Source organism: Nuphar pumila, chromosome 2 (genome assembly GCF_984573655.1).
Source record: "Nuphar pumila chromosome 2, dmNupPumi1.hap1.1, whole genome shotgun sequence".
Classification (NCBI taxonomy): Eukaryota; Viridiplantae; Streptophyta; class Magnoliopsida; order Nymphaeales; family Nymphaeaceae; genus Nuphar; species Nuphar pumila.
Genome location: NC_143250.1, coordinates 16,471,087 through 16,543,175, shown reverse-complemented (window position 1 = coordinate 16,543,175; position 72,089 = coordinate 16,471,087). Strand labels below are relative to the sequence as shown.

The 72,089-nt window shown below is 38.3% G+C and overlaps 2 protein-coding genes and 1 non-coding gene across 3 annotated transcripts; 2 read left to right on the top strand and 1 right to left on the bottom strand.

Moving 5' to 3' along the window:
- Positions 1 to 30,914: 30,914 nt before the first annotated feature.
- LOC149844889 (uncharacterized) lies at positions 30,915 to 32,449 on the top strand. Its single transcript, XM_089997380.1, has one exon. The coding sequence runs from the start codon at positions 31,050 to 31,052 to the stop codon at positions 32,301 to 32,303; it is 1,254 nt and encodes a 417-aa protein (XP_089853506.1). The 5' UTR covers positions 30,915 to 31,049; the 3' UTR covers positions 32,304 to 32,449.
- Positions 32,450 to 32,616: 167 nt separating this feature from the next.
- LOC149844888 (small nucleolar RNA Z122) lies at positions 32,617 to 32,708 on the top strand. Its single transcript, XR_016430665.1, has one exon. It is a non-coding gene; the product is annotated as a small nucleolar RNA Z122 (small nucleolar RNA).
- Positions 32,709 to 54,815: 22,107 nt separating this feature from the next.
- Positions 54,816 to 58,945, bottom strand: LOC149844887 (uncharacterized). Its single transcript, XM_089986460.1, has 3 exons — positions 56,572 to 58,945; positions 55,789 to 56,448; positions 54,816 to 55,189 (listed from the first exon to the last, which is right to left on the bottom strand). The coding sequence occupies exons 1-3, from the start codon at positions 58,943 to 58,945 to the stop codon at positions 54,816 to 54,818; spliced, it is 3,408 nt and encodes a 1,135-aa protein (XP_089842586.1).
- Positions 58,946 to 72,089: the final 13,144 nt, after the last annotated feature.

The window sequence follows — 72,089 nt, the reverse complement described above, 5'->3', positions numbered from 1 at the left end:
AAAAGTGCACCATGATATGAATAATACATATACATAATTTGTTGGATTCGCCTTCACAGACGAGATGCTCAATCAGAGCACTTATAGATGTGTTATGAAACATGTTAAACCTTTTAATAAAGATACTTAATAATCCATTCAATTGGCCGATCTACCTTGGAGAGGGTAGGTGGGTAGGTGGTACAACCCTAAGTGACCATGATATATATAGATTGACCTATATATCTTTTATTAATTTTTGTGAGAGCAAAGCATCTCACCTGGTTCGTAATCCTCAAGAGGTAGCGGGCCTGAACTACCAATATATTCCACAATTGTTGCAGTAATATATAATGCATTCTAAGTTTGCTATTATCTCTGCGGGGTTTCTTAGCGATCACAGACCACCTACTTTAGATTTATTTGATCAATTAGTGATGTAAACCCTCGCGACAACAAGCTGATGATACGCTTTGATACCAAATGATGTAGACTCGGTGCAAGAGCTGATCCACGATCCAAGATCTAATTGGATCTTGATACGCATGGAAGCTATTAATATACAGGCGAGTCCAAACATGACTATAGAAAAAAAAAATCGAGACCTAAGCACTTTCTTTCGGCAGGGAGGGTCCAAAGAAGAAAGTTGTGCAATGCGTGCACCTTTCTAACATATCTGAAATCACAAAAATCAAAGTTGTACTGTCTGATCCACGGATGCGAGTCTGGACTAGTGGGACTGGTCTCTGACAAACTAACTGAACTCGCCAGATAGTCAGATCGAGAGGGGTTTTGAACCCTCTGACGAAGAAGTTTCATAAAAATCTGAACAGATGATTTGAAGGCGAAATCGAGACCTTTACAGAATGCCAAAGTTTATTTTTTTTGGATAATCCTACTGATCTCTATGAATTTTTGAAATCTAGATAATCTAAGTTCTGACAGATGTAAAGTGAGAAACAAGGTTCGAATCATGCAGTAGACCAACATTGAGTTTCAGGCATTCAAACGATCGAATCAAGCAAGACACAAAACAACAAGAAGAACTAACAGGATGTTGGCTAATCAAAGCAGTTTTTAGATTCATAAACAACGCAGGGAATATCAGGATATTTAGTAAACACGAATATCTATTCAGAGAAAAAAATAACAGGATTGGAATCTCAGTTTTTTTGTAAACTCAGAAAGAATGATATTTTAGAGCAATGTTAGCAATGATTCAGCAAAAATTTTAAACACAAAAGTTGTAGACCCATGTCTTAACTTTCTAAAGAATCAAACCACTTAAGATTTCATGTAGTAGACAGGCAAATATCTGATAAACATGAAACACTATTCAGAAGTGTTCTATACGGGACATGACACAGATAGGTTTTGTCCATCTGAGACTTGATAGTGACTTTTAAGGACTCATATGGAAGAATCATGCAAAGGCTTCAACAAGAATATTGTTGGACGGTGTCTTAGCTTTCCAGCAAGCTAAAAAACACTAAAATCAGACCAGTATCCAAGTTGATACAGTCGATTTACTGGGGTCATGTCAGACAATCCGAGTAATGAGAGACGTGATTCGTAACAAAAACCGAGCTTAAGCACATCACAAAGGGCAAAACTCTAAAACGAGATTTGATAATTATCACTAACATAAAATCTCAAAAAATTCACTCAAGGTTCATAAACAAAGTTTTTTGCAGGCCACACTAATCAGGAACGACAATATAGCAGAATAAAGACAAGAGAGACCAAAATGCCAATCAAGTTATCTGTTTTGTAGGCAACGAAGAAGGTGAAGCTGTGAAGCAGCAACCACCACCACAAGATCACGAACAATAGGAAGGTGTAGTCTTCCTGAACATCCAGCAACTTTGAACAAGAACAAACACACCACCAATCACAAGTTCAACCTTCACCAAAGAGATTCTCAAAAACTCACAAACTCGAGTTTTTCCACCGGCCAAAGGGCTTGATGTCGTGAGTAGAAAACTTGTTAGTGATTTTAGCGGCTTAACCGAGTTGAATCAAACAAAATGGTAAACAACAAACTTGTAGGGCAAGATCTTAGCTTTCTAACAAGCTAAAGATCGTGTAATTTGGACCAGTATCTAGGGAGTTTGTCCTCGTCAAATATATTCTTCACATCAAGCATCAAGGCAGAAAAGGCTTTGACATAATCATGCACTGAACCCATTTGCCTTAGTCACCTCAGTAACTTGGGCCATCCAACCCACACTCGAGGGAAAGAATTGATGCTTCATCTCTGCTCATGAACCAATCAAAGGATGTTGTGTAGTGACATCCTCTTCAAGCTTGATCCTCCACCAAAGCTTTATGTCATCGTGCAAGTGCATGCTTGCAACGATGACCTAATCTGGCTTGAGGGTATGAACAACTTTAAAATACTATTTCATATCCCAACAGTAGTTCTTTAACTCCTTCGATCTCCTTTCCTCGTGAAAGCCCTTGGGCTCGGTGACTTTCTGGCATCGGTCTATTTTGCCACCACCACTGGCCAACCGCTTGATAATGGCAAGATCATCCACCAAGGGTTGTATCTCTACTCAAAGAGACTTAATTGAATGCTTGGATGTCTTCTCGCAAGGCATCCAATTGAGCTTCAATGACGTTCCGGATTGCACCAATATGGTCTTTAAGATCCTCCTTGTTAGCCACCAATAGGGAGTCCACTGCAGCTACACGACTAAGGACATCAGTTGCACATTGGGATGTTCCAATAGTTGAGCTTGGAGAGTAGCCATCGAAGGACCAACCTGTGCTACACACACAAGGCATTTTGATGCAAGAAGCGTAAGGCACCCACTCAAACTAGTCTGCAACACAGACACAAAGGAGCAAGAACTCAGAACTCACTGGTATGTTTATTGCTTAGTTAGAGTTATACTAGCCAAAATTTCTCTCTTTCCTACAAAGGCCTGAAGGGATCCTTATATAAGGTCTCATATACACATTTTGTACAAGCAATATATATCAAGTGACACTAAGCCTTACAATAAATGGCAACCTAACCGACCCACTTAGCCCACCATGTGCAGTAGCTTATTGCATACACTAAGGTCACACTACCTACTTTAGCCACGAACCAGCTTTCAGCACAGATTGCCCACATCTGAACTACTCTATGCATATTGCCCCCCAACCTGCCGACCTTAAGCTTGGCCTATGCACGTTGCTTTCCTTTACTGTTCGACTAAGCGCCATTATTGTATTGCCTCCTCTTGGGTCCAATGCATGTGTATTGCTTAGACAACACAACCAAATCTCGTCCTAAGCTTATGTACTTAAGCCTTAAGAGGTCTACACTATCCTTGTTGTACTTCTCTGTCTTTTGAAGGGACCAAGGCTATCTCAACACCTCACAACAGTTTACTTCATCACCCGCGTGACTTCACTTTGTTGTAGCTTGATCCTCACTACAACGCTCTGTGAGCGCGCGATCCACTGCTTAGGTGGCAACATCCCTGTCACCACTTGCTGCAGGCAGGCAGCATGCTATAAGGCCGCAACAGCCACCCTGATGTTGCCTTGCCGTGGGCACGCAACTCGCTGAATCGCTCATGTAACACTAGACCATTAGATGTGAACTAGTGGGTGATTTTATACATTATAGGTGGAATTACATTTAGCAAGCTATCCATGCATGCTTTTTTTCCCTCTACGTCACATTATATGCAGCGCCATGTGCATCAGCAAGCTATCTCTTGACGTCTCTCGAGATAGGGATCGGTTGGGTGTCCATCTCTGAAAAATGTTGCAATGGATGGCTCTCAAATGCATTGGTTTTTGCCGAACTTACAGTAACTTAATAGTAAACAAAAAATTACCTCTTTCTCTTGTTTTGTGAACATGAAAGTCATAGGCTTCACATTATATAAAGCGATCTACCTGACAGCCGTTCATCTTGGCATTCTCGAGATGGATAGCCAGTGGTACATCGCCGCTGCATTAAAAATGACCTTTTACATTATGCGCAGCAGTAGAGCCGCTGCATGAAAAATGGCCTCAATTAATAATAATGTCATCTTCACAATTATGTGATAGTACAAACTTGATTTTATAAAGTACATTGGAAACAGTCAATAATTTGACAGTGACAACTCGTTATGCCATCCTTGTATTACTTGCTTTAAACAAGGGTTGTCCTTGGTCGTGCAACTTGCTCTTGAATGGAGGAGTGTCATAAATGAGTATCATTATTAGGGATACAGGCCTAATAGTACAGTACTATCACAGAATCACATGATTCTCAAAACTATAACCATTAATACATTAGGCATTTAATCCCTATGATATTGTCTTACGTGGTGGTGACTCGGTTCTCGATGGGGGTTTTTCCTTTTTCATAAAAAATAAAAAAATAAACAATCAAAGCAAAACATACAAAAAGAATCAACTCTCCGTTGATAGTATAGCATCATCAAGCTTGATCTCTCACGTTATGTTTATAAACTGCTGACCAAATGGTACTGTAATGGTTCCAGCAAGATCGATAAGCTACATCAAGCAATGATGCAAAGCCACATAATCATTATCTCTCTCTCTCTCTCTCTCTCTCTATATATATATATATATATATATATATATATAAATAAGAAAATGCTTAGTTTCTTGATGAAAAGGTGTTTAACCCATGCTTAATCATGCTCACCGTCCATCTTACGTGCGTGATGAATGATCAATATGAAAAAACAGTAAAAAACACTAAAAAGTCGACTTTAGGACATGCACGGCATTTTGAAAAAGGGTTTTAGTGGTGCTGTAAAAGCGTTGCCAATACCTTTTTCATGTATTTTTGAGCATTTTTGTGTAAATATAGGCTGAGCGCTCAGCAACATCAAGTAGTTCAATCATCTATGGATTAAGCACCTATGCATCTCTCTCTCTCTCTCTCTCTCTCTCTCTATATATATATATATATATATATATATATATATATATATATGGGTAAGGAACTTCCTAGTGAAAAATATAAATTTTTTATTTTTTCAATTTTTGGCACATTTAATCCTTTAGATGTGATCTACATATTAATTTTTAATAGAAACTGGCCTTTGTATCATGCTTTTTGGAAGTAAATGTTAGATTAATGTACTAAATTTTTTTAACTTCAAAAAATCTATTTTTGTAACAAAAATTCTATGATCCAACCGTTAATTCCTACTATTTTGACATGTTGAACACATTGATGAAGTCATATTTGGTCAAAACAATCACCTCCTATGAGTTCCTACCTGAGAGGTCCTTACCCATCGCTTGTGCGTGCGATTAGCAGTTTGCTTTTTTCTTCCTTTTATGACTTTTAGTGGCGGTCGAGTAAAAAAAAACAAGAAAAAACAGATAGATGCCTCTGGCGCATAGCTCCCTAACACTTTTTTTTGCTTACTGTCATCCTACTGGGCTTTGGAAGGATTTTTTCTGTTTTTTTAAAATCTGGGCATATAAATGTGATCCACATGCTTGATTTTATAGGAATCGACTCTTGTATCATCCAATTTTGACATGCAGTTATTTTATAATATTTAAAAATCAATGATATACAAATTTCAAAAATATTCACTTCTTTAAAAAAAATATTTTTTTAACAAAAAACATTATCTAAGTATCATTTTATAGCAAATCGACCATGCCTAACACATATGCAAGGTTAGATTTGCACAAAACAACCCAAAAATTCCCTATTTCACTGGTGGTAAGTTGGCGGTAAGCTCAAAAAGTAATAGGTAGCTACCACTCTTTCTATATATAGAGAGAAAATATAAAGGGGTTGTGTACCATGATACGATACGATAGTGCATACTCTTGTTTGGATGGATCTAACCACCAAATGATCGATCACTTGATTTTTCGAGTAGTCATTCTTTTTGGAACTGTCCACTTTGTTATTATTTCTCCATTTTATGACGAGCCTTTTTTATCACAATTTCTATCCAGTCTGCCCTCTTGATTAGCTCTTAGAAGCTGTCTGCTTGGACGGTACTAATAAGACTTTTTAATGGCTAAGCTAAATTATCCAAAATGATGGTTAAGGCATTTTTTTTTAATCGGTTTAGCCATTCTATTATAAACGGTTCTCCATCTGTTAATAAATTTGGTGGCACTCTCTTTCTTTTTTTGCTTAGTGTCATAAAGATGATTTTGGGAGTATTTCTATATTGTATTTGAACCTGTCTAAGAACAAATTAGTTAATTCATTGAAGGTCTTAACCCTCTGCAGGCCCACTGCAGAGAACCATATTAGTGCATTGACCTCCAAACTTCGGGAAAACCTCCTTATCATCACATAATCATTCTCATAATATGTGGAACAATAATTCACAAACAGAGTCATGTGAGTAAAAGGGTTTCCAACTTCTTTAAACTTGACAAACTTCTTTGGAGGGAATGGATTTATCTTTTCCTTGAACAAGAAAATCATTTGGTTAATATTCTTTTTTGGCATTCTATCCTTTGATTTGGTGAGTCAATTGCTTCACAGTGTTTTTGCAATTCAATTATTACTTGATTTTGTTTTGGGGTTTTAGATGTCTTTCATTTCTCAATAGCCTTCTCAGGCAATGCTTCCATCTCATTTTTCTGCTTTTGTGGGCAGCTTTCTTTTTTGGAAAATTCTTTTCTCTGTTTCTCATTTCTTTCGATAGATTCTTGAGAGTTTTTGTTTATTGGGAGCAAAGGATTTAGATTATGGGGATGAACTTTCTTTATATTGGACCACTTTCTTCTCTTTTTTATACCCTATCAGTCTTTTTTATATGATTTTTCTAGATATTTTGACCTTCTAAGGACATATCATCGGATGAAAGATCTATCCTCTTTCGAGATTTTCTCCACATTTTCCAATTAGTTTCATCACTATAGGGTTTCATGTGGGATCGAGATTTTTTGAAAAAATATTCTTCCTCGCTAGATAAATCATAGAATTTTTTATGTTTCCTTGACCTAGGACTCATCTGTAATGCCCCATAATTTTAACCCAATTTTTTTTTAGATTTTTGTTTCTAAAAACAATGAAAACAACCATTTCTTTTGTTAAATATTTTGGGCGGGTTACAGTAGATCAATCATCATAACTGAATTAAAATGCAAATAACATTCGCTACTAAAATTTAATTCAATCTCAATAATTTAAAATTCATACGAGTATTTCCAATTCAAAATAACAATAAATATTTTTTCAAAACTATCCTCGAGAAAGAAAAAGATTGGATCTCAATGCCGCCCCAGTATTTTGTATCTGCTCTATAACTATACATCATATTTCACCTAAAAACTCATAAAATGGGTCAAACTCATGAAAGCATGGTAGAGAATACCGATACAGGTAAACCAGAACCAATACATAAGAGACATATCAGACTGCTTTCAACTATCAAAACATATAAGCATCTAATTATTATTTGCACGATGCCTTTGCATCATATCCACTTACCATGGGCATTTTGCCTAACTTCATATGCATTACATTTCAAGTAATACGTATTGATACTTAGCATTAGTATCACAATTTTGGTATTTCCTGCACTCAAATCAGTTAAACATATATGGCAACTATAGCATCCCTAGATATCTACAACTAAGTGTGGTGTGTGCTCATAACTTGTATTTACATTTCGGTTAAGGATTGAGCGTAATAACAATATAGTTTTACGATTAATGTCTATCTTCATTGCAAAACAAGGATATCATTAAAAAATAATTAACAATCTTATGCAGGAGCAGATAAAATGCATGCACTTACCATTACATAACAGGAGATCTTTTATGCATGAATGGCTTTAGTTGCCTTTATTTAAGTTTTTTTTCTTACGTGATGCATGCTATGCTTAAATAAATGCATATAAATAATTAGGGTTTTCACTTATTAATTGTGTGGGTACTATACAGACAATACCTGGATCAAGACCATGACTCAGAAATGTATATTTACATAATATATAGCTTTGCTCTGACCAGACACCTTTCACCAGTTCTGGGTGAGGGACGACTTAGTCGAGAAAGAGCTCCCAACACCTCTATCTTGATGCATCAAACTTTCACTCATGAGTTTAATGACCTACCACCCCATAGATAATGTAGATGCCTTCCCCTATCTTCATGACTAAGAAAGAGCAATCTTTTGTGCTCAAAAAATATTCTACGAAGCCAAAAATATATCTTACCCTCTCGTTGTAAGGCCAATAGAATTAATGTTTACATGATTATTCTTTTTAATCCATTAATTCTATTATTTATCCATGCACATACATAATGAATCTAATATAAGATTCAAGCCACCAATTTGGGCTTATGGGTGCAGTATTTAATGTGAGAGATGCTTTCATACTACATATGCAATTTATAACACATCACAATAATGTAAGCATTCATTCATAGGCATTGATCATGATTAACTATATACATCCATACACAATCACATAAACAACATAATGCACAACACATGCACTTCAATAGTAGTGAGCATTCAATCATAAGTATGTGAAAATAAGTGTTTTTATGTCATGCCTCTTTAAGCACTTAGTACTTGCATGAACACAACATTATAGGTTGCATCTGCATATTCATTTAGCATTTAAAAACATAGGCTAATATCATACATTCATTGCATGCATTGCTTATCTGGTCCATAGCCAGCTCAGGACTCACTTAGATCCATATCTACTTTGTTGTTCCGACTATCACAGTTTTGTATGCATTCTGAGAACAAAGCCTAAACTTTCACAGAATATGTAAAATTTTGTTAGTTTTTTAATACCATAACTTGTTCGTAAAAACCTACGATTGATTTAGGACTATACATGCTTTGTTGTTTCAACAATCATTGTTCTGTAAACAATCTGAGAACGAAGCTCAAACCTTCATAGAACATGCAAAATTTTATCAGCTTTCCAACTTTGCAAATCGTTCATAAAAACTCCTTCAAAGGAAAGAGATACAATTGATTTACCGAGCATATGTTGGATCGTTCACACAGGCAAGAATACACACTCGGATCGAACAATTAACACAAGCAAGTTATTTTCTTGTTTACTGAACTTCAATTCAAAATCTATACATTTCTGATTTTCTTTTTTTTTATGGATTGAGTTTAAGCAAAGCTCAAACCCTTGATTTATGCAAGTTCACCAATGATTTTGAAATAATAGGCACACATGTTCTTTCGAAAATCACTTTAGTTTTCAGAAACAAACAACATGATGTGTTCTTTCTCATTTTTTTTATCAGTCATGACAGACTGAATGCATATGTGCTTATAGGCATATCAGTTTCATAATGTCAATATGTATAACAAGGATGAATCCAATATGCTTAAGGATGAAAATTTGCAAAATACATACATGATTTCAAATGTGTTTTTCAAAGAAATCATTTTTGAAATATTGTTTTAACTTTGCATCATTGTCTGACTCCATGGTCGACTGTACATATTCATTCACATATTAAAGATGCATGTTATCAACATGTGATCACGATTATGACAGTCACACATATACACACATACAACCACTTAGATAAGCAAATAAGTCTTCACCCTAAAAGCATTTTTCTCAGAAACATTTTTGTTAAATCTACTCTACATGTAAATTTTAACAAGTGTTATTTATTTTTTTTAGAAACTGAACCGATTCAGCCCTATGAGGTCTGGTCAGGTTGATCAGAACTGATCCACGAGGGAATCAGTCCATGATCCCTTGCACGATCAATTTGACTAATCTATTATGCCTGATTTACTCGATTAAATCCCATAGTACATTAAAAACCATTTTTTTTTAAAAACACATGCCCTTACACATGTATATATATATATATATATATATATATACAACACATATATGCAATCTTACAACATACTATATTTATGATTGATTCATACCTGAATCGGTTTATGAAATTGATAATCAGTTTTGAAAATTGATCTGATGCTCAATAAGATGGAATTGACACCAATTTCTCATATGTGATGATCGATGTATAGTTTTAAACCTATTCAGCCTCAAAATATGCTTGTGCATGCAAGATCCAATCTACAAGTATCGAATAGAACCCCCTATCTTATTTTATCAAAATTGATAGGTGTAAATATCGAAATGTTCAATTCAATGGTTCGATTCACACCACTCCTTTGATGTGTGATTACAACTCCTTGGGTCAGCCCACCTTCAATGGAGGTTCAAACCTCCTACACTCAATGGGAAATGAGAGAAGAAAGAGGGAAAAGAGAGAGAATGAGAGAGAGAAAAGAAGAGAGAGATTTAAAAAAAAAATTTAAAAGAGACCAATATGGGGTGTATGAGCCCCTCCTTGGCTTTTTATAATTTTTTTTCTCCTTTCTAAAACCTTCATAATTCCTCAAGTTCCAGTCCAAACTTTTTAAATTTCAAAACCACTTACCCTAACACTACTACACCACTTATTTGGTAAGATTTAAATTTATTTTTCTCTTTACTTGTTTTGCTTTTAGAAAACTTTTAGAAAAATATTTTAACTAAGGTTTTTAACTTACACCTTTAAATTAAATTTCAACATGAGGTACCACATAGGATGGGCCCACATAGGGGGATGCCCCACCCTATGGACCTCTATCATTTTATTTAGTTCAAGTTTTTCATTTCATAAAACCTATATTTAATATTTTATAATTATTTTTGGATTATAGATTTCAAGTTTACACAAATCCAATTCTAATTTAATGAAATTACATTACATACATATCAAATTATACCTAAATTCATCTAAAATCAAATTCGACTTTATTTTGACGAAATTTGTCAATTATTCTATTAGAAATCTATTTTTTCACAAATTTATTTTCTAATACAAAATTCACTAAAATCATCTTTAATTCTTCATAAAATATCTTTTAAAATTCAATTTAGACTAATTTACATTTTTTCATTTCTTTCTCATAAAAATTATTATTAATATTATTTTATTCATTAAAATGCTCTAAAAAATTACAGGTATTACATCCAAATTCAATTTAAAATTCTAAATTCAATTTCACAAGGATTCAAATTATTAAGACTCTCCAAATGGTATGCCTATCTGGCCGGAGCAGTTAGTGCACGTCACCTTGTGTTGGGACGTTGCAAGTTCGAACCCCAAATGGTATGGTTGTATAACCGGTAGGGGTCGACCTAACCCTAGCTTTTTCTGTAAAAAAAAAAATAGTTTTAGGTATTTTTTGATTGATGTGAATGGTTAGATGGTGGTTATCATTGTTTACTCCTTAAAGAACATGTATTTGATTAATTATATTTATTCTTGTGTGTATTTATTAACGAAGTAAAAAATTCAACCCGGTTGATATTGTACTAAAATTTCATGATGCGTCAAACCAATTAAAAAAATTTTATTTATTAAAAAATAAGTGATGATAAATGCACCTAGTGGTTTAGATCTACCATAAAACACCTAAAACTATAAATATTTTTTTTTTAAGTTGAGCTGAGCTTTTCACTAGCCAAGAAGAGCCGAACTGCTAGATGCTCGTTTCCCATCCCTGATATTGACATCACTGAGTTGTATGGTGGTGCTTCTCAGGGTCGGAAGATTTTATCTAACACCAAGAAAACAGCTTCACAGTTTGTTCGTTCGGCATTTTTTGGTCAATAAGAGGTGTCCACATCAGCAGTAAAGATGATGTGGCACTAGAAAAATAAAAATAAAAAAGGAAAAGAAAAATTCTGCATAGCGGGGAACAGGAGGGACTGGAGGAACGCCAGGCTGTCCCGCACCTTGATCGTACGGTCGTTCGTCTTTCATCGACTCACCAAATTAAAATAATTATGGATTAAACAAGTACAATAAATTAATGGAAACTATCCGTTCCAGATTCGTTCTAGTCCAAAGCACCCCTTAACTAAACAATCATCTGCAAACAGTCCCTCTCTAAAACGGTACTCTTTGGGGGGGCCTACACGTCTTTTCAAAAAGCTGAGTTAGTACCGATGGGGACCTAGTTTTAGAGTTACGAAGTAATGAGGCTCGCGCCCATATGTATTGTCTGTGACATGATGGAACTTGTCCGCCTTCCTATTCTAACGATTCTGATCTGCGTGAGATTCGCTGCACCGAGAATCCCACGGCGCAGATCTGCCGTTCCACTAATATGTACGTCCAGGGTACATGGGGAGATGCTTGTCTAACCGTTCCTCTATGACCAAACATCCCGAAAAACAAATACAAAAAATTTACAAAAATGGGAAAAGGCAGAAAGGGCCCCCGATCATATGGCAAAGGACCAAACCTCAGATTGCCGAAAATCCAAAGCAAGTTCGTTGGATATATGGCAGTCATTTGTCCAAATGAAAAGGGTTTTACCGTAATTACGTCCAGCAAAGTGAGACCAAAGGGTCCGTCGTACGGCGAGTTGTCATCTGTAACCGGCAGCCGCTTGTGACACGTGTCAAGATCCAGAGAAGTACTAGAGAGTGCTCTGAAGCATCCAGCTGGCAGCCATGTGACTGGCTGCGCCTTCACGCTACCGCGAGATGTGGGCAGCGTTTGGCCGTCCGGTGGGTCGAGAACGGACGGTCCGGATGCTCGGAGACTAGATAAACACGTCAGGTGCTGGGTGGCGGAATCGAGGAGGTGTCGGCGTCTGAGCTTTTCAAATAGAGTGTGAGGGTGAAGACGGAGATGCAACGAAATCCGGTAGCCGTAGCCGAGGCCGAGGCACACAGCTCACGGAAATTACCATAATACCCTCATTTTTGTGTTTCTTAGGACGAACATGGCTCTGAGTCTCATACGGAGGAGACCATGTTTGCCAAAATAGAACGACGTCACGACTTCGAGAAAGGGCTGAAGTTGGAGGAAAATGTTAGGGCCTGTTTGGGATCGGTGTAAATACGGAGAATGGTACAATTATGTCACTTTTCTGTTAGTGCCCATCACCTTGTGTTGGGACGTTGCAGGTTCAATACCCATTGGTATAGTTGTATAACTGGTGGGGGATCTGCTTAACCCCAGCTTGCCTTTCAAAAAGAAAATAATAATAGCAAATTTCATAAGGTATTTAAATACAATAGATAAAATATATTCATGAAATAAGGTAAAAATAATTCGGTTTCCCATTTTCACGTACCATATTATTTCTTTTTAACATTGAAAACATGTACAAAATATATATTTTTAGAAACAAGAAATAAAAAATGTAAATGGCACGTGTTTAAAAAAGTAATTTTTTTTAACAAAAAGTAATTAAAAATGTAAAAGTCCCACGTCTCAACTTTATCATAGAACAAAAAAAGATTTCTTATTTAAGTAATACATAGAAAATTTGTTTCTTCACTACAAGAATAGGTAGCTTGCATAAAGTAAACAGGCTTTTCATGTGATGGAAAGAGGTTTCAGGTTTTGTGAGAAAGATGTTTCTCATTAGTTTTCCACAAGTTTTCAAAACGTTGTGTTTCACATTTCAGGAACAGTTTCCGAAGAAACCAGTTTCCTACATGCAAGTAGAGTTTCGATGGTCCTGTCCATGTTTCTATCTTCAAAAGTCCAACTATCTGTAGGTGGTTTTATTTTATTTTTTTTTAAAAGCAAAAAAAAAAAAAAAAGTGTGGTGTTTCCAATATGCGGTAGTGCCATACCAAAAACACCCTCTTATGGATGGTGTTGCGCATGGTTGTTGGGGGTGTCATTTCTAATCCAAGCACCCAAGAAGAGACTAATTTACATTGGATTAAAATATGCACATGTTTTTTGTTATTTCTTGTCTCATTTTATAATAACAGTCCTTATGATTGATGAAAAAATAAAGTGTCATCAAATATGGGCCATGGGATTGGATCTGTAAACAAGTTTCAAAGATACTCTATTGCAATGCCATGAATATATATATATATATATATATATATATATATATATATATATAGTGAAATGGGTTCATGTTAAACCGGAGCTAAAGCGCATTGACCGTCCATCACACGCATTGATGGACGGTAAGCGCACAAAGAAAATCATGTTGAAAACCTTTTACTGGTGCACTAAAACTTCTAGTAAAGGTCGTGCTAAAGGTTTGAGACCTTTATTGGCACTTTAAGTGTGTCACTAAAGACCTTTTTCAAAAATGCACTCGGCTTTTAGTGGCGCACTAAAAGCTTCAATAAAGGTCCCAAACCTTTAGCCCAAAAAGGTTATTTTGTCCAAAAAGTTTTTTTTGCCCAAAAATTATGTTTTTGACCTGATTTTTGCATGCTGACACGACCATCAAACGCATGTGATAGACGGTCAGCATGCTTTAGCTCCGATTTAGCACCAATGTGGTTTAGCAGAGACCCATTACTCTCTCTCTCTCTCTCTCTCTCTCTCTCTCTATATATATATATATATATATATTAGGTCTCATTTTTCATTCTACCCCGTTCTCCCACATCGGTTTTAAGTGTTTTAGGATAGATCTGAACCGTTAAATGTGTTTAGCATACTTGATTTAGTGAAAATCGACTCTTGAATCATGTTTTTTGGATGAAAAAACATGTTTTTCTGAGATGTAAAAAATTGGTACCTTCATAGCCATTGATTTTGGACCACTGGAAAAACCTATATAATTGTCAGATTCCGGCGATCCAAAAGCTGGTTCCCACTAAACAAAACCTACAGATCACATCTAAGGTGTTAGATGTGAGAAAAAAAACTTAACACTATCATTTTTGAAGGGGACTAACGAGACCAAACGAAAAAAGGAGCCTAAGGAATGCAATATATATATATATATATATATATATATATATATATATATATATTGACACAGACACTATTCAACAATTACAAGTAAGGTTTGGGATGAGGAAACCATTGGACATAGAAATACGTGATTTTAAGGTCTTCTATTTTTATTTTTGCTAAAATTAAAAAAATAAATATATTACCTTATAAAAGATCAAATTTCGATCGGCTGGTCACCTTCAAAATTTATCACTATGTACAAAACCCTCTTATCCTTTGGAATTCACTTAGGTGAATTGAATTAAAAGAAAGAAAATATTGATAAAGTGCTTAGCGAAGGGGGGCACAAGTTGTAACTTGCAGGTCCATTCCTTGACTTGTTATGAACACAAAACCCGGTCCAATTGTTGGTCAATGCCAACTTAACCATTCTAATTTCATTTTGGTTGATGTATCATCTTGGCCAAGTCAAAGGTCAACATTGTCTTTGGAGAATTGCCCATAATTTAAATATTCTGCAAGTGTATCACTTTGAGTTTATCACCTGTTTTGGAGTAGCATGGTTTTAGGGCAATTCTAATATTTTCATACTTTTATCAGTTATAACATATCAAAATAAATTTCTTTTATTACAAATAGGAAAAAATAAAAAAAGGTTGAAGAAGAAGTTGATGATAATGATCATATCAAGTTTCTTATTTAAAATCTAGGAAAAAGATTATGATATTTACATAATTTGAATTTAATTAAATTATCAAGTTTTTTTTTGCTTGCTGATAAAATTGCAGGAATTATTAGATGCGTGATTGGGCCTGGAACTACATTTGACCGCAGTGATAAATATCACAATATAAGATTTTCTAAACTATCACAAAATTCTCCTGATATTTTGTCAACCGAGCGGTAAATATCACGATACATTGTAAAAGTCACGATATTCTTGTTTTTCAAAATTATCAGCATTTTGTCATGATAATGACATTTATCGATCATATATGAAAAGACCGCTCTTTCTTAATATCGCATTTATTTCAAATATATATTGCTAGCTTTATGTATTTGCCAATGAAACGGAAAAGATATAAAAACGTTTAATTTTTCACAAGATATTGGCTGCCGATATTTTTTCGTTTAATACTTTATTACAATGCCTGTGAAATTAAAAACGAGAAGCACAAAATCATCAGCTTTGGCCCATGGGATGGAACGACACGATGATCCTTACAAAGGATAAGTTCGTCATTTAGAAAAAGTATGGGAGTTCATGGTTATAGTCATAAAACTAAAGGGTACTTATGACCTTTCATGACGAAGTAGAGAAGGACAAAGAACATGTTTTTAGGAAATAATTAATACCAAACTATTGAGGATACGAAAACGACAAAGTACGAGTATAAAAACATTAAATAATCACTGTCTACCAAAACACCCTTAAATAATGACAAAAACCACAAAATCGCCACTATCGCGGTCCAGAACAGATTTGTATAATTTCCACAAATTTCCTGATTCATAGTGTGCACTTTATCCAGAAAAGTTAGAGACGCGGGTTGAATATGATCGCGATCATGCTTGGCCCGACATTTGGATCCGGATTTTGAACCATGATCCAGTTTGACTTGGATTTAATAGTGTATTCTCTAGCAAACGCGCAAGTTGAGTCTCCATGGCTCTGGATAAATGAGAAAAAGTTACTGATTTGCATGTGAAAAAGTTTAGAACTAGTTCGGTTGGATTTGATTCTAACCCGATACCCTATCTTGGTCATATTTGTTTATTAGGGTTGCAAATGGATCGGATCTGGATCAGCTAAATATATAGGAAAGTTGGATCCGGATTGTGTCAAAATAGCCAAAAAAAAAAAAAAAGTGGTTCACCACAGCCAAACTCAAAGATATGCCTATTGCAATTGAAACAGACTTAATGATCTACTTTAACGAGTGAGATATGGAAAAACTAGCTTCAATGGGCATTCAACTTCAAAATGATAGACCTTTCAATGCCTCAGAGACCATGTGAAGAGCAGAGCCAAAAATCATGAGAAAGAATTTCCATCGTATCTCATTAGGAAAAGAACAAACAATATATACAACCATCCCACTATTTTCGGGATCACAAACACGATAATCTCTTTCCTTTTATCGTTAGGATAGAGACGAGACCCTATCCAAATGGGTGTTATGTTATATATATATATATATATATATATATATATATTGAATTCATTGAACCTAACCTAAACCTAGCTTAGTCTAGGTTCATTCCAAACTTAACCTAAAAGGTGTCAATCTCTAATTCTCTTTCCAATTAGATGGATTGGATTTAGATCTAGTGTGTTTTGGTTTGGATCCAAATTAGACCTCTCAGACAGAGATCTAGTTTTTGTCTCATACACAGGTTAATCAAACATGATCCAGATTCAGTTTGGTATAAACTAAACCAGACCTAGTTTAGTCTGGGTTTGGTACCAAATGGACCCAAACCTTGATCTGGTATATTTGGATCAGTTCATGACAGGAAACTAAAATAGTCATTGTCTTAGTTATATATATATATATATATATATATATATATATATATATATATATATATATATATATATATATATATATATATATTTGATAACCTTTGACCACACTCGATTTGGGTCACACCCACACCGAGTTGGTCTGAGCGCCGACCCACCAGACCCAGTCTGGGTTACACCCAAATTGAGCAGTCTTGGTTGACTCGGTCTGATTCAGACTCAGACCGAGTCGGTATGTAACCTTTAAATGGCCGAGACAGAGTGATCTCTCTCTCTCTCTCTCTCTCTCTGTCTCATTTATCCTAATCGGACTAGGTCTAGTTCTAGCCAGACCGAGTAGATTTGTCACTAAAAAATCTAGGACAGAGAACATTCGTACTCTATCCCGTGCATCAGACTAGACTCGGTTTGGTTGCCGACTCTAAAGGGTTGAGATAGAGAGCGTCCACTCTTTGTCTCGCCCTAACCTGACCCGACTCAGTCAGGTTGCTGGCTTTAACAAGCCAAGACAGAGAGCGACCACTCTCTGTCTCACCCCTAATCTGACCAGACTCAGTCTGGTTTCACCAAGATCGAGTCAATCTCACTAGACCGAGTCGATCTTATTGCTCGATCAACGAAGACCGAAATAGAGGGCGACACCCTCTATTCCGCTCGACTGAGTAATGCCGACAACCACATGGTTGTCGATTGTTGAGACTGAGGTGCCCCCTCCCCTTGTCTCGCTCTTCTTTTCACAGTGGTGCCACCAACAATAGGTGGTTGTCTATGGTTGAGAGAAAGGCACAACCTCTATCTCTAGCCCATTATCCCTCTCTCTCGTGCGAACGATACCGACAACCATAGTTGTCGGCCTCTCTCTTTTTGATGGTATAAAACGAGGATGGAGGTGCTTAACTTCATCTAATGATCCTTCCTTAGTTAGATTAAGAGCTTCTCCCTTTCCCACAAGCTCTCTCTCTCTCTCTCTCTCTCTTTAAAAAGTAGAGGGAATGAGAGAGGCTTGTGAGCCTCTTATATAGAGGCCCATATGAATGTGAGGGTTTCCTCCCCACTCCTCTCAATTGATGAGGGATGGACTCTCCACTTCCCCACTATTTCATGCATGGGGGAGAGGAAGAGGCTCCTTTCTAAAATTTTATTAATGTGGGGGCCTACCCACTTCCTAGACGAAACTGGGTGAACTCAAGCCCACCTAGCTCGGTTAGGTGCAGATTTTATAATTCTACCTCTCTTAAAAGAAGATTGGTCATAAATCTTAGAAGTAGATGTAGGAATTGTCAATGGATATCTGACTCAAGCTCCCAAGTTGCTTCATTGTTGTTGTGATGTTTCCATCTGACTACAACTATTGGTATGACTTTGTTTCTTAATTTTTGTTTTTTTGAGCCTAAAATATCAATGGCTCTTCACTAATACTCATGTCATCTTGGACGTCTAATACCGAATCCACCATATCCAACATAGCTACATGAAACACATTATGCATCATTGACAGTGATGGGGTAACTCCAATATGTTAGCAGTAGGGCCTACCCTTTGCAAAATCTCAAAGTGTCCGATGTACCTTGGACTCAATTTTTCCTTCTTTTCAAATCTCATTACTCCGTTGAAAGGTGATATTTTCAAGAAAATATGTTCACCCTTCTCGAACTCTTAACTCTCATTGCCTCTGATCTACAAAACTTTTCTGGCAACTCTAAGCTATTAGCAATTTCTATTTAATAAATATAACTTATTTTGTCATCTGCTGAACTAATTCTGATCTTAATAGTTTTCTCTCTCCTACCTTATCCCAGCACAGAGGTGTCCTACAATGTCTTTTGTACAGAGCTTCATGCAGAGCCATACCAATACTAGCCTGAAAACTGTTATTATATGAAAACTCCATTAATGGCAAAATCTTATGCAATGAATCATGATATTCTAGTGCACATGCTCGTTTGGATGGTCCTTTCTGATTATCCATTTATTGGAGAATGAAAAGTTGTACTCATTTTCAACTGCGTCTCTATTGTCTCTTAAAAACTTTGCTAAAGCTTGAAAGTAAATTTTGAATCTCTACTAGAGACGATTGAATCTAGCACTCCATGAAATCTTACTATTTCTCTAATAAAGAGACGAGCCAACTGCTCAAAGAAATTTGTTGTCTTGCACACGAGAAAATATGCAAATTTAATCAATTTGTCAACGATCACCCAAATGCGGCCATCTTTAGTCTTTCAAAATCCTATGATAAAACCCATCGTGATATCTACCTATTTTCACACTAGATTGAGTAACAGTTGCAATAATTCTCCTGATCTTTGGTACTCAATCTTTACTTATTGACACACCAGACATCTGTTGACAAACTCAACAACCTCCTTTTTCATTCCACTGCACCAAAAATTGTCTCTCAAGTCCCTTTATATCTTCATACTGTCAGGATGGATGGAATATCTAGAATGATGTCTCTTCTAGTAGTAATTTCCTAAGTTCCTCATCCTTATGAATGCATGCACGATCTGAAAATCTCAAAATTCTTTGATCATTCACCTTAAAGTCTAATTTTTTTTCTTAGATACTGCTAATCTAGTCTCTTCTAATTCTGAATCAAAGGGTTGTTTCTCTTTGATCATTCTCAAATTTCTAATCTTAAGGATGTCTGTACAAATATAAGTCGACCAGACTAGCATTGAACTTTTGCTTTATGATCTACGATGATAATAATAAGGTTCAATACAACTAATCTTGCAACTGTTGTTGATTTTCGACTAAGGGCATCAACCACTACATTAGCCTTCTCTGGATTATATTTTAATTCAAAATTATTGTCCTTGATTAACTCCAGTCACTGCCTCTGCCTCATATTTAACTCCTTCTAGCAGAACAAATATTTCAAGCTCTGGTAGTTAGTGAATATTTTAAATTATTCTCCATACAAGTAGTGTCACCAAATCTTGAGTGCGAACACTATAGCTGCCAACTCTAGGTCATGAGTTGGGTAGTTCATCTCGTGCACCTTCAATTGTTGAGATGCATATACAATAACCATGCCATGTTGCATTAAGATACATCCTAAACCCTTGTGCAATGCATCACTATAAACGGTAAATTCGTCTGTGTTAAAAGATAGAATTAACAATAGTGTGGTGGTTAATCGCTTATTGATTTCTTGGTAACTTTGTTCATACTTCTCATTTCACTCAAACTTTGCTTTCTTCATTGTAAGTTTGGTCATTGAAGCTTCCAATATTGAGAATCCTACACCATCTTTACTAATAATATACCCTAGAAAAGAGACTTGATCCAACCATAACACACATTTAGAGAACTTAGCATATAACTTATGTTTCCTAAGTGTTTGCAATATTGTCCTTAAATGTTCTACATGTTGTTCCTTATTAGATGAATAGATGATAATATCATCTATAAATATCACTACAAACTTATCCAAATAAGGTCAAAACACCCGATTCATTAAATTCATGAATGTTGCTGGGGAGTTCATTAGACCGAAAGACATGACCAATAATTCATAATGTCTGTATCTTAAGTGAAAAGCTGCCTTGGCCACATCCTCCTTCCTAATCTTTAATTGATACCCAAGGCAAGCCTTTCGTAGGTATCTGTTGGCCTGAAGACACAAAATGATCACCGATTTTGTGAGATTTCTAATGCTTTGAAATGTAAACAATGAGGTTTTAAGTTGTTGGAAACTAATGCTCTTTCTCTAACAATCAATGGTTGCATGATAATTAGACAATCAATCCATGCCCAAGATAACGTCTACTCCCCTGAAGTCTAATAGCAAAAGATCTACTGCCAAGAAACATTCTCCTATGTGTACCACACGTATTCACATAAATGGTTTCCCCTACTGGTGTAACTTTCTGGTAATGTATGTTTAGCAGTATAGGTGGAACAAGAAATTGTGCAACAAAAGTGAAGATAGTGAAACTATGTGTTGCCCTCGAATAAAAAAATATATATGCACTAATGCCAAAAACGAGTAGAGTACCTTTCACAACGTCCGGGCTGGCGAGAGCCACCTGAAGAGTTGCCGCATATACTCGGTCTGGAGAACTAGATTTGTCTTTGGGTCTTACTCCACTCGAGTTGGCTGGAGGCATTTCTTGGTGATTTTCCCAATCTATCCGCAGTTGTAGCACCAAATATTCTTATCCTCTCAACGACCTTCATGCTTGAAATCGCATGTTCTGTAATTGCCACTGTTCGTGGCTCTCACTGGCCAAGAGCAAGAGTGACCACTTTCTATCTCACCCCTAATCTGACCAAACTTGGTTTGGTTTCACCCAGATGGAGTCAGTCTCATTGCTCGATTAATCGAGACTGAGACTGAGGGCAGCACCCTCTATCCCGCTTGGTTGAGCACCACTGGCAACCACATGGTTTCTTTTGTCTCTCACCCATTCTCTCTCTCTCTCTCTCGTGCACACATTGACAACCTCTCTTCTTTATGGTATAAAACAGGGATTGAGGTTCTTACCTTTGTCGGACGGTGCTTCCTCAACCAGACGACAAGCTTCTCCTATTCCCATGAGCTCCCTCTCTCTCTCTAAAAAGTGGAGGGAATGAGAGAGGCTTGTGAGCCTCTTATATAGAGGCCCACGTGAATGTGGGGGTTTCCCACCCACTCCACTCCACTCCACTTCCCCTCTACTTCATGCGTGGGCGAGAGGAAGAGGCTCCTTTCTTAAATTTCATTAATGTGGGGGCCTCCCCACTTCCCACTTCCTACAAATGTAGGGGAGAGGGAGGGACTCCCCACCTTGACCCAACCGAATTGGGTGGGCTCAAGTCTACCTAGCTCGGCTAGGTGCAGGTTATACATCAGGTCTAATGAAAAAAAATCTTGAAAAAAAGAATAGTGCTAAAACAGATGGATGGGTTCTTCCTCGTTGAGGTAACACAGTGGGCATCAACTCGGTGGATGGTGACCGAGTTTTTTCAATCGATCATGGGTGTTGATGCCATCTATGAGCAGCAACCTCGAGGTGAAGAACATGACACGAGGGACGTAACCCTTAGTCTAGAGCACCTTGGGTGAAAACCAGTCTGGTCCAACATCGACGCTATCCATGTATAAAGACGATACAGTTAAGTCTCTCTTCTTGTTAGGGGTCAAAGATATATTGATGTGACTGAAAAAACTAGAATACCTTTACAAGGTTTTTCTAGACAACAGACCCTTTCTTCCAAGAAGCATGTGATTGCCAAGATCGAACTGTGCCTGATAGGTGGTATTTATCCCTGATGAAACTAGTTATTGGAGATGATTCAATGGATAGCCTCCACCACCACTCACAAAGGACTGCACAGTTCAACCTTCTAATCCCCAAACCTCAAGTTGAGATCAAATGAGTGGTTAAGTAACATGGCTAAGTGCCATAGCCAATCACATGACAACATTGCATGGGTATCCCTGCTCCCAAACCTCTCCTATGAATTGGCACATAGTTTTTTTTCCAAGCCACTAGGGCTTTTGTCAGGTTGGGATAGACCCACAGGACAAATCTCCTAGGTTGATGAAAAACCCCGGTATTCAATAGGCAAGTCCATGCAACGACATCCAAACATATGCTTATCAATGAAAATTAGATTTGAAGGGGAGTTGAGAATGGTTAATTTACATCATTTTTCTTCAGATATCGAAAGACCTGACACCTTTTTGAATGCTTTGAGCAACATTAAAATACATATGATTCACGGTCGCGACGTTTCATAGAATAATAAGACATCATCAATCTAATGTAACATGGTGAAGTTATCTAGACCCATAAGGTTTAGATCAACTAGGAATCCGGTTGAGACCGTGTTTCAAAACAAAGCATTAAGGGCTTCACCCACAATATTGAAGAGCAGAGGCGAATAGGGGTATCCTTGTTGGAGTCCCCATCCCATGTTGAAGTATTTACCTCATTCGTTGTTAATGGATACCACAATTTGTGCCTTGGTTACTAACTCGAGCATCCAAGCTATGAAACGCTTTTCTAAGCCCATCGACTCCAGAGTTTCTTTTAGATCTCGAATGCCTTGAAAAAATCTATTTTGAGAACGAAAAATTATTTTCTCTTTTCATTATGGAGTCCACTACTTCATTCGCCAGAAGCCCACGGTCTTGAATTTTTTACTGAGGAACGAAGGCACTTTGATAAAGCCAGATGATATTATTAAGTTCGTCCTTCATTCTGAGTGCTAATAACTTTACAAGCAACTTATAGGTCATCCTTAGATGAGATATCAGTCTGAACTTATGCTTTCTGCATTATCCTCTTTCAATATAAGGATGAAGTCTACTTTATTAAGATCACCGATCAACGAGCAATTTGATAGAATTGTTAGGAAAGCACCTTATCCTATCCAGATATTTTCCCAAATGGAGGTTATGTTATGTTAGGATAACATCAAATGGAGATTACGTTTTGTTAGGATAACATCAAATGGAGCTGGTCTCTTTCCTTATTTTGAGGATAAAGATGAGATCATATCCTAACTATTTTCACACAATTTCCAATTTCATATCATTTCTGTAAATATATAAAGTGTACAATATAACAAACAAGTGTGTAATAACAAATATCATTTTCATTTTTCTTTTTTCCTGGTCTTTGCATCTTCTTTTATGGTATCAAAGCTGGAGCCAGATCCAATATTTTTTTATCGTGTTTCAGAAGCTATGCACTATGCACATCAAACACAACCCATTAGTTTTCCCTGTAGCATCGAGATTCAGTCTGCAGGAAACTTGAAGCTCGTCATTCATGGCTTCTAGCAATCTCAGTGGCAATCAATTGTAGAAGGATGAAGATGCAACATATTCTAACCTCTTTTATATACATTATTCTGATAATCTAGGAGTGTTGCTTGTATCACAAGTTCTTACGGGAGAGAATTATTCGATGTGGAAGCAGGCAATGTTTATGGTGCTCAGTGCCAAAAAAAAGATGGGCTTCATCAATGATCATGTAACGATTTGGTCCTCTCCTGGATTCTCAATGCTATTCATAAAGATTTGTTGAAAAGTGTTATATATACTCAAAGTGCCACCCAGGTATGGAAGGACCTAGAGGATCTGTTCTCTCAATCAGACGCTCAAAGGACCTATTAGATCTAACATCAAATAACCAGCAAGAAGCAAATGCAATCTTCAATGACAGAATACTTCACAAAACTAAAGGACCTATAGGATGAACTTGATTCACACACTTCCCTACTTGAATGCGCCTATGATGCCATGAAGACCGTGCATGACCGTCAACAATTGGATTGCCTTATCCAGTTTCTAATGGGACTAAATGACAACTATGGCATGATTCGCAGCCAAGTCCTTCTCATGCAACCGCCTCCGACCGTATCAAAGGCTTATTCTCTAATCATGCAAGAAGAGTGACATCATGGCATGCGCATCATTCCTAATGCTGCTATTGAAGGACCTCTTGCCACGACAGTCAAGACACAAGGAAGATCACGTCAAGGTTGGTCTTGATGCACTATGGTCACTGCGAAAAAGTCAGTCACATAAAGGCTAAATATTTTCACTTACACGATTTTCCTAATAGACAAAATGAGAGGGGCATGAATCAAGTGAAATAAGGTGATGGGATGCCCAATGCAAAACAAAAATCCTTGGCCCATGCAAGCATAGTCAATGAAACCACACCAAACCCATCGTTCACCAAAGATCAAGTTGAATAGTTTTTTATATTTATCAATCAAGGTAATCGAGTAGGTCCATAATTGAATTTGACGGGTAATGTTTTGAACTTCACTGCCATCACTTCTCTTTCACAACAATGAATTCTTGACACCGATGCAACCAATCATATGATCGGATGCATCCATAATCTCACCTCACTGATACCAGCATCTTGCCCTCCCGTTAACCTTTTGAATGAAATCCTAACCCATATCTCTCATATCGAAAATACCACAATCTCTTCCAAAATTAATCTTTCAAATGTTATTTATATTTTTGAATTTAAGTTCAACCTAATCTTCATTAGCAAAATCACTCAAGACCTGGATTGTATAGCTATATTTGACAATGATCATTGTTTGTTACAAGATTGTGTTTCGAAATAAATGATTGGAGCAGGTAGGAGGCAGAATGAACTCTATATTTTTTAGACTACCAGTGAGATAGCCTTGGTTGCCCTTATACCTACGCACATTTGACATTCCAGACTTGGTCACATTTCTAATAAATGTTTGCAAACTCTTAATTTTCATAAGATAGATGCTTGTTCATTTGATGATTATTATGATATTTGTTATTTTGCCAAACAATCTTTTCTATCATTTTTCATAAGCTCTACCTCAACTAGTGCCCCTTTCCAATTGGTACATTGTGATTTGTGAGGATGATACCAAACCCCTTCTATTTTGGGTGCTCATTGTTTTTTAATCATTATTGCTGATTTTTCTAGAAGCACTTGGGTTTATTTAATGAGATATAAATATGAAACCTTATAACTTATGAAAGTTTTTTTTTCTATGATCAAAACCCAATTTGATATTCAAATACAACATCTTCAAAGTGATAATGGAATTGAATTTTCTTCTAACAACATGCAGTCTTTTCTTCGCAATCAAGGGGTAGTGCATCAACATAGTTGCATCTATACACCACAACAAAATGGAGTGGTAGAACGTAAGCATTGTGATGTCTTGAATATGGCACGTGCCGTACAGTTCCAAGGTAATCTTTCTATAAAATTTTGGGGAGAATGCATTCTCATGACTGCATATTTACTTAACCAAGTTCCTACCAAAGTTCTACTTGGTAAAACTCCTTATGAGGTTCTTTTGGTAAAAATCCTAGTTATGAGCCTTTACGTGTATTTAGATGTTTATGTTATGCTGTTAACATTCATCATTCACATAAGTTTGACACTCATGCAAAATGATGTGTGTTCATTGGATATATTTATTGCCAAAATGCTTATCGGGTATATGATCTTGACAATCATACAATTTTCACCAGTAGGGATGTAATTTTTTTTGAAAGTATTTCTCCTTTTCGCGAAGTACATGATGCACCGGAAGATGATGGGGGTGTGGTTTTACCTTTACTAATTTCTGATGTATCTCAAGAACCCAATATATACCAAATTTCCTTAACTAACACTATGGCCCCTCACCACGATCCAACTCTAGATCCAAACAATGATGTACTACCTGACCAAGCCCCTGAGCAAGACTCATCTCATGACCCAATCCAAGAGCCACACACTGATTCAAATCTGAACCCAAGGCATTCGACCAGGCCAAGATCTCAACCTGGATATCTCAAGGATTATAGATGCTACATCGCCGTATAAGCTCTTTCATCTAGGATAGACATGTCCAAAGGAACTCAATAACCTCTCACTCATTTCTTATCTTATGATAATTTTTTGAATTTCCATAAAGCCTTCTTAGTAGCCATCGCCCAAACCATTGAACCTAGGTCTTTCTTTCAAACAGTTCAAGATGTCAAGTGGAAAGATGCGATGGCAGTTGAAATTCAAGCATTAGAAGCTAATAACACTTGGACGCTTGTTCCCTTGCCTATTGATAAAAAGCCCATTGATTGCAAATGAGTTTATAAAGTCAAATATCATTCAGATGGATCCATCGAGCGATATAAAGCTTGCTTAGTTGCCCAAGGTTACACTCAGATTGAAGGGCTCGATTACAGTGACACTTTTACACCAGTTGCTAAACTTGTCACTGTACGATGCTTCCTAGCCCTTGCCGCCATTTTCAAATGGGCTATCTATCAATTTAATGTCAATACTGCATTCTTGTATGATAATTTAGTGGAGGAAGTCTCTATGAGTCTGCCTCTAGGATTTTTGAGTCAGGAGAAGCCGAAAGTTTGTCACTTGAACAAGTCTACTTATGGACTCAAGTAATCTTCAGGCAATTGGTTTGCGAAGTTTTCATCATCTCTTAAACATCTTGGTCTCACACAATCAAATGCATCATTGGTTTTTAGAAACACCTAAGTTGGCCGTGTGTTTATCCTTGTTTATGTTGACGATATTATTGTCATCGGGGATGATATTGAGTACATTGTGAGCCTCAAAGCAACCTTGAACAATCTATTCCGCATTAAAGATCTTGGGAACGTAAAATACTTTCTGAGACTTGAGGTGACACAGTCCAAACAGGGTATTTTACTCTCTCAACAAAAATACCATTTAGATATCCTCATTAATAGTGGTTATCTTGGAGCAAAACCACTAGACACAACAATAAATCCATATATTAAACTCGACAATGAGCATGATGATATTCTGCATGATGCCACCACATACCAATGGCTTGTTGAGCGACTTATTTATCTTACCATCACCAGGCCCGACATTGCCTATTCAATGCATATTCTCAGCAAATTCATGAATCAGTCAAGAGCCCTTCATGTATTAAAATACCTTAAAGGGATGTCTGACCAAGGTATACTCCTTTTTTCTTCTTTGCAGATTCATTTGACCGGTTACTATGATTCAAATTGGGCCTCCTGCCCTATGACCCGGTGCTCCACATCAGATTATTTCATCCTTTTTAGAGAAAGTCCCATCTTATAAAAAATGAAGAAGCAGACCACAGTAGCTCGATCTTCGGCTGAAGAGAGTATTAGGCCATAGCCTTGGCGTGCTTTGAATTAACTTGGCTAAAATCATTGCTTATTGATCTTGGCATCCATCATTCACAACCTATGATGTTATATTGTGATAATCAAGTTGCCCTACATATTGCAGTTAATTCAGTGTTTCATGAGTGAACGAAACACATTGAAATTGATTGCCACATCATTCGTGACAAGATCCAGTATAACGACTTATGTACTCAGTTTGTTTCTTCTGCTTTACAATATGCGGATATCTTCACCAAGCCACTGCCGTGTGATCCCTTTCATTAGCTCAAGAAAAAGTTGGGGCTGTTGAACCCACATGCTCCCACCTTAGGGGAAGTGTTAGAAAAGCACCTTATCCTATCCAGACGTTTCCCAAATGGAGATTACATTTTGTTAGGATAACATCAAAAGGAGCTGATCTCTTTCTTTATTTCGAGGATAAAGATGAGATCATATCCTAACTGTTTTCACACAGTTTCTAATTTCATATCATTTCTGTAAATATATAAAGTGTACAATGTAACAAGCAAGTGTATAATATCAAATATTATTTTTATTTTCCTTCTTTTCTGGTCTCTGAGTCTTCTTTTAAGAAATCATATGAAAGCTCGCAAGGCTTCATTTTATAGCAGTTCCAAAATGATTTGAAAAATGAGTTGGGAAGCCATCGGTTTCTAAGGCTTTCCCGAAAGGCATGGACCACAATTCATATTTGATTTCTTCTGTATAGACATTTCTATGCTTCCAGAGCCTTGATTTATTCTCTTTTGATGGCTCCAAGCATTATGGTGATAAAAATATGGTACTGGTAGCAAGTAGAGATGGCAGTGGACCAGGGGAAAATGGGCCCTGCCTTGCCTCGTCCAGTTTGGACTAGGGATGGACATGAAACGAGAATAGAGGCAGGGATGAAGGTTAAAATCAAAACCAGTGCGGGGATGGAGGCGGTGATGAACTAACACTTTCTTTCGCCCCACCTCGTCCGGCCCCCTGAACCGGGTATGGAAGACATGAAACAGGGATGCAGGCGGAGACTGAGGTTAAAATCAAAACCCATATGGGAATGAAGGCGGGGATGGAGAGCAGAATTTTGAGATAGGGCAGGGGTGGAGACCTTGTCCCCCGCCTCCACCCTGGTCCACTTCCATTCCTAGTAGCAAGTTAATGCTATCTACAACCTTTTTTTTTTTTTTTTTAGTTTCACTTTTTGGAAGCTTGAGTAAGTACCCATATTTAAAGATGAACTATCAAAGGTCTAACGTTGCAGGCTAAGAACCACATATCCCTAGCCCTTGTTCATCTAATACAAAATCATGCACAAAGGTTACAATTAAGAAGAGAAATAAACAGTCCTAGTGCAGTTTCGGATATGGATATTATCCAATTGTGTGAAACTGATTCATATTAAAAAGCAGATAGTGGAGGTCCTTATTAGATTCATGTTTGTTGATCTTCTACGGCAACTGTATGTGATTTTCCATCTAATCAGGTTGCAATGTCAATCCAAAAGGCCAAAGCTCCGAAAAGGATCCAATCATTCACCTACCAGTAAGGCTGTTACTGTGTTAGGACTGTACAAGATGACTGACCCCACTTGATCCGAATTCCCTGGTATGGACATAAAAACACCAACCCGAATATTATTCTTGCTAAAACGAATGTGACCCAGTATTCAGGTCCGCTTTGAGTTTTTTTTTTTTGTTCAAACCAGCCAAAATAGGCCAGACCTAGGCATTCTATTTGTTAAATTTAGGCAAAATTTATCGCATTTTTATAGACTTTTTAAATGATTAGGGTTAGTGTGGGTTCCCATTTTCTCGACCCAATGTGACCTGAACTTGACCCAATCCAACCGAAACTGAAGCCTAAGCCAACTATATGCTATCTAAGCGAATCTAGGTGCACCCCAATGGGTCAGATATCAGAACCGTTAACAGATCCAACTGTTAGGTATGGAACTTGTAATTGGATCAGGAAAGGAAGGGCACTTAATGAATCCATGAATAAGGATGGCAGTGGAGCGGGGGACCACGAGTCCCGCCCCACCTTGCCCTATTTGGACCGGGGATGAAGGGCATGAAATGGGGATGGAGGCCCGTTTGGGGATGGAGGTGGGGATGGACTTACGCTTTCCCCCGTCCTGCCCCGTCCCAATCCCCGCCTTGCCCCGCCCCATCCCCAATCCTTCAAGGGATGATTATAGACCAAGGGGAAACAGGGCCCTGCCCTGCCTCGCCTTGTTTGGACCGAGGATGGAAGACATGAAACGGGGATGGAGGTTAAAATCCATCCCCGTGCGGGGATGGAGGTTCGGATTTTGAAATGGGGCGGGGGTGGAGACCTTGTCCCCCACCCCCGCCCTGGTCCACTGCCATATCCATGAACACGCCAATTTTTCCGTCAGTTGGATATATGGAACAAACAAAGATGTAAACAGTTTGGGATTGAGATGGATATCCAACCAAATCCAAGTCCATCTAGAGGAATTCAGTCAGCAAAACCAGATACATCGCTATTCATTCTCGGATTCATTGTAGAATTTTCAAATCTGAGTTCACATCCAACTTAAAATCTAACAAGATTCGATCTGGTTACATGTATATGTTAGGTGTTTCAAGATACGTACTCTAATTGGATCCGGGTTTGGTATACACTCTATGCATTCGAGTATGAAGCCTAGCCCCACCCATTTCCATCCCTAGGAACCAAACTCCATCCCCATGCATAACATGAAACATTGTCATTGTCGCATGCCTGGATCCGAATCTGACATTTCCGGATCCCCACGCATTGTCCAATGACGGTCCCATTTAATGGAGATCCGAATCGAGACCTAAATCCGTAGAAGGGTAAATCCGTCTTTTTCTCAGTCAAAACCCGGTTTTCCTTTGACGACAGAGGTGTGTGGCAGGACGGTTAATACTCTCAAAGATGAGCCCAATCTCATAGTCAGTCTAAAGGACGCCTCTGACAACGACATGGTGCAGCACTTCCACGTATACATCCACATGGCGGCTTACTATTGGTTACAATCACAAAGGGGGCGTCCGGAGTTTGCTTAAATATCAACGCCAGGAAGCCTCAGCTCTCACATAAGAAAACCCTAGCAGATAACGGCGATCCCCGTCCGGCCGGCGCGGATTATTCCGGTGCATCGCTCCCCCGTTTCCGGTGACCATTCTATGATAGCCATCCCTGACCTACTGATCTCGTACCTACCGTCGGATCGCGATGATTATGGCTTCGGCGTGCGTGGACGCCATCGGGGTGCCGCCGGAGAGCTTCTTGGACCTCCCGTCCTACCCCTCTTACGGCTGGCTCAGCCCACGGATCTCCTTCAGCCGTGACTTCGACGCCGACGGAATGAAGACCTCGTCCGGTGACTCACCTTCCAGGATGATTCCAGAAAATCCGGATCCAGAGTTTTCCTCGGACAAGGATTTCGAGTTCCGGCTCGAAGATCCTGTTGCGATGCTCCCTGCCGATGAGCTCTTCTCCGACGGAAAGCTGATGCCGTTACAAGCTCCCCTTCCGGCATTGTGTTTGCCGGCGTCAGCGACGATCCGCGAGTCTACCACGCTGGAGAAGCCTCGCCGCGGATCCGAGATCGGCATGTCGGAGTTCTGCACGCTTTCACCGAAGGCGCCGAGGTGCTCCAGCCGGTGGCGGGAGCTCCTCGGCCTGAAGCGGATGCAGAGCCCAAAGCCACTGGAGACGGCATCCGCGTCGAAGATCCCGGCAACGGCGACATCGACGACAAGGGCTCCGAGGTCGCTGAAACAGTTCCTGCGCGGCGGATCTGACCAGAAATCCTACTCCAGCGACGCTTCTTCTCTGAGCCTACCCCTCCTTTCCGCCGCCGGAGCAGCAGGCGACTCGGACGTCGAATCGGTCTCCGTTTCTGTCGCTTCCTCCCGATTCTCCCTCTCCTCGAGCTCGTCCTCGTGCCCGGAACACGAGGAGCCGCCAAGGTTCTCTCTCGACTCGGAGAAGGCGAGCCATAAACCTAACCCTAACGGAAACGCTATCCCGAGCTCCAATGTCCTCAACCGAACCCCTCCCAGGGTGAGGGTGAGCGCTAACGGTAACCCCAATGTAACCGCCAACGCCAGGTCACGGATCGGGCGGAGTCCGATCCGCCGTGCGCCGGAGCCCGGCAGCATTCCGGCGCGTGGGGCTTCTGTCGATAGCCCGAGGATGAATTCGTCCGGGAAGATCGTGTTCCAAGGTCTGGAGCGGAGCTCGAGTAGCCCGAGTAGCTTCAATGGCGGGCCCAGGATCGTGAAGGACCCGTATTACAGGCACAGGGATAGCTGGAGGGGGATGGAAAGGTCATACTCCACGAACGTCCGGGTCACGCCGGTCCTGAACGTTCCCGTTTGCTCGTTGATGGCGTCCGGGTCCAAAGGCACGATCTTTGGATTGTTTTCGCAGCAGAAGAAGGAACCGGTCAGGTTGAGTCGAGGCAGGAACGATAGGGTTTGAGGCTGGATATTGTTTGTACGTGGGTAATATGTTTCTTTCTGACCCACTAATCTTTTTGAGTTTCTGCTTTTCCTTTGTTAGTTTGACAGTTTTCATGTAAATATAACTTTGGTTTTAAATAGATGGGAGTTGTTCGATTGATGCCTATTTTTTCTCATTGTTGAACAAAAAATGCGTATCAACCTTAAAGATTGGCTCACCAGAGCTTCTGCTGATTGGGTGCTCTACGTTTGATTTGGTCTAAGTGTTAGGGCCATATAGTAATTTCCTGCGTCCTGGTGTTAACATTCTGATATCTATTTCTGAGGAAGTAAACAGGAAATGATGAGATCTGAAAACTCTTATCAGAGGCACTGTAGTTATGGTGCTATGCTGAATAGTTTTGCACGTCAGTCTGATCCTTTTCTTCCTCTGTTAATGACCGTTTTTTTTCTCTTCTCCTTTTTACACATTTTTGTAATTTTGACATTCTTTATCTAAGCTTTGTTATTGTTAATAAATGGTTCATATTTGGTTTTTTCTTTCTTTCATCGAGGAATCCCACCTCACTGAAAAAAAGTCATCCTGTTTTGTTGTTTCGTAGGAGGTCATGTGCTTATCGACGGTCGAGGTCTGATGGGATTCCATCATCAGTCCTCAACTTTATCGTAAGCTAAACCGATTCGGGCTTGTCCTGTCTACCTTTCGCTTTCCCATTCTCATCCCAAATGGCTTGCGAGTGACAGGGCAGCCCCACATCGAAACTTTCGTTATTTTTTTCCTTATCTTACTATTTGTTTATACTGTGAGGCTATTCAGTTTTTTAATCTTACTGTTTCTTTAGTGTTGTGCATAATCCGCCTCTATTTCCATTTGCTTTATCCCCTGGCATTGAAGCCGGCTGGGTTCTGACAAAAGGGCTCGGTAAGGGTGGTGGTTCCTATCCTTCCCTTACGAGAAGCGTTTGGGTGAATCGACCAATGGGGTAAGTTGAAATCATAGTGTAATTTTCCGGTTTATAACATTTATCCGGAAATAATGAGGTCAGTTGGGATATCATACTGTGAGTTGAGAATGTAATTGTTTCAGCTATCCCGTTGACCTTTATATGTAGGAGCATCAAAAAACTCCCTGAACATCCTTTAGGTGGGGGCATGGATGCAACTACTTATCAGAAACTGGGATAAGTTGGCAAATTTGAATGCCAGAACATACCACAGTATTCCAAATTATGCCAGTTTTCTGGATAACTGATTTCATCCAAGCCATCTTTTACTGGGAATTTCAGTATGTCTTATATTTTATATATATTTCAGTACTTTTTTTTTGTTTTGAATGTGAAGTGTAATTAATTCTCCCCTCGCTTTTATTTTCTTGGGAAGTCCGGATGCAGGGTTGCTGCCTGACATTCTACTTATTAGGGCTTCAATGGGGTTAACAACGGTTGGTCAAAGCTGCCTTCCCTATGAGCTGTCCTGGTTCTCATTAGTTTATTGGTCTCCCTTTTCCCTATATATATATATATATATAATTTCTATTTTCTCCGCAGCATTCAATTTTTAGTTTCTTGGAGTTAGTCATGCCATTTATGAATATTGGTTTTTATCATTATTGATAAAGTTTCTGTTATCTTTATAAGCACCTGTAGATTCGATTCGGTGGTCACTCTCTATACATCCAACTTTTGACAGGCTTGCCAAGTTTTCTGTATCCGTGAAGGAATTTTTAAGCCTTACTATTTTATTGCCTGGGGTTTTGGATTGGATGTGTTGTGCAGTTCTGTAGAATGCAATAGTATCATTATTTGGTAGTAGTCCTTTTGTATCTTCCCTTGGATGACCATTTAAAAATCGAGTATTTTCTCTCCAGATCACGTTCGTATGTTGGCTGCTGGATTCTCTTCCACTTTGCTCTGCTCATTTTCTGTAATTTTCAAATGGAAAAAAATAAACTTCTTGGATCTTGTGAACATGGACAAATATCATAGTTTTAAAATGGTGCTCTGACCCGCTTATCAAACACAGAGAGTGGTCCCCTAGACCTGGTCAAACTTGCATCGTTTCTCTAGTCGGTGTTGGACTGCCCCCTGTTAGGTGAAAGTTGCTTGAGCCTACTTGTATAGTCTCCTCAGGGCCCTTGGCTCATGACTCATGAGTTACCGGGTCTATAATCAACTGAATGGGTGACTAATCGGATCTTTTTTATTGCTTAAACTTGACTAGGGTCACCTTTTGTGATTACTCTGGCTACTGGTGAGTCACCTTGCCAACACTTGAACTCAGCCATCTAAGTAGGTTTCTTTGCCCTTCCGTACTAAACCTAACATGGTAATGTCAGTAGGGATAGGATGAAGCAAGCAGTCTGTGCTCAAGTATATATATAAGCATTTCCTAACCTAGCTATCTCTTCTAGCTGCCATGATTCAATGAAGTTGGCCTCTTCTGTTGGTGAAATACGTAATGTTAATGTGGACAGGGAGAGTGGAAAATGGTGAGTTTGATTTCTCAGCGCAGCGAGAGTGAAAACAGGCCTGAGTAGAGGGGGGGGGGGGTTGTCGCCTACGGACTCCAAATCCTCTCTCCATCCCAAAGTCCTCTAGTGGTGGGCACAACAGAACAGAGAGAACAGGTCCAAGATGACCCATCTTTTCAAGTGGCAGGTGCATGATCTGTGCTTAGCATTTGAAAGATTTTGGTGGTCTCCTGTCCGTTGTGTTTTGGGGCTAATACCCTCCTTGTATCTTTTGCTTGCTTTTCAAATGTGGGTGATGAGGGGAACGCATTATTTCTCTGGATGTGACACTGGGGATTCCAAAAAACGCACAGAAGGAAAAGTCTGCATCTGTTACCATTTTCAGCAGGTATTGATTCCTGGCGACTACACTCTGACCAGCCACACCAACATTTTTGTTGGTTTTGGTACTCTTGCCTCTGTAATGCCCAGGCCTGGCCCCTCATATTATGGGCTTTTTGCTTTCCAGAACTGACCCCTTCTACGCCATGTGTCAATGCTGTAGGGCTCCTTGGACCAATATTTACCAATGACAAACTTGGTTGATGTGATATTTTACCATGTCATTCAAACAAAAATAATAATTTTGCGTCATTAAATTCAATAAAAGATATTTTAACAGGTAATTTTTTCGAGTTCCTTTGCTGGGGGGCAAACTTGTGCGTGACAATACCCCCTCCTGTTGTGTGGTCCCACAGAGGTTCTTTGTGTGAACCAAGGTGTTTCATCTTTGGACTGCCCCATTCTGTTCTCCTGGCCGCTTACCAGGTTTGTGCAGGAAAACAGGTTGGTGGGGTCATGATTCAGGTTAGTAGCTATTATATAGATCATCTCCGTTTTGTCCTTCATGCTGTGGTGCGGGTATGGTCTCGTCTAGCCCTTGGCTAGTATCTGACTAGCTGGATTGGAAGTCGGATGTGGCGATGAAGCTTTTGCACGGGTTGGTAGGTCGGTCCACACAAAAAAAAAAAAAGGGTAGCTCTCTGTCCCCATTATGCATGATGATCTTCTTTGGTGCATTTCGTTTTAGTGAACAAAGAAAAGAAACTATTCGTGGAGATGGATGACGACTGCGAATGGGTGATTTTAAGTGTGGGTCTCAAGTATCAGTACGATTTTAAAAACAAACATGCTCATCAGCGGACCAGACCTATCAGTCCCAGTCCCATGCCTAATATTTTAGCCCCTGACCGGCCTCAACCTGGTCCTCTGTTGTTCAGATTAAGTGGGCCCATCTGATGTGGCTTGAACATGGCCTATGTCTAGCGTCTATGCCTAGCCCATAGACACAGGACTAGGGAGTTGTGGAAGCACGTTTTCGCAACGAAAAACTTGCACCCTTCTCCAAAAGAAGGAAAGTTGCAGGAAACTTGATTTTATTTTGCTTCTTATTTACTTTTCAATTACTTCTACTTTATTTTATTATATACTAGTTTTAGCTATGAAGAGGCTTATACTTTGCTTCGACGTTACTTCCTGTTGGTTTTGACATCGCTTCGTATTTATTTCTGTCACTTTTTTATTCCATTATACTTTTCTTTCTCTGTCGCTTTCAGCATGTTAACGCTTCGTGCTTCACAGTTTTATGTCACATATGTTCTCTACTTTCGCTATATGTGTCTCACTTCTTGCACCCACTTTAAGTTACAGTAATTATGGTTCAACCAGCAACGCGACAGCCTGGTTTATATATGCCTACGAACTAGTCTGACTGGTTTGAGTGAGTTTGAGGCTTTGGAGGGGCCGTGTTTTTGGCTCCCAGAGTACTAGGGTTGCAAACGGTTCGGACATGTAATGGTGATTTTGTAAATTTCGGCTGTTCTAGATCTGAACCGAACTGACTGTCCAGTGTGTATTTTCTAATCCGAAATCCAAACTGTTAGCAACCCTACCCAACACTCGAGACTCTTTCAATAAGAATGTCCAACTCTGTAATGGCAGTCTCATGAATACTTTTCAATGGGAGTTTTCAAATTCTTATTCAGGTAATCTAAATATGGGTTAAAGTGTGCTACAATCGAACGAGTTAGCAAACTTTATTATTTATTTATCTATCTTTTTAAGGTCTAAATGACCCCATGAATATCTACATGCTTTTAGTAAGAAACGGCTTTTAAATTGCTGAAATCCAACTTGATTACAGGTTTTTCTGGCGATGCAACATTGAACGGTTGCAAATGCACTGAAATTTCCACTAAATTAAGACAGGAAAATGAACATACAGTACACCGAAAAACCCTATAATTTTAAAAAATCCACCCATCCAAAATAGTAACTTTTGGGCTATAAAAAGTACCTTTTCACCCTTTGCACAAGCAAATTTCCTCCAGATATATGAACTTTCCTCTCAATTATTCAAATATGCGAATTTCCTCTTTTATTTATGAATTTTCTCTCAAATATGCGAATCTTCTCTCATACATTTGCGAATTTCTTTCTAAATATGAGAATATGCAAATGTCCTCTTAGATATGTGAATGTTGTAGTGTATTTTATGATTTTCTCTCCTAAATACGTGCTTTTGAAGTGGCACTAAAGGTTTTAGCAAAAGTTTTGAAGGGTCCCTCAAGGCCCATCAGGCTTTTAAAGTGTCATTAAAAGCTTTATTGGTGCTTTTGAAGTATCACTAAATGCCCATCGCGCTTATGAAGTGTTGCTAAAGGCTTTAGTGACACTTTTGAAGTGTTAGTTTTTTTTTTTTCAACAGACTCTTTTTTACTTAGATATTTGCATAAGATAGGTAGGAGCACATTCACAAATGTGTGGGAGGAAATTCTTAAATATCGTAGAAAATTTGCATATTTAGATATTTGAGAGGAAAGTTTGCATATCAAAGGAAATTCACATATGTGAAGGGTGAAAATGTCTTTTTATAGTAAAAAAGTAACAATTTTAAAAATCAGAGCAGATTTTAAAAAATTATAAGGTTTTTCGAAAAAACACATCATTTTTGTTGTATAATATGATCATTTTCTAAAATTAAAATCACTTTAAATTGAAAAAATATAATCCAGAGGTTGTTTCACACTAAATTGAATCGTATAAGGGGCACAAGCATGAGGACATTCACAAATGTGTGGGAAGAAATTCACATATTTAGGAAAAAATTCACATTTTTTAGATATTTGAGAGAAAGTTCACATATCTGGAGGAAATTTGCTTGTGCAAAAGGTAAAAATGACCTTTTACAGTAAGAAATTTATGAATTTGAACATCGGATGAATTTTGAAAATTATAAGGCATTCCAGAAAATACATCATTTTTGTCGTACAGTACAATCATTTTCTATTTTTAAAAACAAATCGATTAAAAATCAATGCTCGTGGTGTCAATATTTATCATCATTTATATTATTGGCCACTATAAATCATATATTACCAATGATAAATATCATCAACAATGACCTATTTTCTTGTGATGCCATCATTGCCCTCTAGCTTGTGGTATGCACCACAAGCATGTGAAGCACAATTGGGAGACCTATTGCTTCTTTTCTATAATTTCAAGAACTCCAAAAAAATTTGTTTGGAAGAATTTCTAAGGGATGATCCACAAAAAACGTGTTGACATTTTAGGCAAAAGGATTCCACTATGATGGCCTTGATATAACCATCTTGCTTAATGCTGTCAACATCCTTGCCATTGGATTGAACTGACCAATTTGTGTCGTATTGGCAAAAAATTGATATGAAACAAATAACTGTTTTCAACGATATTTATATATCATCATTTTTATAAAAATAAATTTGATGATTTAATATAGTCGGTATGAAATGGTTGGCTCTAAAATATCATTGATAATAGTAATTAAAGTTGACAACAATTATCGTCGACTATACTAGTTAAAATCGACGATAAATATCATTACCTAATATATTCAAATAATTAACATATTGATGATGATAATTATCGTTATCAATAGATTACAAATAATCAACATAATGTTGTATTTGAAAGGCAACAGTAATATCATCGGCAATAACTAGTCTCAACCATCTTTCATATGTTCCTATTCATATTACCAACAGGACAAGAGCGATGACATTATGTTGTTGGCTATAGCTATTTTTACTATGACATTGTTTATCGTCGAGATTAATTTATTATTGACACCATTCCCCACCCCCTCTCTGTTCCACCATCCAAAATAGGTCAGCCACCGCATAGGACCAGACCAAATCGTTTGGATCTGTGAAATCTAAATGGATCAGATCCAATCGGATCTATTCATAGCTTCGGGTTTCGATGCCACGGTCGGTGAGCAACTATCTCTGTATGGTCGGTAATGAGTTGTTTTCTTGTAGTGTGAAGTCATTCTCACAAGGTCATTATGAAAAGGTCTCAACATTCTATCTCATGATTTTTATGATAGGCAAGATGGGGTTAGGCAGCATATTATTATTGATAACTCACTTTGTCTCATCCTCAATCTTTGTTAAGAAAATTACTATTATACCCTTATACATATTATAAAATTCTATGTCTATATATTTTTAAGCCTAACATAAAACCCTTTATCGAATCTCTCCTCTCTCCTTCATCTAATGAGCCGTGCGAGTTCTCATTTTTCTTCTCTTGTCCCTCTTCTTCCTCTAATGATGGAAGGCGGTGGTGGTAGAAGGGCCGAGAAATGGGGTTCTGTCCCTGTCTTGCCCTATTTGGACTGGAGATTGAGGACATGAAATGGAGAATGGACCGGGGATGGAGGTTAAAATCAAAACTCATGCAGGATGAAGCAGGGATTGAGGGCAAAATTTGGAGACAGGGTGGGGGTGAAGAATTTGTTCCCTGCCCCTGCCCCAGTCCACTATCATCCCTAATGCCAGTCTGGTCCGGGGAGTGATCTTTCAACATTTAGTCACCCCCCGACCTAGCTAGTTTTGCTAGGGCTCTGGCCAAAAAATTAGTGTGTCTAGATACACCTGCTTTCTTGAATTTACAAAATAATTCAATAAGCTCTTGAGGGACTCCGGATCTCGACCCTCTACCCTCCACTTGATTGGCTACCAAGTCTGTTCTTCATTCCACATAAATCCGATTCCTTGAAATATTGAAGCCCGCCCACACAATTCTTTCTCTTCAATAGTTCCTGGATATGTGAAGCATCCCGACTCCAAGCTCACAATATTGATTTTGATCTAGCTTAGTTTCAGGGGTTTCCACCAATAAAGTCACCTCCATTTAACAGCAACCTGGTTACAGGAGGGTCCTAGCATCTTGAGCACATGAACTCTATGGAGTGCATATACTATATATCCCAATCGATCAGATGGGTGTGTTTCTGTCTTTTCCAGTCAAACCATAAAAACTGTCTGAATCAAGCTCATCGATTATGTTTGGTGGCAGTTTCAAACATAACATCCAAAAAAAAAACAGTGAAGCGAGAACAACGCCAATAAACAGCAACCTGACTGCCATGGACAAAAGTTGACGGACCCCTCCATGATTCCAACCTTGATCTCACCTTGTCTATAAGGGCCGAACACATTGATTTCTTCAGTCTGCCTTTGAACAGAGGTATACCTTAGGGGAAGACACATCTACTCGTCTACTGATTTTGAGTCCTGACACCTCTTGGAAATCCTTCAATCGAGACTTAAAAAAACCCTTCACCACTCTGCAGACATCTCCACCAGCTATAGACTAGAAATGTTGGAAGAAGGCCCATGACAACCCATTAAGGCCAAGAGCAGTACTATCCATATCTAGCTAGTGCACCTCACCATCAGTGACCTCCGCTTCTCATGTGTTCCGGGGGGCTTGGGTTAAGTTGGCTAGGTCAAGTTTAGGTCCAAAAACACAAATCGGGTAACAAGGGAGGTGGTACTGATAGAGTTCAGTAAAAAATTTGTTTCTCCTGATTTATAGTAGAATGTTGAAAATTTAGGAGAAACAAGCTTCTGTAAAAAATTTTGGATTTTGGGATCTGTCCTTTGAGAGATAAAATTTTGAAAAGTTCTGGGATTTCTAGAGATAGGGTTATGTTTGGATTCTAAGAGACCCTGAGAGATTAATTTATTCATTTAAAAATACCAATTAAAAAATATTAAATATTAGGGGAAGACTTAGGATAGTTTAGAAAAGGTTTATTTAAAATTTGGGATTCAGTCTTTATGGTCAGAGAGATAAAAATAAGGGAACACAAAAACAGGTTTGAGTCTGGACTAAGATTTGGCAAAAAACACGGTGTCAGATTTATTACTTCTCATTGAGAATATAGACAGATAGGATAAACTAGGATTAAATTTTTAGGTTTGGCTTATGTATATTTTGATAGGAACGTTGGGTTAAAGTTGAGCTAAATTATAGAAATCTTGGCAACAGAATGTTGTTTTCAAGTTAGGGTTTAACAGGTTTAAGAGAGGCTAAGCTTGTGAGAGGCTTTAGGAAAAGGTTTCTGATGACTTATACAGTTTAAGGAGAGTGTCATTCAATGGGGAGAGGTTTGGTCCTTCCAATGTTAACCAAGGGTCCACGTACACACCTTGATTGATTCAAGCCCTCTACATTTATTGAAGTTGTTCATGAATACTAAGTAGAATTGAGTCGACTTAGTACTTAGGCAATTCCAGTCCTATGAAGGGCTGGTATCACCTTCTGTTGACCAAGAAGAAGAGCCCTCATAAAAATGGTGAATGAGTAGAAGGTAGAAACTCGTAGGGATAAGGAAAAGAGAGAGAGACATTCACAAGGAGAGAGGGAGACATTAACTAGAGAGAGGAGGAGAGAGAGCGAGACGAATTTGAGAGAGAAAACTTCAAATTTCTATTTTCCTTCATCTTCACAAATGGAGTCCATTTTATAGGTTAAGAAAACTTTCTCTTAATTACAAAATTAAAGCAAATAACCTATTAAGATAAGTACTACATAAATCACTAATGAGGTATAGGAACACGAGGCTTTTGGGCTCCAAGGCCATAAAAGAGGGAAGCCAAAAGGTCTACACATTTTTTGAGAGCCTTGAAGGCCTATTCAAGAGGGGAGGTCGACCTCCCTAGGTGAGGCCCACCTAGCTGATTGGTCCTTGAATGCTTCATAAATCTGGGTCCATCCAAATAGGTCCAGTTCCTTCTTTCTCTATCCTATCCAACATCGAACAAAATCTGAGTCTCAAACACAGAATGAAGTGACGACCCAAATCAAATGCATCTCTTGACTAAGGATGCTGCAAATGCTGATGTGAGACCTTAGGAATGAGTCACATTACAGGATGAAACTTGGATCTAGATCTGCACGAAATGGGTCCTTATCAATTGCTTGGACCACAGAGCTTAGATTCGGGTCTTCGACATTTGACTTTGTATTTATGATTAGGTCCACCTAAATCAATTGGTATAACAAATTTGGATCTGAGTATGCCATACTTGGATTAATTTGGGCAAATGAGGGTGGATTGAGGTCTTCAAAACTGAGATCTACTTTGCTTGATAGGGACAATGGATCTAGAGCAGAGTCCTCTAGAATTTGGATTGTATCATCCCCTCCCCCTTGAGCATTGCCTAGTTCACTAGGCAAGGTTTCACTACGAAGGTTGTTGTATATCTCTAATGTTGGCATGATCCTTTGGAGTGCTTGGCATACTGTCTTCTAGCATTGATCACCATTTGACAACCGTGCATCCTTCCAACACAAGAATCATCTGCACTTGTGGGCCTCGAGAAGAGAAAGCTCACTTCTCTAGTGGTGGATTCAATGTTGACTTCCACTTGGATAAAAAATAGTTATTGAATTTGATCCAAACACTATGAGTTGCACTTTGAGGGTGTTTTCATTGGGATTTGACCTCAAGTCACAATGTGCACTTGACCATGAGAAAAATTCTGGATAGGGCATAACAAAGAAAACCGTGCACTTCTTCTTCTTAAGATGACAACTCAGTGGTGCATAGGTGATTGCAACTACATTATCAATAGTGCATATTTTTTGAGATACAATCCATCAAGGAACAACACAAGGACTGCTATTTTTCTTTAGTTGCCACATATGAGTGAAACATACAATGAATGAGGTCTCGCCCAATTAGTGCCATCGAGTATGCACCACTTCCAATTGGTTGAGACCTCTGGTGTCCAGCAATTTGAGTCACAATGCCCCATGAGTCGATGAATTTTATGATCCAATCTATTTATAATGGGTTTGAGGTATGCCATTACATGAGACCTCGAAAGCTCACATAGTGCCTTCCATAAGAATCTGGTCTTTTTTTTCTCATGCCAACTCATAGATAATCAATTCTTTCACATTCTTTGGCTAAGCCTTGGCACGATTGGCGAGGTTTACAAAAGCAATTGGGTGGACCTCAAGCATTAATTGGACTTCATTCTTGATGTCACCCACATCAGAATTCTTAATGATCAATTTGTAGAAGTTGGGCAAAGCGATCAAAGGAGTCTTGCATATGGCTTGCTTGAGTTACCCAAAGGTGTGTCCAACTCCTTTGGTCCAAACATGGACATCCCCTTCTAGATTTTCTTCCAAGAAAGCATCTATAGTTTCTTCGTTCCCCATGCACCCTTGTCCATCCATGATGGGTCCAAGGAACACTCACATGGCCTTGGTGGGTGCAGGCTTAGGCCAAGAGGTTGTAGCCTCAGTCTTCTTGGATTCACTCTTGCTTTGTTGGTCCCTAACATGGTCATGGTAGGATAGCGTAGGTTGTCTTAAATTGCAGGGGTCCATAGGGCCATGAATACACGCTCCTCGAAGGTAATGCGAGGTTCTTGTAAACCATGGGAAGGGGAGGAAGTAAGTTTGGAGATCTTGTCTCCAAACTCGACGAGAACCTCCTTTCTTGGTTTGTAGACTTTCGTATAATCAGGGGGTTGTCTAAGCCTCTTTAAGAAGGTTGAATGTGTTAGTTGTTTATCTTCTATCCCAGCCTTGACAAAACATTCTTCTAGGGTTTGAGAATTTCAATCCCTAAGCTCATTCTGTATTGCAACCCTAGACTTTTTCCCAAATGCATTTACTACAGTGGGTCTAGCCCAAACCTCGCGCATGGAACACAAGTCTTTGTACATCAAGGGTCAAAACTCCCCTAGGAGTCCATTTTCGAAGGTGACCCTAGTGGGTGTCCCAAGACAATGATTGTGTCACTGGTCCCACTTTAATTCCTTGATATTGAGGCATTCTAAGGCGCACTCTAAACTATCTTCAAGGAATTTTATTAGGCTTATAGATTGCTTCTTTACAACATAGAACTCATTATGTGAGTTTGAGAGAGATGGGGAACAATCTTCTTCCACTTGTTGAAGTGGAACAACCTCTTGTTGTTCTTGTCGGTATGCTTGCGACTCCTCCAGCAGTTCTTTGGGAACCACGTTGACCTCAGGAATAATGGAAAATTCATTCTCGCAAGTTTCATTCATGGGCGACAACAATGCAGATGGTTTGCATGTCAAAAATTTGACTTGCTTCTTGAAATCATCATATCCATGGTTAGTGGATCAGAGCAATTGTCGTGTAGCCTAAGAGTCTGCTTGCATTTGTTGTAGGAGGTCCAACATGAGTTGAACGCTTGACACAACATCGGTCATACACTTTTCATCTAAGCGCCTTTCAACAACAATGTGCTTGGTGCTGAGCTTTCTCTTAGCGGTTTGGCTAGCGAAGGTGGAGCTCATGTTTTAAAATGTAGAGGAACGATGATCATTCACTTTAATACCAAATTTGATGCATTTTGGTGGGCCTGGGTTAGGTTTTGAGGTTTAGGTTGGCTAGGTCAAGTTTAGGGTCAAGTCCAAAAAGATAAATCAGGTAACGAGAGAGGAGGTATTGACAAGGTTTGGGAGAAAATTTAGTTTTTTTTACTTATAATAGATAAAATGATAAAAAATTATGAATGACTTTAGGACATGTGAGGAAAATCTTGGGTAAAATTTTTAGAATTTTGAGATTTATCGTTTGGGAGATAAAATGCTGGTAAGTTCTGGGATTTTTTGGTGATAGGGTTCTGTTTGGGTTATGATAGATCTTGCGAGATTAATTTATTCCTCTCAGAATATCAATAAAAAAATATATGAAAAATTAGGGGAAATCTTAGGATAGGCTATAAAAGATTCAGTTAAATTTTGGGGCTTAGAGTCTTTATGGTCAGAGAGATAAAAATAAGAGAACACAAAAAACAAGTTTGAGTTTGGACTGATTCTCGACTGAGATTTGGTAAAAACAGGTTTCAATGTTAGATTTGTTACTCTTCGCTAGGAATGAGTTTGGATCCAATTTTTGGTGGGTAGGTTATGGGTTGAATTTGCAAGCTTAGGCTTGGTACAGTTTGGGAGAAACATTATGTTAAAGTTGAGCTAAATTCTAGAAATCTCAGCAACAAGATGTTTTCAGGTTTGAGGCTAGGCTTGTGAGAGGCTTTAAGAAAAGGTTTTTGATGACTTACATGGTTTATGGAGAGTGTCCTATAGTTGGAAGAGGTTTTGTCCATCCGATGTTGGCCAAGGGTCCACGTACATTCCTTGGTTGATTCAAGTCCTCCATGTTTGTTGATGTTGTCCAAGAACACTAAGTAGAATTGAGTCTACTTAGTACCTAGGCAGTTTCAGTCCTACGAAGGGGTGGTATCACCTTATGCTGACCAAGAGAATAGCCCTTATAAAAAAGGTGAACGAGTTGAGGGTAGGGACTCACAAAGGTAAGAAAAAAAAATAGAGACATCCACAAGAAGAGAAGGGGATGTTAACTAGAGAGAAGAGAGAGAGAGTGATATGAATTTGAGAGAGAAAGGTTCCAATTTTTATTTTCCTTCAACTTCACAAATGAAGTCCCTTTTATAGGCCAAGAAACTCTCTCTTAATTACAAAATTCAAAGCAAATAACCCACTAAGATAAGCACTACACAAATCACTATTAAGACCCACTAATACATGAAACTCTTGGGCTCTAAGTCCATATAAAAGAGGAAAACCCAAGGATCTACACATTTTTTAAGGGCCTTAAAGGCCTCTTCAAGAGAAGAAGTTGACCTTCTTAGGTGGGCCCACCTAGTTGGCTGTTTTTTTATTACTTTCTGGATTTGGGTTCATCCAAATAGGTTTGGTTCATTCTTGCTCCATCCTGTCCAACACCAAACTGAATTCGGGTCCCAAATGCAGAATGAAGTGATGCTCCAAATCAAATGTCTCTTTTGGCTAAGGATGTTGCAAATGCTGATGTGGCATCTTAGTGGTAGGTCCCACTGTAGGATGAAATGTGGATCTAGATCTGCAAGAAATAGGTCATCATCAATTTCTTGGACCACAAAAATTGGATTTGGGTCTTCAACATTTGACTCAGTAGTAATGCTTGAATCCACCCAAATCACTTGGTACAATGGATTTGGATCTGAGTACGCCACACTTGGATCAATTTGGGCAAAAGAGTGCAGATCAGGGTCTTCGACATTGAGATCTTCTTTGCTTGATGGGGAAAATCGATATGGAGCAAATTCCTCTAGAATTTGGATTGTATCAGCTTCCAATCTATTATTTTCCTCATCACTAACTCTCGGTTCCCTTATGCCTTCAAATTATCCAGAGAAGTGCCTTCACTACTAAACAAGCCTTCAAAATAGAAAACGACCACCCTCTTAATGTGTCCTTTTCCATGGACCTCGATCCCATTAGATTTAATTATGATATAGATTTTTTGAATCATGATGTTCCTTTTAACCTATGCGTGGAAGAACAACAAGTTTCGATCACCCTCTTTCAGCCATTTCATTCCAGACTTCTCCCTCCACATGACCTCGTCCATTTCCCCAAGTGATTGAAGCTTATTGCATAGTTGCAACTCTCTAGTAATGTTGTGCAAACATCCAACATCTACTTGCTTTTATCCTACATCTCTTTCGGATTATCTTGGATACAGTTGGGGATATGACCGATCACAAAGCTCGCCCAAGAATTCAGATTTTGCTTGACCATGTCTAATTTTATGGAAAGTCTGAACATAGCATTTCAATGAACCATCATGTTTCAACTCCCTTCCACTATGTCTCAACACACCACTCTCAACCCTGAATTTAAGGTACTTGAAGGAGGAGTGAATATGGGCTTCTTATGTCATGTTCACTAAAAACCCATTGTGGTTTAAGACTACTCGCGACAACTCATAGAGACCCTCATGAGTCTTTGAAGGTTGTCTTATGCACATCCTCATGGGTCATGCAGATCTGATGATACCCGGAGCAGAGATCCAACTTAGTAAAGAACCCTATGCCATGTAACATGTCCAATAGTTCCTCGATGACCAGGATCAAAAACTTATCCTTCAGCGTGATCTTGTTGAGAGCCTAACAATCTATGCAAAACCTCTAGGTGACATCCTTGTTCTTCACAAAGAGTACACGTGAAGAAAAAGAGATCACACTATGACAGATGATCCCTTGGCTTAACATCTCTCCCATAAGTTTTTCAATCTCATTCTTTGAGCAGTATGCGTACCGATAAGGCTTCACAGTCACAGGATTCATGCTAACCTTTAAAGGGATACAGTGATCTTGAGACCTCATAAGCGGTAGTCTGTGTGACTCATTGAATACATCAGCAAATTCAACCAACATTGAGGCTAGATCAGTCGAGACGTCTGCAGAGAATGGGGCCAGTTTCGGCTCTACTGCTTGGGCGGTGAGCAGATATGCCTGTTGGGTATCTTTCTACAACTTCAAGGCCTCCTTTGGTTTCACCTCCTCTGCTATAGGTCGGATAATAGCAAGTATGACTTCCTCTCTACCTTTTTGAAAATAGCCAATGCATACCGAGAACCATATCCATACCATGGATATGTATGATGTACAGGTCCAACACAAACTTGGCATCTTGGAGCAGTAAACAAACATCCAAACATACCTCAACATATTTGAGATGTGACAGGTTTTCCACCATAACATAAAAATCAGGTGTTCCTTGAATTTAGGCCTAACTTCCCAAACAATGCTCTCATGAATAAAGTTATGTGTTACCTGTATTATTGAGAATGTTTACTTTCTGAGAACTGAGGCGTCTAAAGACCCGCATCAAGTTGGGTGCGCAGAATCCAGAGAGCTTGTGAGAGGAGATGTTGTGGATAGACTCTCCCTCACTGTCTTCTATATCTGGTGTAGGATCAGCTGGCTCATCTTCTTTGGAGTTGAACTCTACTATGCAGAAGATGTGGTAGCGCTTGCACATGTAGATTTTGAATCACTTCTCATTGTAGTTAAAGCACATGCCTTTCTTGATCTGCTCCTCACATTGAGCATGGATAAAGGACACTACCTTAGGGGCTGTCATCCCCTCCTTGGTCAGATTGACCTTTGGATGATCACCTGATGTTCTAACACGAGCATCAATAGGTTGGTTCGATCTCCTTACTGCTTGGAGTAGTATCTTCTTCTTATCATGAAACTTGGCCACCATATAGTCCTCCTCTGGGGTCCATACTGCTGCAACCAACACTTCTATGTGAAGATCCTCTAGTAGCCCACCAACATCATACCCGAATAAGGTCTCATCATCCACAAGTGTCAAGAGAGTACAAAGGTTCTCAAACTCGGCCTGGTACTCCTCCAAGCCACCCCTCAGTTTCAAGTTCTTGAGCTCCACGTGGTGATTCATCAAGACTGTGGGTCTGAACTACTTCATAATTCACTCTATAAAGTCCTCCCAAGATGGCCTTATAGGAAATTCTCAAGAAATTTGGTGATGTTGAGATCTCCATTAGGCAACCATATATAAATTGATATTTTAAGGAAACTCTCTCTCTCTCTCTCTCTCTCTCGTTAAATCATGAGAAAAGAGAGACTGATCATGAGTGTAAGTTTTATACCAAACCACGTATATTCTGAGTTCTATTTGTGTGCTCATTCTTTTACCAAATTCATCACCTCTTTGGTATCTAGAGACTACTACATTGTACTCTCCTAAGGGCCTATTTGGTTAGCAATTGAATAAATTGGATACTGAAAAAATTAAAAAACCATATTTATGTTTTTCTACTGTTTGGATAGCAAATTAAGATAGTTAAAAATCAAATTACTTAACCGAAAACATATTAATCCAGTTGATACTTGGATTAATAAAAGCAGAAAAATAATGAGGGAATCCATAGGGCCACCATCAACTTTGGCTGAAAAAGAAAAGAATGAACACTACTACACTGGATCTCGTCTAGAATCTGGAGGGATACTCATCGAAAGTCATACTTTGCCATATCTGGCTGGATTCCTCTCCCTCTCTTCCTCTCTTTGAGATTGTTCTACTTGCATCTTCTCGATGTAGGAAGGCTTATGGTGAACATGTCAAAGGAATCCCGACAAGATTTCTAAGAAATCTTTGATGGGAAAATTTGAGGGTTTGGTTTTTGGGCTTGGTGGGAGCAGAGTATTATCATGAAATCTGGTGTTTGGTGATTTTCTTTTCTTGCTCTATTTCTGTGTTCACAAGAAGCATGTGAAGGGATTATCTGGGAGCTCATGAATATATAGAAGAAATCTAGGGTTTGGCTCCAAGCCAGTGGGAGTTTTGGGGTTTGTTGAGATTGTCAGTGTAGTAGATCTTCTTGATAGTGGTCTTGACAAGTATGTGAGCTAAAGAGGCAATGATGAATTGTTTGAGTTAGGGAACACAGATAAAAATGACTATTCTTAAATTTCATGATTTTTTTACTGTAAAAGTTAAATTTTTAACAAAATTTAAAAATGATGATTTTCAATTTAGAGAAAGCACATCAAAGTGAGTGAGAAGCATGAGACGAAACACATAAAAAACATGAAAAGCATAGTGAAAACATATAAGAAGAATAAATAAAGCATGTAAAAAGCATAGGAGAAACGTGGGAGAATCAAGATTTCCATCAAGTTTTTGAAGCGAGGAGTATCGCGCTTCTGAAGCGAGTTTCTGAAAAGCGAACTTCCCACTTATCTAAGAAGCTTCCAATAACTTTGGGTTTTTTTATTCTTGGTGGAATTTGAGAGATTTTTGAGATTTACGAAGTTAAACTATTCGGATGAAGAATGGTTTGTGAAATCTTGATACCTTTTCCATCCAAACATGTGAAAAATTAAAATCTAGATATCTTTTTCAGATTTTTAAGAGCATCCAAACACTGTATTTATCTAGAATTTAAAAAACCTGAAGTTTTAAAAATTTGAAAAGTTAAAAACTAGAAAACTAAATATTTGGATTTACAACCAAAGTGTGCATATGTCAAAGACAATCTGTAACACGAGTTTGTGAGTTTTTTGAAAAAATAAGATACAAGGAAAATAAATAAATTTTGTTTTTAATCAATAGAAAATTATTGATCATGTTTTGACATGAAAAATGCACCTTTTCGACATATAAAAAAAATTTGTTTAAAAATAAATAATATCCATATGTGTTTGGGTTGTGTCAGCAAAACATAATGTGTCCAATTCGTGTCACCAGGGACACAACCAAAATATGTGTCCCATGACCTAGATATAGAAGTCTTTTAGCCAGCCATCGCCTGGTACAAGTGGAGGAACTTGTCATCTATTTTGTAGTTATGATATTTTTTTAGTTTTTCCAAAGTTTGCCACATAAGGTTTGGGCTGATACTTGGCTACATTGGGGGCTCAGACCACCTTTAAAGCCAGTTATATTCAACTGGGTGATATCTATGGAGGCAAAATGGCTATTTGTGTGGAAAAGTTGGATTAAGCATGCTTGGCAAGAAATGGTTAGTATAACACCTCAATTCGAGATATCTGGAGTTCAGGTTCATAGGTATTACTTCCCAAAGAGAAAAGTACAAAGTAAGCATAATGACATAATTTTTTTTTCCAAAATAAAACATCATCTTTCCATAATAAAAGTCTTCACAAGCTACATCATTCATACATATATGAGTTCAATAAAATAAAAACATAAACCAGATGAAAGTATAGTCTTCATCTAGCTACTTAAGGACCCTTGCTGAAGTCGCGGCTACGTCGATTTGTCTCTGGAAGACCTCTTGAAACTTATAGTTATAATTATTAAGAGAAGCAAATCTACAACTTAGTAAAGAATACTTATAAGCAACTAAAGATTTTGACTTACAACTGTAGTGAGTTCTAGGTCTCCTAATCTTAGTTTAGTTTACACCATATAACACACATGTTTGTTTCTTTTAAATCCCTTTATTAATCTTATCAAAACTCATAAGTTAGCACCCACTCGATACTAACTATTGTACTAAGTTGGCTATATCGTTGATAGTCTATTATGAGTGTAGAAACCTATGTAGAATACCTCAATTTTATGGTATTGGCCAAACTATGAACCATTTTTTGTGATGCCATGAAAGTCATGAGACATTGCAGTATAAGAGGACTCGTCAGTAGCTAGTTAAAGAGTCAGACTAGAGAGCTATACCTACTCCCCAAGGTTCGTGGTTCATGCTACATCCCAATTGTTGTGTGAAACATAATCCATAGGATGCATTAAGTAACTCATTTTTTTCTCCACATAAACTACCTCAAGTTCATTATTTTCTCTGTAATTTAACTAAGTTTATTGAGTTCTTCCTAGGGTTTTGATATTCACCAAAAGATCTAAGCACGCAGAAGATGTAGTGTCACTACATCAATACATCACTGATGGCCTATGCTTATAGTGGCTCTCACTCTAACGGCCATCAAGTAGCCCTTTTTATTCGTCGTCTCTTTTAAAATTTATGAGGTTAAGTCTAGCATGCTAAGATGACTTAAATTTCCAGTAACCTAACTGAAAGAAGGGACTCAATGAACTTTGCTCAAATACTTAGTTTTATTCTCATGCATGTAGTTCTAACTAAATTCATCATATATATTTTTGTCTAACATATAATAATTTTATAACATACAAATCATATTGAGAACTTATAAATACATAAAATCATTTGTGGCATTACAACAAACTAATATGCATTTATTTCATCTCTCGTGTAGTATAAAACACATTTCAAGAATGCAATTATATCAAATACAAGATACAACTATGTTCTCAAACATACATCATTTCATGTAAGCTAACTCGTAAGTAACAAACAAATTGTGTATCATTAACTAAACAAGCTTATAATATCCCTTACCTCAAATGTAAGCACTAAACTCTAACCTGCAGTTGAATCTCTCATAGTAGTATTAGGATCAGTTCAGTTCATAAAGACTCACTTAATTGTTAAATGAACATTTCTCATTTTTTTATCAAATTATCAAACTACCATTCCCAAGAATGGTCTATCGATACTCATTTTTCTGTGTTATGTGTTTGGTCATAAAAATATGACAGACATATTCTTCTATGCGTCTTGAATCCAACACACCAAACTTTACCTGATTCCTAGTTTAGAGTGAAGGGTTATCCCCATTTTAGTGAAGTAGGTAGAACAAGGGCAAAATAGTCATTTTACCTCTCAAATGGGTGTGGATCCTCCAAATCTAAACCTCTCACTGAACCTAACCTAGAACCAACCTGGTCTATGTTTAATCCAAACTAAACATTTTTGGTTTAGTTCCTGATTCCCCAACTTGGATCTAGATCTAAATCTACTCTATTGTGGATCCCAAACTGAATAGAAATCCAATATCTATTTTGTATAATGGATTCAGATCCAATACAACTGATCTAGACCTGATTCATACTGGTTTGGTAACACAGAGAATCCTACCCGACTCAGTTTGGGTTTCCAACTGAACCTAAACTTGATCCATTCTGGTTTGGTCCTACCCGATCCATTATGAGTTTGGTCCAACTGGATCCAAACCTGATAACTAGATCTACACCTGATTCGGTCTGGTTTGGTCCAACAAGATTCAAACTTGATCAGGTCTGACTTGGTACTACTAGATCTGGTTTATGGTAGGAAATCGAGACAATCACCGTCTCGATTTTCTCCATATATATATATATATATATATATATATATGTATATATATAACATAGAATCCTACCCGACCCAGTTTGAATTTTCAATTGAACTCAAACTTGATCCATTCTATTTTGGTCCTACTCGATCCGTTCTGAGTTTGATCCAACTGGATCCAAACCTGATAATTGGATCCACACCTAATTCAGTCCGGTTTGGTCTAACAAGATTCAAACTTGATAAGGTCTGACTTGGTACTACTGGATTTGGTTTATGGTAGGAAATCGAGACAATCATCGTCTCGATTTTCTCCATATATATATTATTACTTAAAACTGTAACTGGTTTGAAACTGACCCAGACCGAGTTGGTCTGTGTGTGGACTCACCTGACCCAGTCTGGGTTGCACCCAAACCGGGGTCTTGGTTGACTCAATCTGGACAAACTCAAACCAAGTTGGTTCAGAGACCCATAAACCGAGATAGAGCCACACTATGTCTCATCCAATTTGCTGATCAGACTCAGTCTAAGTTACACCTAGACCAAGTCGGTATGCTCAACAGACCGAGACAGAGAGCTCGACTCTATATCCAATCCCTCTACTATGACCAGACTTGGTCAGACTGAGTCGGCCTGCTAGTAGGCCAAGACAGTGAGCCAAATGGTAACCGTCTCGCCTCTATCATGACCCAACTCGGTTTGGTGATCCTGGACTGAGTCAGTCTCATTTACATAGCGAGATAGAGAGCTTTCGCTCTTTGTCTTCCTTCCTTCTGGTTTGGCTCGGTTTGGGCCAGTCTCAGACTGAGTCAACTTGCTCACTAGCTGAAATAGAGAGTTTTTAACTCTGTCTCACTCCTCATGAAATTTGACTCGGTCTGGCATGCTCAGACCGAGTCAGTCTAGGATATAGCTGAGACAGAAAGCAAATGCTCTCTGTCTTGCTATTATCTGACCCAACTCAGTCGGAAAAAATCCATATCTAGAGAGTCGATGCTACAAGCCAAGACAAAGAGCCCGACTCTCTATCATGCCTTGTATAGGTGACTTGGCTCGGTTTGGGTGAAGCCTAGACTGAGTCATTCTGTACTATGGGCTAAGACAAAGAGACCAATCTCTCTGTGTCGCCCGGCAGTGACTAGACTCAGTCTGCAAACAAAAGCTGAGACAAGGAGCAAAAAGCTCCCTGTCTCTTCCACTTTTCGGCCCGGCCCGGCCCGGCTCGGTCTGGGCATGCCGAGACCAAGTTGGGCTCGATTGGAGTCGTGATAGAGAGTCTAAAGGCTCTCTACCTTGCCATCATCAGGACCGAACTCGGTCTGGGCGATCCCAAACCGAGTTGGTCCCTTCTCTCTCTAATGGTGCCGGCAACCCTTGTGGTTGCCGACTCTTTCTTTGTAAAGACACCTTACTCCAAACGAGCATATTGCTTAGAAAAACAAACCACGTATTAGGAAAAAGTGAAAATAGGGAACATAAGTAGGCGAAAACACTATACCATAACTGTTGAATGAAAAGCCCATTTCTACAAGGTATGTGGTTCCTTTTAGGGATAGACAATGTCTTTTGTTTTGGATGGAGGAAAAGTCAATTTCCACACACACACACACATAGAGGTGTGGCCAAATATGCAAGTCTTAGATCAATAAATGCACACTAGATTTTTGTAAATATAATCATTAAATATTTTCTAACAAATAATGGCAATATCATGTAGATATTTCAAATATTTGTAAATGAAAATTCGGAATCGCTTGTCACCATGTATAATTTCATTCGACATATTAGCTTGAAAGAGAGAGAATTCTGTCAAAAGAGAAAGCAATCTATGACAATAGAGACATAAAGACTCATATGAATAAGTGGCAAGAACAGTAATAGAGTGAAGACTGAGAAATTTACCCCCAACTCATAGTGATGCTCCGTTAAAATTTAAAGTTTATGCTCCATTAGTTCAACCTCAGCATATTCGCCATGTTCTGTATACTCTTGGTCTTTCAACTTTCTTGAAAAAAGAAATCTACAATTTACAGAGACTGATTAATCACAATTTTTGGTATGTGATTAACTGGTGAGGGAATGATGAGCCAATTGCACTCACACGAACAATTGATGATTTTGCTGAATAATCACCAAGGACAGCCACAATGGTGTAAGCTGCCTAGTAGTGATATGCTGATACTTCACCTACCGTTACTGCTCTCAACTTTCACATTTTCTGTTTTCCAAGTCCTTTAGTACTTTAATTTTCATTAATGATGACAAAACAGTATTCATATCAGGTCGTTCTTCTGGATTCTGATGAGCACAGGATAAAGCTAAATCTAAGAGCATGATGATCTTCTTCTCATCCAACTCGTTCCACTCATGCTGCACTAGATGTTTGTCCACCATGGCCATGGCACCATCAGTTCCACTAGAGAGGCCATTGGCAACCCAGTTTTGCAGAGTAATAGCTTCTCCATTCTCTCCTTGAATGGTGGAAGTAGGCCTTTTTTTGGTCAAAAACTCCATTATGATTATACCAAAGCTGAAAACATCAACCTTTGTTGTAACTCTTCTCATGTAAGCTAATTCTGAGATACAAAAACAGAAAGGGAAAAAATTTCAAAGTCAACCAAAGATATCCTTCTCTTAGTGATAACTCATGTCCATTCTTCATAAGGAACCACTAGGTCTAAATGTGAACAGAAGATCCTTTTTCTTTTTCTTTTTTCCCATTTTCATTCATACTAAAACATATAATAGAGTTTCATTTTTAGACAGTGATTTTAAAATAATATATGGACTTTTCTTATGGAACCCACAGTTCAAATTGTGTTTACGTTGCCAGTTTCATTGATCATTAGGTGAAATTCCTGGCATATGCATTGCATCTAGCACTAAAAACACTGCTGAACATAAAATTGATAATGAATCCACTGCAGTAATGCATTGGACACACATCTTTGGTGGGGCCCAAAGGTCAAAGCATGTGAATTGTGGTTCCCCTAGCAGACCTGCACCCCATTGAAATGGATAGTGGGGCAAACAAAAATATAGCAGCCTGAGTGTTGTCCAAACCAGTGGTCATTTCCTTACAAGACCTAGAAACTAGAAATTCTCTCATTGCCAAGATTACACAAATAAAACAAATAAAATTTCTTTTAAAAAAATTAACTAAATGATAGAATACCTGGTGCGATGTAGCCAATTGTACCCTGGAACGCAGATGAAGAAGAAGAAAGACTGCTTACTTCTTGAAGATGAACTTCTAAAATTCTAGAAGTTCCAAAATCACTCACGTGAGCAACCCAATCTTTATCCAGCAAAACATTTGAAGGCTTAAGATCACAATGAACTATGGGAAAGTCATGACCATTATGCAAATAGACCAATGAATTTGCTATGCAAATGATGACATCCAATCTCTCTGATAAGTCCCAACTTTGATTTTCATCAGTTACAGAACCATGTACTACATTTTCCAAGCTTCCATTCTCCATGAACTCCAAAACCAAAGCTTTGAACCTCCCAGCTTCCCATGCATATCCCAATATCTTCACCAGGTTCCTGTGCCTCAGTTGGCTAAGTATGTTCAGTTCTGTCATGAAACTCTTCTCTGGTACATCATAGAACTGTTGATTGAGCCTCTTAACGGCTACAGTCTTTCCACCCTCAAGTTTTCCTCTGTAAACAGTGCTTGTTATGCTACTGCCAATAACATTGTTCAACTCAAAATTTCCAGTAGCTATCTCTAACTCAGTCTGTGAATACCTTGTAAGAGTCTCTGGCAATGAAAGTGATTTTTCCGAATTGACACCTGCACTTTCCCTTCTCTGACGCTTAACTATAACTACAATCAGAATTATAGAAAAAAGGATTACTAATAGAAAGATAGGGCATGCCTTTATGATGATGATAAAGGTTCTTTTCGAGATCTTGTGGGATTTTTCATATATGTGTGTGGAGTTCTTACTGCAAGGATTGAGAAACTTTGACCCACAAAGTCCAGGGTTACCAGCTAAGTCAGATGCATTTAATTCTTTCAATATGCCCACCTGAGGTACAGGACCTTCAAATCGATTGAAAGAAAGGTTCAGATGCTCAAGGGTGGTTATGTTGCCCAAGGTATCAGGAATACTCCCAGTGATATTGTTAACAGAAAAATCAAGGGACACAAGTTCTTTCAGGTTTCCTACTTGTTCTGGGATTTCACCTTCTAAGTGGTTGTTAGAGAAGTCCAGATTTATGAGAGAACTCTGGCTATAGAAAATGCTGTCAGGAATTCTACCAGATAACATGTTGTCTGATAAATCAAGTGTTAGGAGAGACTTGCAGCCATCGAGTGTCAAGGGAATGCTTCCAGAGAGATTATTTCTTGAGACATCAATGTTCTGGACCATAGATAGTCCTCCTAATTCAACCGGAAGTGAATCTGAAAAGAAATTGTCAGATAAATTCAGAGTTAACTGCATGGATTTCAAGGCTGATATAAGAGACCTGGGAATGAACCCGCTCAGCTGATTTCTGGAGACATCCAATGCTAGAAGCCTGTTCAGAGATCTCAAGCCTACAGGAAGAGAACCATTAAGCATATTTCTGCTCAGATCTAATGATGCCAACCATTGAAGATTGGAGATGGATTCGGGAATGGTTCCAGTAAACTGGTTTGTGCTGAAATTAAGTTCTGTCAGCTGTTTCAGCTGGAAAACCTGATCAGGAATAGAACCACTAAGATTGTTTTCAGAGAGATCGAGTCCCTGTAGATTAAAAAGCAGCCCAATCTCTCCTGGAACTGAACCACTGAATCTGTTTCTATTAAGCTTTAATGACAGCAAATTGCTTAAATTTCCAATCTCCCTTGGGATCTCTCCTGTTAACGAGTTTGATTGCACCCTGAATGTTGTGAGATTCACAAGCTTACCAATTCCTGAACTCAGTGATCCACTAAATTTGTTCCCTCCCAAATCCAGGGTCTTCAGTAGAGTAAAATTGTACAAATCTTCTGGTATCTCCCCACCGATTCTATTTACCCCAAGAGAAAAATAAGTAAGACTCTTCAGTTTACCAAAACCAACAGGGAATGATCCTGTGAGTTTATTATATGTCAGGGTGAAGTTCAACAAATTGGAACAATTCGAGATGCTATAAGGTATTGGCCCTTCAAGCTGGTTATCAGACAGGATCAAAACCTGCAAATTATAGAGTTGGCCAATGCCGGGCAGGATCTGCCCTCCCAAGAAATTGATGCTCATGGACAAATACACAAGGTTGGACAGGTTGGACATAGTTGAAGGGATGCGTCCAGTTAATCTGTTGTCGTGGATTGTCAAAGACTGGAGCAATGTCAATGATCCAATCTCCGGAGGAATCGAACCAGTGAGCTCATTTACTGAAAGACCCAAATGGCTCAAAGACTTGCACAACGAGAGAGATGAAGGAATCGTTCCCGACAACTTATTTTTGTATAATCTCAATTTCTCCACATTAATCAGACGTCCAAGCTCGGTAGGTATACTTCCATTGAACTCATTGCTATAAAGATTCAAGTCAGTCAAATTTTTACAGTTACCCAACTCTGCAGGAATCCTTCCCACCAATCTATTATTCATTAGCTGAAGTATTTGAAGATTATGGAGGTTTCCAAATTCAGATGGCAGAGTGCCACTCAACTGGTTCAGACTCAAATCCAAAGTTTGCAATTCTCTCAATCTACCAATAGAAGCAGGAATTGAACCCTCTAATCCATTTGCAAAAGCGTTAAAAACCTGAAGATTGCTCAAGTTTTCAATGTTTGAAGGGATCATACCAGTGAGATTGTTCGTCGCCAACGCAAGGCCGGCTAAGGCTGAACAGTTGCAGATGCTATCAGGGATGCTCCCATTCAAGAAATTATTGGCCATGTCAAGGATTTGAAGGTTTTGAAGAAGACCCAACTGGGAAGGGATAGCTCCTGTCAAGGAATTATCAAAAAGAACAAGATTTGTGAGCTTAGAGTTGAAGCCCAACTCAAATGGGATGGTACCCATGAAGAAATTTGAAGTTAAGTCTAAGCTTTGAAGATTTGAGATGTTGGCAATGAAGGGTGAAATGGTTCCTCTTAGCTTCTTCTCTACTAAAGAGATGGATACCACAGACTGGTCTGAAGGGTCACAGGAAATGCCAGACCAATTGCAATAGTGGTTAGTGTCTACCCAGTCAGAGAGGGAGCCCAGTGGGTCTTCAATGATTGACATTTTGAACTCGATGAGAGCTTGAACTTCTGCAATGGAGCTTGATGATTTAGAGAGGATTGGAAGGGAAAGAAGGAAGAGGAAGAAGAGTTGGAGTATCTTGTTCATGGCTGCCATTGCTGTGAGTCAAAGAACAATAGATTTTGGTTTTATGGAGAATGTGGGTCAGTGGATGTGAACGAAATTTGGTGTGCGTCACGGCTGTCATGATTCCTCTTGTTGGCAGCTTGCTGAATCAGGTGTAATAACGACAAAGAATCATGCTGGTGATAAAAAGGCGTTTTGTAGTGCTTTACTTTTAGTTGGCCTACATATTGGAATTCTCATATTTTCTTCAAAGAAGCCGTTTCATTTACAAACTTTACCATTAGCATCTAGATTCTAGTATTCAACGATACCCATCCGAAAATTTTAGCATTCATTATGGAATTATACAAATTTTGTAGCAAAATCTCGTCATTGTTGATTGGCAATCAGGGGTTAGCAGACCCCAAACAGATATACATCATACCATTGGTATCATTGGGATTTGAACTTGCAACGGCCCAACACAAGGTGACGTGCGTTAACAGCTCCTACCGAGCAAGCGTAGCCCCCATTGGTTAAACAAAAAACGTTGTTAATGTGACGACGGTTTCTGCTTCATCAGGTGACCTAACTTTTGATTAGGCTTATCTAGAGAGACCAGTTGTTGGGCTTTTTTTTTTTTAACTATTGAGTGAGAACGTAGTTTTAAAAGTTAGTGTGCCTTCATTTATTTTTAAAAGTTAGTGTGCCTTCATTTTCTATATTTAAGTAAGTTAGTGTGCCTTCATTTATTTTTAAAAGTTTAGGTGAGACCTTCACGTGTTTATATAGTGAAGAGTTGCACTTACGAGCAAGGTTCATTAGGGCACGTCAATTGAAATTTGAATTTAGGTTTTGGTTTTAGCTTGGCTTGGCCCAACTCAGTTCAGTTCGGTTTGGTTTGGTCTCTAACTTTGACCAATCTTTTTTATCTTGTGATGGTTTTATCCTCAAATCTTTGACATGCTCTTTTTAACTTTTGACTGACCCATTATGAGCATTAACCAAACAGTTTTAGACATTGACTAAGTCTTCTTACCCATTGAAACCCTTTTGACCTTGACCAAAACTTGTTCAAGGTCTTCTGCATGGGGCATTTATAGTCAAATGGTCCATTAGACGCTTCTCCCTGTTGAAAATTGACTCTAACCCAAGATTTGGATCTTCTTGACCACATTGGAGTTACTTTGGACCAGGTTTTATATCTTTTTTATTCATTGATCGCACCTAGCCAATGTGTCTCACTTGACTAGTTGTTTGGGCCATTAAGGCTGGCCAAACTATGCCTTTTATTGCTGTTGTTAGGGTTGGGCTTATATATATCCTAACCCTCTCTCATTCCCACCATCACTCATAGCTCTCTCTGTCACTCACTCATGAGCCTCCTCTCTCCCTACTCTCTTGAGTTTTCCAGCTCACTCGATCTCTCTCTTCCCTAGTGCTTTTTCTATCTCTCACTCTAATAACTTCAGACCTTGATTTAGTCAAGGTTCTACCTAAATTAAGCCTAGGGTACCTGCTTAAAGTCTACCTAACCTAGTTGAGAGGCTATTTAAGGTGATCTACGTCAAGTTGCTTAGTTTTATTCAGGGTATAGGCCAATTTTTGTGAGCAAGTGAAACCTCAATTATATCCTGAAGTTGCATGAATACCCATTACACCAAAGACTTGATCCTAAGTAAGGCAAGTATCATATAAAAAGATAGTGCATCTAACACGTGTCTTCAAACACACCTGGTTCGAGCTCAGTTATCATACCCACTGAGTGAATCTTTCAAACACTAGTCATCAACATGTTTTTAGGTTATGCAACCTATGGTTTTGGAAGTATTTGCTTTCCCTAAGAGCGATGCAATCATTTTTTAATTTTTTTGATAAGCTAAGCAAAAACACTTCTATTAATGACTGCACATTGGTGAATCGTTAGGATCCCCAACTCAAAAAAAAGAAAAGAAAATGATTATAATCATAATTTTTTATCTGTCTATAATATATTTTATTCTTTTAAAAAACCTAAAAAAGTGCATTTTTAATCTCTTCTTTTGAGAAAATCATGCTTTTATCATGATATTATGCGATAAAAACATATTTTGACACCTTTTTGTATTTCTTTATGTTGATATTTTTGGGTATTTTTAGAAAAAACAAATTGATAAAAATATTGTGAGATTTTCCTTGCTGAGATTTTTCCCAAGAATAACCGTGAGATTGTTTATTGTACTATGACATCTATTTGATTGAATAAGGTTATTTTTGTTATGAATATAGGCCATTTAGAATGATAACATTTTGATAGGGACCTGACAAAATGCAATGCTTTAAAACTAGAAACCTTGAGCAAAGCACTTACCACTTAGAAGCTGTCATTTAGAAAGAGGTCTAATCACTTTTCAATTCGGTATGAACATGATGCAGAAGCAGAGTAGAAGACCCGAGTCTATAAAGGATCCTTTTAGATCTATTCTAGTTTTAGATTTTATTTTAGATATTTGTGTTTAGATATTTGATCCTTATGTCTAATCCATATTATTATGATAAGTTTTATTATTTTAGAAGTTATCTAAATAAGTTAATTAATTTGATTATAATTATGAAACTCTCATTTATAAAAAGATGAGAAGTCTAGGAGCTTAGGGAGTTGAAGATGAGATAAATTTCAATATTTATTTTTTTAATTTTTAGAAATTTTAATTTGTTATTATCTCTTGCCTTTTTTCAACTTTTCCTATATATAATCATAGTTGATAGATTTTCTCATAAATCAGGCCCTCTCGATTTACATCAAATTAATAAGTTAATTAATTTGATTGTAATTAGGAAACTCTCATCTATGAAAAGACGAGAGGTCTAGGGCTTAAGAAGTTGAATATGAGATAAGTTTCAATATTTCTTTTTTTAATTTTCAAATATTTTAATTTCTTATTATCTCTTACCTTTTTTTTTAGTTTTTCTTGGATATAATCGTAGATGGTAGATTTTCTCATAAATCAAGTTGGCTTGCTTTACATCAAAAGTGGTATGAGAGAAAGCTTTTCACCTCGATTTAATCGAGGGAAGATCCTACAAATTCATGAAGCAAAACTCCAGAAATGTCAACAATCTATCAAATGTCTTATAGTTATACCAATCAATTGCAAGCTTGGTAGTCAACAAGTGAGGCCCTGTGGCCGCATGATCAATCTGAATATCTGTGCATGACAGTCATCACAATTTTCATCATGGCAACAATCGATATCGGCCCAGCTACATTCTCTACCTTTCTACTCATCATCACCAACATCATCTTCTACCTTGCCCCATTGGGTGGTGTGCCATAGTAATGATGGCTCTCCTCACCCTCCTTCCCTCCCTACTTTTTCCCCATTTTACTCTCCCTTGACCACCCACAGTGGATTCTAGGCTAATGAAGAACGGTTCGGATGGTGGCCACTGACAAAGTGCCTGGCCCTCGACTGATGGTTTTGCTGCCGACTTCTTAATGTGGGCCGATGAGAGAGGGTTGACTAACCCTAACTATTCTCCTTCCTCCCCTTCATTCTCTTCGTCTCACCTAGTCAGCAGCCTTGAAAGGCAAGCCAGTGTTGACTAGTGGCTGCTGACCATCTTTGATCGACGATAGGCTTGGTCGATCGCTGCCTCAACACTTGACTTTCCTCTGTTTGCCCCTCCTTGTTCCCTTCATCCAGCCATCGTCGGTCGGGTTTGCATTGAAAGGTGGTCAACAGCTACTCCAGACTGATGACATGCCTGGCCGACTGGCGACAGTCCATTGGATGCCTCTCCACCGCTGGTCTACAACCACACCCCCTCCAGTCTCCCTCCACCATTTGGGGAAGCTGGTGACTTTCGTAACGTGGGAGGGAGACTTTCCTCTCATGACTTGAGAGGAACCAATTCAGAAATGAACCAGTTTTCCACCCTAGTTCAGTCCCTCTCACAATCCGTATGAACCTGTTCTCATACCCAAATTCAGTTTCAAGATCCAAACCCCATTATATAATACCCAAATCAACATAAAACCTCCATTTAACACCCTTTAACCTACTTTAAACCCTGTCCTACTTCAAAATCCATCAAACCCACCCCAAGTTGACCAAAACTCTTACCCAAACCTTAACCTAATTCAAGATCCAACCTACAACCATTATCCAAATCTAGTTATAATCCAATCAGATTCTACCCATGCCCAATCACTATCCTATACAACACAATTATATCCTACCTATATCCAACAACCTGATGAATACCCAGTTCAAATGAATCCTACACAAACCGGTCATCCTCTATGTATTGTAAATTTTGACCGGTTTGTGTAGGATACAATTTTGGGTTTGTAGCACCTTTCTATGAAATTCTTCTATGTATTGTAAATAAACTTGGTAGAAACGAATCTTGAGACTTGTGGGTTACTTTGTACAAGAGAATGGGTTTGAATCAATTATGGATCTTGGGTGAGATTATGGGTTGGATTGAGAGGATGACCGGTTTGTGTAGGATGACCGGTTTGTGTAGGATTCATCAAGATAATTTATCAGTTTCTGCCTATTATACAAAGTTGAAAATGCATTAAGATGAGCTTAGTGCTCAGCTTGCTTTGTCGTCTTGTTCGTGTGGGCCAGCTAAGGCATTGTCCGGTTATAGGCAAAATGAGAAATTAATTCAATTTCTTATGGGGCTAAATGAGTCCTATGTGGGAGTTAGAAGCAATATTCTTGTTATGGACCCCCCGCCGACAGTTAATAAAGCCTATAATCTTCTTTAAGAAGAGCGTCAATGAGATGTTTGTATTCCTTTACTTGTGGAAGGAAATGTGGCCGCGGTTGCTAAAAAAAATATCAGATTTCAAAAAAATCAATGTGATAGTCAATTCAAAAGAAATGAGAGGCCTAAATGTGATCATTGTGGGAATGTAGGCCACATTAAAGACAAATGCTATGATTTGCATGGGTTTTCGCCATGCTCTAATACTCAGGTTTCCGCCAATGCATTCAATGCCAATTCAACTCCAAAGGAAACCTTGCCGATCGCTCCTCAGCTAACCATGGATCAGTACAACTAACTTTTATCTCTACTTGCCACAGGTAAAGAAAGTCTGATGGTGAACATGGCTGGTAATGACATCTCTTGTTTTTCTTCTTTCCATTCTACTAGTTGGATTTTTGATACTAGCGCCACCAATCACATGTGTTGCTCTCTATCTTTTGATGACCAATGTCAAAAAGTACACTGGCCTCAAGCCTATCAAACTTCCAAGTGGAACAACCACTTTAGTGTCTCATATTGGCCAAGTCATTTTGTCTTAAAAACTTACCCTTTATAATGTGTCATTTGTTTCGTCCTTCAAGTTAAATCTCATATCCACCTCTAAACTTTGTCAATTTTACAATTATAATGTCATCTTTTCTTCTTCCTCATGCAAAATGCAGGACCCGAGGACGAAGAAGATGAATGGATCAGGTAGAGAATACTTGAGACTTTATATTCTTGATGATAGTGGGAGTATAGTAGCTGCCACCTTAGTGAATAAGGATCATATGAATGTATGGCACATGCGTTTGGGTCATGTCTCTGATTTACGTTTAAAATCTTTATTTAGAGACTGTGATTCGATGCAAAATAGACAAGTCATGTGTGAAATTTATCCTCTTGTCAATGTGCTATTTTCCACCCTTGTACGAATTGAAGTATCGTTTGTTGTCACCATGAGCATCGGCTCAACGTCATCATCCCATACAACTTAGATTACTGGTAGTATCATGCCATAGAGCACAACTCTAAACAAACTAGTTAGCTAATCAAATAAACAACGAGTCAACAACCTAGTTTAAGTTATTTATAAAAAATTATATATTGATCTAACTATAACATGCAACATCTATTGCAACTATGCAGGCCTATGCAGTTTCACCAACATTGAGCATGTGGAGCCATACAACACACAGTTCGGTTACTATACGCAATGATGGATCAGTGTTGGAACATATGCAAACCTTGCGTCTGAAAAAAAAATTATGAATCGAGAAATCATGGTAAACTGAGGCAATATGAACAACGTAGTCTGGGTCCGATCAGAAAAAAAAAATTCAATGCTAAGTTTGCTCTAATCAAGACCGGATTTCCTGTGCATGTAAAACTATAGATTAAACGAGCATGGTCTGCAAGTCATGCAAATCAACACAATTTGTAGATGACATTTTCTTTCTGAAAATATCGTCCGATCATGAGCTGTATGCACTCAGAAATCTATACTGACCCATCAACGTTTCACAAGGCAAGCTTACATGTGTGAATGATAAATCATGTAGATTCGTATGTTGGCCTACAAATATGAATACCTACTGTGTTTTCTAAGAAAATAAAATATGGTTAGAATAAGAAACTCTAAAGAAACCATCCTATGATGCAACATAATCCTACTCGAATATGCAGAAACGAAGGTATAACGTCAAACTGTAATGTTGAAAATAAATTAAGCTACTTGCAACCGATCTAAATAAAATAAAGAGAATAAAAGGAAAGAAACAAACCTTACGATCTATCTCCGACGGAAGGATCGAGAAAAGAGCGGCCTCTCCACGATTTATGTTCTTCACGTTGCACCCCTTGATGAAAGAAGAAGAAGATGCCGACGAGGAAAAAGGGTAGAGGAGGGAGAAAAAGAGGAGAAGAAGAAGAATAAGAAGTCGGCTGGTAGAGAGAGAGAAAGAACAAGAGGAGAGGAGAGAGAGGGGGGCATGATTCTCTAGGTGGGAGACACCCCCTCTTTCTCAACACCTTCTATTTATAATGTTTTAATTAGGTTTTGGAAAACTTTTTCAAAAAGAGTTTGTATATTTTTTAGATATTTCAAACAACTCTATTTTTTTAAAGTATTTTCCAAAAACTTAATTAAATATTCAAAAAAGGCTCAGATTGCTCAAATTGTAATTTGATAAAAAACTTTGAAAAGCCTTCACAAACAAGTATTTTTAAGCAATTATTGCACATGATCATGCATGTAAATGTATGAATTTATGCATAAAAATTATGCATGATCAAGCTCCTAGACCTTTCAATTTTTTATAGATGAGAGTTTTCTAATTATAATCAAATTAATTAACTTATTGAAATAACTTTTAAAAAAATAAAACTTATCGTAATAATATGAATCAGGCATAAAAATCCAATATCTAAACACAAAGATCCAAAACAAAATTTAAAATCTAAAATAGATTCAAACATATCATTTATGGACTCGGGTCTTCTGCTCCGCTCCTGCATCATTCTCCCAGAGTTAGAGAAGACTTTGTCTAAAGTCTGGATTGCACTTGTGTTTCTTCCAATTCTGTTGCACCTTCTGTGTTTTTGACTCACAATATGAAAATGAATTTCATTGCGGATCCACAAACTGAGTAGTCTGAACTATTCTGGTATGTGTTTGGAAGCTTGAAATATTTTTTCCAAACCATTCGTAGTCATATGGATCCAAATATTGATCTGGATCAAATGACTATAAGACTTGTTTGATCCAATATGAAGAAGTTGATGAACCAACAAAATGGACTTCTTGCTCCATTATCTTGCGCTCCATATAGTGTTAGTGATGCACTTCAAACAAGCTCAAGTTTTGGGGCAGGTTTGGTTTAAGCGAGGTGGGTATAGTGAAGTTTGGATCTAGATAGAAGGTAATGCATGAAATGGTTCTTTTGGGATTGGGTCAACCAAATTTGGGTTTAAGCTTAGAGTGGGTTTGTCTTGGCTCAAGTTTTTATTAGGCTTTGAAGGGGGATTTGGAGCGGATTTCAGTTCTGCTTCAAAATGCAATGCACATTGAAAAGCTTGTTCTAAGGATATAAATAAGACATTATACAATTTAAGGAAAAAGCAATTGTGAAGTCCAACAATAAACTTAACAATTTGCTGGTCAATGGTCTCACAATTTTGGGTTTGTAGCACTTTTCTATGAAATTCTTCTATGTATTGTAAATAAACTTGGTAGAAACGAATCTTGAGACTTGTGGGTTACTTTGTACAAGAGAATGAGTTTGAATCAATTATGGATCTTGGGTGAGATTATGGGTTGGATTGAGAGGATGATCGGTTTGTGTAGGATTCATTTGAACTGTGTATGTGGCCGCCTTAGCTGGCCCACACGAACAAGACGACAAAGCAAGTTGAGCACTAAGCTCATCTTAATGCATTTTCAACTTTGTATAATAGGCAGAAACTGATAAATTATCTTGATGAAAAGTCACAATGGATCTTTACAACCAAAACATATGAGGTCCATTCACTTGAGCAAAACGCTCATGAAGTTCACACCAAACTTCAGCCACTGTTTTGGCATACAAGACACTATCTGCAACCTCCTTAGCGAGAGAGTTAAAAAACCAAGAAAGAACCATGCTTTTACATCTAATCCATGCCATAGCATTTGGAGAAGATGCATCCGGTTCAGGAAGACTGCCATCAACAAAACCCATCTTATTTTTGGCTGTCAAAGCGACATTCATGGCCCGAGTGCTGGATGCATAGTTGTCACATGTGAGGAGGTTAGAAACCAATATCTGACCCAGATTGTCTGAATGATAAAGATAATAAGGACTATTTTTGTTGGCATCAACGGACATGATACTACCAATAATCTAAGTTGTTTGGAATGATGACGTTGAGCCGATGCTCATGGTGACAACAAACGATACTTCAATTCGTACAAGGGTGGAAAATAGCACATTGACAAGAGGATAAATTTCACACATGACTTGTTTATTTTGCATCAAATCACAGTCTTTAAATAAAGATTTTAAACGTAAATCAGAGATATGACCCAAACACATGTGCCATACATTCATATGATCCTTATTCACTAAGGTGGCAGCTACTATACTCCCACTATCATCAAGAATATAAAGTCTCAAGTATTCTCTACCTGATCCATTCATCTTCTTCGTCTTTGGGTCCTGCATTTTGCATGAGGAAGAAGAAAAGATGACATTATAATTGTAAAATTGACAAAGCTTAGAGGTGGATATGAGATTTAACTTGAAGGACGAAACAAATAACACATTATAAAGGGTAAGTTTTGAAGACAAAATGACTTGGCCAATATGAGACACTAAAGTCGTCGTTCCACTTGGAAGTTTGATAGGCTTGAGGCCGGTGTACTTTTTGACATTGATCATTGAAGATAAAGAGCAACATGTGATTGGTGGCTCTAGTATCTAAAATCCAACTAGTAGAATGGAAAGAAGAAAAACAAGAGATGTCATTACCAGTTATGTTCACCATCAGACTTTCTTTACCTGTCGCAAGTAGAGATAAAAGTTAGTTGTACTGATCCATGGTTAACTGAGGAGCGACGTGCATGGATTCCTTTGGAGTTGAATTGGCATGGAATGCATTGGCGACAACCTGAGTATTAGGGCATGGCGAAAACCCATGCAAATCATAGCATTTGTCTTTAACGTGGCCTACATTCCCACAATGATCACATTTAGGCCTCTTATTTCTTTTGAATTGATTATCACATTGATTTTTTTGAAATCTGATATTTTTTTTATTAACCACGGCCACATTTCCTTCCACAAGTAAAGGAATACAAACATCTCATTAACGCTCTTCTTAAAGAAGATTATAGGCTTTATTAACTGTCGACGGGAGGTCCATAACAAGAATATTGCTTCTAACTCCCACATAGGACTCATTTAGCCCCATGAGAAATTGAATTAATTTCTCTTTTTGCCTATAATCGGACAACGCCTTAGCCGGCCCACACGAACAAGACGGCAAAGCAAGCTGAGCACTAAGCTCATCTTAATGCATTTTCAACTTTGTATAATAGCCAGAAACTGATAAATTATCTTGATGAAAAGTCACAATGGATCTTTGTAACCAAAACATACGAGGTCCATTCACTTGAGCAAAACGCTCATGAAGTTCACACCAAACTTCAGCCACCGTTTTGGCATACAAGACACTATCTGCAACCTCCTTAGTGAGAGATTTAAAAAGCCAAGAAAGAACCATGATATTACATCTAATCCATGCCATAGCATTTGGAGAAGATGCATCCGGTTAAGGAAGACTGCCATCAACAAAACCCATCTTATTTTTGGCTGTCAAAGCGACATTCATGGCCCGAGTGCTGGATGTATAGTTGTCACATGTGAGGAGGTTAGAAACCAATATCTGACCCAGATTGTCTGAATGATGAAGATAATAAGGAATGTTTGTGTTGGCATCAGCGGACATGATACTAGAAGTAATCTAAGTTGTTTGGGATGGTGACGTTGAACCAATGCTCGTGGTGACAACAGACGATACTTCAATTAGTAGAAGGGTGGAAAATAACACATTGACAAAAGGATAAATTTTACACATGACTTGTTTATTTTGCATCAAATCACAGTCTTTAAATAAAGATTTTAAACGTAAATCAGAGACATGACCCAAACACATGTGCCATACATTCATATGATCCTTATTCACTAAGGTGGCAGCTACTATACTCCCACTATCATCAAGAATATAAAGTCTCAAGTATTCTCTACCTGATCCATTCATCTTCTTCGTCTTCAGGTCCTGCATTTTGCATGAGGATTTAGAAAAGCTGACATTATAATTGTAAAATTGACAAAGTTTAGAGGTGGATATGAAATTTAACTTGAAGAACGAAACAAATAACGCATTATAAAGGGTAAGTTTTGAAGACAAAATGACTTGGCCAATATGAGACATTGAAGTGGTTGTTCCACTTGGAAGTTTGATAGGCTTGTGGCCAGTGTACTTTTTGACATTAGTCATTAAAGATAAAGAATAACACATGTGATTGGTGGCTCTAGTATCTAAAATCCAACTAGTAGAATGGAAAGAAGAAAAACAAGAGATGTCATTACCAGTCATGTTCACCATCAGACTTTCTTTACCTGTCGCAAGTAGAGATAAAAGTTAGTTGTACTAATCCATGGTTAACTGAGGAGCGACGAGCATGGATTCCTATGGAGTTGAATTGGCATGGAATGCATTGGCGACAACCTAAGTATTAGGGCATGTCGAAAACCCATGCAAATCATAGCATTTGTCTTTAACGTGGCCTACATTCCCACAATGATCACATTTAGGCCTCTTATTTCTTTTGAATTGACTATCACATCGATTTTTTTGAAATCTGATATTTTTTTTAGCAACCGCGACCACATTTCCTTCCACAAGTCAAGGAATACAAACATCTCATTGACGCTCTTCTTAAAGAAGATTATAGGCTTTATTAACTGTCGACGGGGGGTCTATAACAAGAATATTGCTTCTAACTCCCACATAGGACTCATTTAGCCCCATGAGAAATTGAATTAATTTCTCATTTTGCCTATAACCGGACAACGCCTTAGCCGGCCCACACGAACAAGACGGCAAAACAAGCTGAGCACTAAGCTCATCTTAATGCATTTTCAACTTTGTATAATAGGCAGAAACTGATAAATTATCTTTATGAAAAGTCATAATGGATCTTTGCAACCAAAACATACGAAGTCCATTCACTTGAGCAAAACACTCATGAAGTTCACACCAAACTTCAGCCACCGTTTTGGCATACAAGACACTATTTGCAACCTCCTTAGTGAAAGAGTTAAAAAGCCAAGAAAGAACCATGCCATTATATCTAATCCATGCTATAGCATTTGGAGAAGATGCATCCGGTTCAGGAAGACTGCCATCAACAAAACCCATTTTATTTTTGGCTATCAAAGCGACATTCATGGCCTGAGTGCTGGATGCATAGTTGTCGCATGTGAGGAGGTTAGAAACCAATATCTGACCCAGATTGCCTGAATGATGAAGATAATAAGGACTGTTTGTGTTGGCATCAACGGACATGATACTAGAAGTAATCTAAGTTGTTTGGGATGGTGATGTTGAGCCGATGCTCGTGGTGACAACAGACGATACTTCGATTCGTAGAAGGGTGGAAAATAGCAAAACACAACCAACCTGTTCTGACAATAGGTTGGACCAAAACCAAAGAATTACACCAAGAATGAGGTGCACTGCTGGATCAGACCTCAAGTATTATTCCTCTTAACCTGACTTTGATACCATGTCAAGAAAAAGGAACGAATGAGGGAAAGAATATCTTGAATTCATTAAGTTTACAACCTTGTGTACAAGACTTATATACACATCTCCACAACATAATAGTTTCTAGAAAAAGATAAAGAAAGTCAAAAATAGAATACAACAACTTCCTAAATCCCTGGCTGTTATTTAATACCTCTTAGATCACTTTACCCATTTCGCAGATTTGATTAGCGTGATTTCCTTCTACAGCTGGAAACAACATATACTTTGTCAATTTTAGCTCAAACTTTTGTCCCATTTGCTCCAAGCCAATGCCTATTGACAAACCCTTTTTCTTTTTTGTTTGATCCAAGCCGCTTCGGATCATAACGGATGAAATGGAACTTACCCTTCTTAGGTCCTTCTCATATTCAGCCTGATATCAGCAAATCCCGTGGTTTAGATCTGGATCGTCACAGGCACGATACCCTGATTCAACATTTGGACTGTGCATGCATGTGTGTGTGCGCGCACGTCAAACAATCTACATCAAGGAATAGGTGGACGCAATACACCTTATACTATATCAATGAGTAGGGCTGGACAAAGGGCTGGGCGGTCCACGAGTAGCCTGTAGCCCAGCTCATCATGGCCAATCTTTGGCCTAGTTTTTCAACTAGGACCCGACCCCAAGCAGGCTTATGCAAGGCCTAATATATATATATATATATATATATATATATATATATATATATAGAGAGAGAGAGAGAGAGAGAGAGAGAGAGAGAGAGAGAGAGAGAGAGAGAGAGAGAGAGAGATCCTACCCCTTGTTTTTTGTTAGGTTCCATTAATACCTTCTAAAAATCATTTTCAGGTATTTTTTGCTCAATTTGAACTGTTAAGTGTTTTTATCATTGCTTATTTATTAAAAAACAAGCTTTCTTTTAAATTTATTTGATGAAAATATGTAAATATTTTAGCATCAAATTTTAGTACAATATCAATTGGTGATTGTTTGATATTTGATATCTTTAAATATACATATGACCATAAAAAAATCTTAATCAAATACATACTCCTTATCGAATAAACAATGATAATCAAATACAGGTCCATTGACCCGCAGTATGATAATCAATTATATAAATTTGTCTGTGCCACT

What these genes read in the sequence shown, in the direction of transcription:
- LOC149844887 (XM_089986460.1), bottom strand. Translation starts at nt 58,945, where the DNA reads ATGGCAGCCATGAACAAGATACTCCAACTCTTCTTCCTCTTCCTTCTT. An exon ending in AAAGTTTCTCAATCCTTGCA is followed by an intron (nt 56,449 to 56,571) that starts GTAAGAACTCCA and finishes TTCTGATTGTAG; the next exon opens with TTATAGTTAAGCGTCAGAGA. An exon ending in AATTGGCTACATCGCACCAG is followed by an intron (nt 55,190 to 55,788) that starts GTATTCTATCAT and finishes TTTGTATCTCAG; the next exon opens with AATTAGCTTACATGAGAAGA.
- LOC149844889 (XM_089997380.1), top strand. Translation starts at nt 31,050, where the DNA reads ATGATTATGGCTTCGGCGTGCGTGGACGCCATCGGGGTGCCGCCGGAG.